We start from the raw sequence: 60,948 nt of genomic DNA, 5'->3' as shown, positions 1-60,948 counted from the left end.
CCCAAGAATAAGAAATCAATCTCTAGAGTCGCGAAAACAATAGATAGCTATTTTACTCAGTCAATCGTGCATGCTTCGTTTCACCAGTGGTGCTGAGAAAATAGAGAGATGGGCGTTTTCAATAAAATTGTTAATTGAACAGTCTTCTTTCTCAAGCATAAGAAATGTACTGCTACAATAGTAGTACTGGTTATGAAGTACAAGGCATATAATACGAACAGTATCATAAAGTAGTACTGTAAAAGCATGATATGGTTTCTAAGCCATAAGTTGCCTAAAATGTATAAAATACATACATTGATAAAATGATGGTTAAAAGAACTCAACTGGTGCTTCTAAAATACGCCTACCCCAGTGTACCTAACCTAAGTCTAGTACAAGTGAAGAAGTAAGTGAGGAGTAGCTTAAGTTTAGTATTTCTCTGCCAAGAATCCATTCCAAGAAATTCTCTAAGGGTCTAATCAGCTCCGTACCTTGGTTTTAGAATGAAGGAGGTCTTGTATCTCTCCCTCAGGACTCGATTTCCCAGATACCTGCAAGGGTAAGCCTTAAACACTGGAGCTGGATTTCTCGGCAAGAGAAAAGACAGCGTCTCTCAGTGCGTCAGCTGGAGGGTCGGCTTCCTTCGGCACTTGCTGCTGCAGGGCGTCGGGCAAGTAGTTAGTCGATCTGCTCCAAACCACTGTGTGCTTGTCTGGGCAAACCTAGGCATATTTATACCTTAAAGGTGCCGAGTTTGACGTATGATTGGACTTAATAACGTCACTCAAATACTCAATTCTTTGAAAACTCCAGGATTTCTTGGATAAATCAATATTCAAGCAGGGGGAAGTCCCTAGCGGCTGAAGGCGGGTTTTTCCAAGAAATTGCTGTTGATTCTCGGAACTTAGTGGAAGTAGCCATACCGTATTTGGGCTGCAAGGCTCAGGCCATATATGGTACTAATTTCTATGCCTATATAAGGATTGGATAATGTATACCTATATAAGGGTATGAATTGGGAAAATTTACACTAGGGTCCTAGATTAATTTACAACACCCACTCCACGATCTTAAGTTCAATAAAGCTAAACATATAAGCACTGAACATATCTAAAGCTAGTGCTTACAATCCCACCCCAAAATACATGAAAATGCATTTGAACTGGTTGTACACGAGAAAATGAGCATTTCTACAGTACGCATTCAAGGAAGTAATGTCATTCTAAGCATAAAGCATTGTACATAAAATGCAAACTGAATAAATCATATAATTTACATTTATGAAAATGGCTCTTAAATACAGAAAAAAGGTCGAGACCATTTCATAGCATGACATAGCCTATCAATAGTTGTAGTATTGAGGACAAAGCCAAATATTTTCTCTAGGAAGTGTTCAAAAAAGAATTTCTTGTTCTCTAAGAATAGTTCTACTTTAAGCAGATTAGTCTGTGCCAAAAGGTTCAATGTTTTGGAGAGAAAAATTCAATTGGTTGTGAAAAAAAAGAGTTCCAAAGTTAGAAGTCTTTGTTTTGAAAAAGTGAAGGCCGAATTTCAGAGTTCAGGGAACGCTGTGTGCATGAATCAAAAGTTGTTCTCGGTGTCAGGAGAAAACATCAGATCGTCTAAGCTGGCAAAGAAATCGTCTACCACAGTAGGTGAAAGTGGAACTACTTGATCAAGCAGATCAAATGTGCACAGATGAGATGTATTGCCGTCAGCGCCAGGTGCCGCATTAGCATTGTTCATATCAGATGGTACCTGTGTGCCTGGTGATCCTCGTAACTCACCCTCAGTTAGACTTACTGGTGAGACCTCAATGAATGCCGTCATCAGGATTGGCAGCTGTTGGGGACAACGCGATGCATGAGTCGTTACCGGAGCTAGCAAGGTGTCGACATCCGATGGCAGGACTGATGGAAGTGTAAGACAAATGTCCAACACGGGTTGTGTAGGAGAGTAGGGTCTGCTATCCTATGGTCACCCCAAATTTTTGCTTTTTGCTTCACTGGTTTATGACTTAATGTGGCTGTGGGCCTACTAATCAGACCCACAGCCTGCTGTTCTCTCTCTAAATTACTGCCAATGCACTCTAGGTGCATGACGAATTGGAACTGGTTCACTTTATAAGCCCCTGTAACAGTGTACCATAGGAACCCAGGGCATAGGTGTAGCCAAGGCCTACCAGGGGCTGCAGCATGTATTGTGCCACCCCTGGCCTGGCCTCCATATTTTGACACAACTGGCTGATCACTCAGCTGGGGTAAGTTGGTGTAATCACCTCTTGCTTAGATATAGTATCCCTATATCTAACCTTAACTGGACACATGTTAACATATAAGCCATTCCTATGGAAGGCCCCTGCAATCCTGGGGGCAGAGTGCGGTGTTTCATGTGAGATGGTGCTCTAGCATGAGCTGAGCCTGTCTGCAGCTGTCGGGAACAACTCCCTTAGCTGTTCCGGGATACTGCCATACCATATACTCTTAAGTGCATTATAATCCTCGCGGTTATATGCTAACTTTGGTTTGGCTTTATCAAAACATGTCGAGTAAGGTGTCATACGATTTGGAATACTATCCCCTCGACAGTTCTGTCGACGGGGATAGCATTCCACCCTTCTAGAGGGACACGACATGTACATAGCCTTAACCCCGGTTAAAGTTAACCAGAGCCTCAGCATGACAAAATGGATGCTGCCACCACAGACACAAGTCTGACCTCCTGCTGCTGGTAGTCCTTCCAGCGAGGGAGGCTTGGACAAAGGGTTTCCTGCCTTGGGAGGTGCGAGCACCACCCCAGACAGGATTTTGTGAATTGGGTAGGACAGGGCTGAATAGAATCAGACATGCCCGGCGCACACAAGGTGTCCTCGTGCATAAGCCAGTCCAAACCGGTACGGGGACTTACCAGACCCAGGCCTGGCAAGGAGCTGGACAAAGGAAAGGGGGTATAACCGCCCCCCTTCCTGGTCCCACCAGAGGAGGGACCTAGCAGGTGATCCACCCCTCAGATTGGGAATAAGAGTGGGAGCAGTGCCATAGCACCTCAGATCATCCTGAAATCAACTTAAAACTATGAAGACACCGGACTTCGACATTCTGTTGCACAGAAGACTGAAGAGCATCTCCCTTGTGGCCTAAGAGTGGCCACCCTGTGAACACAGGCACAATCCAGCAACTCGACGGCTGCTTTGCTGCTGCCTCCTGCCGGAGCCCGAGCCCAGAGCCTGACGAGACCCAGACTCCCAGACTTCTCACCGCCAGATCCACAGTCCTTGCAAAGAAGGGACCCGTGGAGGCACTGATAGACGTGAGACCGGACATCTCGGAAGACCCCCGAAAAGCTGACTGTGCAGCATCCAAGGCACCCTCGACGCTGTGCTTTAGGGATTGAGAAGCCCCACAACCGAGCAGCCCTTGCACCGAAGATCAGCCCCCCCAGCATCTCCACGATCTGCGTGGGGCCCTTTTGCATCATGGCACTTGCCGCGCCATCTCGGCCACTTGCCACGTGGTCAGCGGCCATCTTGGCGATGAAACCTACAAACTACACTGCGGGTCTGGTTGCTCTAGACTTGCTCTCGCTCCTGTAAAAAGGAGCACCCGCTCTGACCTTGCTGGTCCGAGTGATAATCCTTTTTCACTTCCTGCGTGGCTTGCATTAGCCAAGACCTGTTTGCTCCGATCAAGTTGCCGACACCGCCATCAGCTAGAACCTTTGTGGGACAGCTCGTGACCGATGCCTGGACATCCTCGACTTCTTCGTGTCCACGTGGCTGCAGAGAACAACCGGTATCGAGGGAGAAGGCACACACTGCTCGTGATCGAAAACTGATGGGTTGTGGACAATTAATAAATACGTCTTTTGGTGACCCTTTGATCATGATGCACAGAAGGATTTGATTGTTATCCTTCACAATAAGGCCACCTATGCCTTATACTTCTGATGTCCTGAAAATTAAATTTGGAAAACAAGGGATTTGACCACTGCTACATATAATAAGGCCGGTAATACCATTTACTACTTACCTTTGAACGGACAACCACGGATAATATAGAAAGCTCTGTGAAAAAGATTTTGAAAAAATCGTATGAATACCTTTCGCCCTGAAGAAGTCCTACGTACGAAACGCGTTGGCTACGTTTTTTACTTGAAGATTGTTAATAAAAGCAAGAAAAGAACTCTGAGTCCTACTGAAGTGTTCCTTTCGAACTATTGTATTGATTGCTATTGTTAAATGTACACTGTGTGGAGTGCTTAACCATTGTGCTGTTCGAAATTATGTTGGGAGTCTAGGGGTATATGACTCCAGGTTTTGGCACCCACAATCAATCCACTGTACCACACTAGATTGGATAAAGTGCAGTATCTTTGGCCCGATATCCCAGTTCTAGTGTTTTGCATGGCTGCAGAGAGAAGCTACACCTCCTCGCCTGTTTGCACCCGACATCGCCTGGTTCCATCCTGGTTCCACGGTAGTCACTGGCTAGTGACTTTGAACATTGTCCCCTCTGCTTTCAGGTCTTCACCACTTTAGATCCACCCTTGGATCCACCGGAACTCTTCACATCGAGCCGCCTGCAGCATCTTCAACTCCAAGCACCATCGACCTGCGTGACGAAACCCGACACTACTTCACACCGGTGCACCCGCTTCCTGTGGGTGAGGTAACTCGGGAACGCCGGTGTCCCTACACTGGTACACACCTCTAGTGTCTGTGTCTAAAGTTTCACTCCTCTAGGTCACTCGGGAGGTTCCTTAAGAACTAACTTTGTAACTTTTACGCACCATTGACTTAACATCGGTATATGCGTGCACTTTCCGCACTGCACCCGAGTCCCGCGGGCCTTTCCCGACTTCATCACTGTTAGTCCCGAACAGCTCCAGCGATTTCCCAGGCCCTAGGCCTACTTCCTTTCAGCTAGGTGGTTCTTATACCACTATTTTAGTATATGGTTTAGGTGGTCCCTAGGGCTCATCCATATTGTGCAACTTTTGTATATTTAAACTGTGTTTTGTTTTAACACATTTGCTTCTGTGCTCATAAAGAGTATAGGGGATTTTGTAGTAAATAAATACATATATATTTTCAATATATATCTGTGTAGTGTCCTTTCATTTGGTATTCAAGTGGATTGTGTATGGGAAAACAGCTTGCTTCACATGCCTTTACAGAGTTTAGCCTAAGACTGCTTTGTCCACGCTACTAGGATAGCTGGTCTATAAGGTTGACTTACAACCAATCATCATAAGGGTTGCTTGGCATGGTACAAGGTGATCCCTAGAACTAGTGAGCATCATATACCAGGCCAACTTCTCACATCCTGCTTCCTCCCTGTCACACAGAACAGCATTTTTGGCCTTTGGGCTGCATTCAGTGACAGATTTGTAAATCTTCCCCAAAGTTTTACTTCTTCCCTTATTACAGATTAGATTAATCTTTCTGTATACTGATATGTTTTTTAGAAGCTAGAATTACTCTGAGACAAGGCCACACTGGTCATTTCATCACTCACTGTGGCTTTCCCAAATGGGCTGGAAGGTAGGCTGCTTTCAGGGCAGGGTAAATCACGATCCAGCCCTGAAAATGCTTGGCTAATATATCAGAAAATATCTGTCTGATTTGCACCATTTGGATACAATATTTCCAAACATTCCTTTGAGGGGGATAAACTCCACACACACACACATAGACATGAAACTTCCATACACAAAGCCCCCATAGGCAAACATACTTGCATGAAGCAACGTGGTCGTTTGAGCAATGTTGCCAATTTCACTCCACTCAATTTTTCAGGCGGCTGAGATATGTAGGCAGCTTTTTTTTTACTATTTGATGTTGGTTTTGTCAAGGGTCCTCCCCTGTAGAGGAGAATGGAAGTCCACAGGAGCAAAGATGAATGTCCCACACACTTCCAAACAGCAACGACCCAAGTGAGAATAGATAACTCACTCAACGTCAGTTGCTCCCAAAAAGTGTGGGGGGAATTTCCCAGGGAGTATACCACCCTCCCCCAGCAGGGACGATGTAGCTGCAGTCTCGATGGCAGGAGATGGCTGTAATCAAACATACAACAGAACTAAACTCGTTAGTAGTTTGCAGGACTAGTACACAAGTGTTCAACATAGAATTCCACTTACCTCACCAGGTGAGCGTCAGAGCATAAGCGAGTAGTCAAAGTCATGAACCAGGAGGTAATGAAGGGAACCTGGATGACTACTCAGCAAAGGATACCTCCAAGCAAGAAGGTAAACAATTCCAGTCCTGCTCCTAAACTGAAAACAGAGCAAGACTGGGCCACCAGAGCAGCAGATGACAGACTCGTATCACTTATGGAGCTAAGGACAAAGTGACACGGCAATAACTCCCACTTCCGACTCATAAACTAAAGACAGAGCAGAGAGGGTAAACATAGAACACACAACAAGCACGAATACACACACCACGTCTGACTCTTGGAACTTATGACGGAGCGGAGCGGGTGTACACTCAACGAGACAACACACTGAGTACGCACAATGCGTCCAACTCGTAAACTGAAGACAGAGTGGAGCGCGTAGACAAATACAAACACAGAAACGCTAATGCCCAGAGAAGCCTCTGTCCACTCAATAACTAAAGCCCGAGTGGAACGGAGCGGAAAGAATGGCCCGAAGACGAACCAAATAACGATAAACGGGGCGTGGGGGACAGAACCAGTCGCTAAGGCGGAAAGTTGTGCAAGGCACTGGGGAGAAAGGAGAAGCGGGAAGGGAGCTAGGGAGACTTAAGTATCGGGAACAGAATAGTCTGTGAAAAGTCAGGGAAAGGGAAGGGAAGAGATACCGGGAATACAACGGGGAACCAAGGACAAATACCACAGGCTCAGGAATCAGAGGAACAAACTGGAACAAGAAGGCAGACAGGAACCAAGAACGCTACGGGAACCTCACAAAGCAGGACGCTGAGTAAAGGGGGCGTGGTCACTAACCAAGCAGTAAGCCAAGCAATGATTCACGGGTGAGACTTCCTTTTCACTTAGTTAGGGAGCGTCTCGAAGTTTGCCAACACAATCCAGCATGCTGTTTAGGGAATGTCACAAAAGGCCTCATGGAGTTCAATAGGAAATGCGGAAAGTAGAACTCCGATTTAGCCCTGGGGAATCTACATTGAACACTCGTTTATGTGGTCCAATCCGACCACCCCTAACAGTTCTCCCCCTCAAAAACCTCCCCCCGGGGCCGGGTTTCAAAGGATGCAATCGGTGGAACCTCCTTATCAATCTAGGAGCATGTACATCCTCTGCAGGTTCCCAGGTCCTGTCTTCTGGGGGATACCCAACCCACTCAACCAGATATTGGAGTTTTCCTCTCTGTCTTCTAGAATCTAGGATCTGTTGTACTTTGAATTCTTCCTCACCTTCTATCACTACAGGAGGAGGAGGTTGTTTGGGTTTCAGCGGGGAATGTATTTCTTGAGTAGGGAACAATGTAAAACAGGATGAATCTTAATGTGTGAGGGCAATTGCAATTTGAGAGTAACTGGGGTTATGACTTTGTTGATGGGATAGGGACCAATGAAGCGAGGCTGTAATTTCTTCGATCCAGGAAGTCTGAGGTTTTTGGTAGATAACCATACTCTTTCACGTACATCATAGTGTGGTTCCTCTCTACGATGTTTGTCTGCCTGATGTTTCATGTTTTCTTTGTCTTTGTTCAATTCTTGAATGGCGTTTTCCCAAACCATCTTTATGTGTTGATGGTGTTCTTTTAATGCAGGGATCTTGTCAAGATCATTCGGGAAAGGGATAGGGAGGAACCCTGGATATTGTCCATTTTTGAAATAAAAAGGGGACACTCCTATAGATGAATGTGTTGCGTTGTTGTACGCGAATTCGGCCAATGGTAGAGCTTCCAACCAAGTGGAAGGTAAACTGGTCAGGAGGCAACATAAATATTGCTCCAGTGTCTGAATGGTCCTCTCAGTTTGTTCATCAGTCTGGGGATGATAGGCTGTGGACAATCTGTGATCCATTTGCAACACTGAACACACTCCTCTCCAGAATTTGGAAACAAATTGAGGGCCCCTGTCCAAAAAAATAACTGCTGGAGTACCATGTAAGCGGATTACCTGAGCTATGAAGATATGTACTAACTCTTGTGACGATGGTATCTTTTTCAAAGGGACGAAATGGGCCATCTTGGACAACATGTCAACTACTATCAGTATGGTGTTGTACCCCTAACTACTGGGCAGTTCGGTTATGAAATGCATACTTATTGTATGCCAAGGTTTGGGAGGAGCTGGTATGATCTTTAGCAGTCCTGTGGGGGCACAATGGGAAGCCTTTTGCCTGGCACACACTGAACAAGCTTTAACATAAGCCGTTGTGTATTTGGTTATGTGATCCCACCAGAACCATTTCTGACATGAACTAACCGTCTTGGCTGTTCCTGGATGTCCTGCCAGCACACTGTTGTGACACCATTCTAGGACTTGTGTTTGCAAGGGGGGAAAGGGTATGTACAATCGGTTGTCATGGAAATATAACCCTTCTTTGACTGTTTTCAGTGAATTCTTTGTCCAGTCTTGTTCATTGATCAATGCGTATTGTTCTCTTAAGGTTTCCAAAAAGGACTTGGAATGATGTTCTTCTGTTCTAATGATTTTATGTTCTGGAATAATAGGAGGTGCATTGTTTGTGGGCTCTATGATAGGGCTGTTTATTCTTGAGAGAGCATCGGCCTTGCCATGTTGGGCTGCAGGTCTATAAGTGATTATAAAATCGTATTCGCTAAAGAAGGATACCCAACGCATCTGTCTTGGTGTAAGGGCTTTGGCAGATTTGAAGAACTGTAAATTCCGATGGTCAGAAAAAATAGTGATGACGTGTGGAGATCCTAACAGGTAATGTCTCCATTCCTGAAAGGATAGCTTGATGGCAAGGAGTTCTCTTTTGCCTATGGTATAATTTTGCTCGGCAGGAAGCAGAGTCTTAGAGAAGTACGCAATAAGATGTAGTTGCCCAGTTCCTGGGTCTCTCTGAGATAAGACAGCTCCAACGGCTGATTGTGAAGCATCAGCTTCCAGAAAAAACGGTAAAGTGTTATCAGCATGACCAATAATGGGGGCAGACATGAATTTATCTTTGAGGTTGCGGAATGCCTGTTCCGCTTCTTCATTCCAAGAGAACTTGGTACCCTTCCTGAGCAATTTAGGTATAGGGACGATGATGTACGAGAAGTGATCTATGAATCTTCTATTGAAGTTGGAGAATCCTAGAAAGGACTGCACTTCCTTGATTGTGGTTGGACTGGGCCAAGCCATTAACGCCTTCGTCTTCTTAGGATCCATATGAATCCCTTGGGGCGATATTACAAAACCCAAAAAATCGATGGTATCAGTGTGAAAAGTGGTTTTGTCCAACTTGGCGAACAAGGAATTCTCTTGCAGTTTTCTCAGCACTCTTTTCACGTGTACCACATGTTCTTCTTCAGTTTGTGAATATATTAAGATGTCATCAATGTACACGATGACGAAGACATCAAGACATTCTCGTAGTACTTTGTTGATGAAATATTGAAACGCGGCTGGCGCGTTACATAATCCGAAGGGCATGACACAGTACTCATATAATCCGAATTTGGTGCGAAACGCAGTTTTCCATTCGTCGCCCGTTTTGATCCGAATTAAATGATAGGCTCCTCTTAAGTCTATCTTTGTGAACATTTTTGCTCCTCGCACTTGGTCCAACAGGACAGGGATGAGTGGCAATGGATATTTATTCTTTATGGTAATCTTGTTTAAGGCCCGGTAATCAAGGCATGCCCTCAAGCCGCCCTCCCGTTTCGGGATAAAAAACAAAGGCGAGGACACTGGGGATGTTGAATGTCTGATGAATCCTTTTTGTAACATGTCATCCAGATAGTTTTTTAAGTATTCAGTTTCGGCTGAGGTCAGAGCGTATATCCTACAGTTAGGAAGTTCAGCCCCAGGTGTCAAGTCAATACGACAATCTTACGTACGATGTGGTGGTAGTTTAGTTGCTTCTTCCTCATTGAATACAGCGTTGAATTCTGAATAGATTTCTGGTACCACCGATGCCACCGCTATGGACTGGACAGTGCAACACAAAGGGTGTAGACTGTCACTGGCCTCTTGATAGCAATGAGTCATGCAGTATGGCGATTTCAGCGTCACTGTTCTTTCTATCCAATCAATCGTGGGATTATGGGTTTGCAGAAGCTGAGTTGTGTATACAGAAAGCCTTCTGATACATCCCCTATTAAGGCACACCAATGGCGTTCATAGAAATGATTCGCAGGAGGGTTGGTTGAAAGATTCAAAGTTTTTAACGTTTTAATGACATTTTGTTCATGCTGATATTCACAACATATCAGTTACGATGCAAATTCATTAGGTTGATGCAAAAGTTAGTCCCAATGCATTTCGGGCAAGAGTGCCCTTGATCACGGAGTTTATTGCTACGAGTAGCGTGCCTGGTGGTTCAATCCTTGCGCGGGTCGTTGGCGACCCGCGCAAGGATTGAACCACCAGGCACGCTACTCGTAGCAATAAACTCCGTGATCAAGGGCACTCTTGCCCGAAATGCATTGGGACTAACTTTTGCATCAACCTAATGAATTTGCATCGTAACTGATATGTTGTGAATATCAGCATGAACAAAATGTCATTAAAACGTTAAAAACTTTGAATCTTTCAACCAACCCTCCTGCGAATCATTTCTATGAACGCCATTGGTGTGCCTTAATAGGGGATGTATCAGAAGGCTTTCTGTATACACAACTCAGCTTCTTAAAATCTGGTGCATGGACGGTTTGCACCACCCTTGAGAGCACCCAAAAATCAGCTTAAATCCTCACTGTAATATACCAACCACCAAGCTGTGCACCTCCCACCTCTTACAATTATGGGTTTGCAACCACGGCACTCCTAATATAGCTCCAAAATTAGAAGTGTCTATCAAGTCAAAGGTTAACTGTTCTGAATGCCCATTACCACATACCAAGAGAAGGGGGGGGTGTCTGGTGACTGATCAACCCCGATGATAGTTCAGAACCATCCACTGACTTAACTGGTTCGGGCCTATTTTTTGTCACGAAGGGTATGTTCATCTTATGGGCTAACTGTATGTCAAGAAAATTTCCAGTCGCTCCTGAGTCTAGGAGTATAGATATGTTATGTCTGTCTTGATTGGTGATCACGAGGGTAATATTCAATAAGAAATGTTTCACTGGTCTAGTCAAGGTCTTTTTGTCTTGTGAGATCTGAAAAAGAGATGTGCTTGAAGAATCGATCCCCTCATTCTTCAAGCTTGGTAGTTTTCCTGAACAGTGGCTATCTTCTTGGAAGGAACAGAAGGACGACTGGGACATTCTCTAGCGTAATGGCCACTCTTGCCACAGGATAAACACAAGTTGTTTTTCCTTCTTCTGGATTTTTCTTTCTCTGAGATAGGTCCTCTCACCCCACCAATCTGCATGGGCTCAGTCATGTCCTTAATCTCCTTCTTGTCGGATCTCTGTACCACCAACTTGGGAAATCCGATGCAAGTTTTTTCTCCTCTTCTCTCTTGTAGTCAATAATTCAACTTCACCGTAAGCTCAATAAATGAAGGACAATCTTCAGGTGGATTTACTATTTGCGCCAGTATGTCTTTTAATTCATCAGATAATCCTCTGTAAAATAACGATGTTCTTTTCTCTTCAGGCCAATATGTTTCGGCCAATAACCTGTTGAACTGTGTTATATATGTGAGGAGTTCTTTGGACCCCTGTTTTAGATTAAGCAGGGCATTGTCACTGGCTTGCATATATGCATGTTTGGAAAAAAGGCTTCCAAACTTGTGCTGAAAATCATTGTAATTGTATAACAAGGGATCATCAGTTTCTACCAGAGGGACTGCCCATTCTGAGGCGTTTCCTCCTAGATAAGAAATAATAAACGCTACTTTTGAGGCATCGTCTGGGAAGGCAGCCGGATTACACTTAAACTGGAGATGACACTGGGTCATGAAACTATTGAACTTTGCACTGTCTCCTGTGAATCTCTCTGGCATAGCCAAGGGAACGGGACTGGGTGTATGGACTGTGACTTGGACAGGAGGGACCATGTTTGATGCATCAGCAGGGGGACTGACCATGGTTGTTTGCGCAGAAAAACGGGCTGGTTCAATATAATTGCTCTTGGGAACTGCGCCTGTCCCACCCACGGCCCCTGTCTCTTGTGCTTGTAAGTGGGTTACTTCCGCCTGTAACTTCATATTTTCTGTGCGTAACATGGCCACTTCCTGTTGTAATCCCGTTACTACTGCAGTGATCTCTTCCATTGAAGGGGTGTGTACAGAGATACCCGTATTCGGATATGTATTCATCTTTGCTCAGGTGGAATATATATACGTGGGCTTGGCTTTCTGTCAAAGGTCCTCCCCTGTAGAGGAGAATGGAAGTCCACAGGAGCAAAGATGAATGTCCCACACACTTCCAAACAGCAACGACCCAAGTGAGAAGAGATAACTCACTCAACGTCAGTTGCTCCCAAAAAGTGTGGGGGGAATTTCCCAGGGAGTATACCACTCTCCCCCAGCAGGGACGATGTAGCTGCAGTCTCGATGGCAGAAGATGGCTGTAATCAAACATACAACAGAACTAAACTCGCTAGTAGTTTGCAGGACTAGTACACAAGTGTTCAACATAGAATTCCACTTACCTCACCAGGTGAGCGTCAGAGCATAAGCGAGTAGTTAAAGTCATGAACCAGGAGGTAATGAAGGGAACCTGGATGACTTCTCAGCAAAGGATACCTCCAAGCAAGAAGATAAACAATTCCAGCCCTGCTACTAAACTGAAAACAGAGCAAGACTGTGCCACCAGAGCAGCAGATGACAGACTTGTATCACTTATGGAGCTAAGGACAAAGTGACACGGCAATAACTCCCACTTCCGACTCATAAACTAAAGACAGAGCGGAGAGGGCAAACATAGAACACACAACAAGCACGAATACACACACCACGTCCGACTCTTGGAACTTATGACGGAGCGGTACACTCAAAGAGACAACACACTGAGTACGCACAATGCGTCCAACTCGTAAACTGAAGACAGAGTGGAGCGCGTAGACAAATACAAACACAGAAACGCTAATGCCCAGAGAAGCCTCCGTCCACTCAATAACTAAAGCCCGAGTGGAACGGAGCGGAAAGAATGGCCCGAAGACGTCCCAAATAACGATAAACCGGGCGGTGGGGACAGAACCAGTCGCTAAGGCGGAAATTTGTACAAGGCACCGCAGAGAAAGGAGAAGCGGGAAGGGAGCTAGGGAGACTAAGTATCGGGAACAGAATAGGCTGTGAAAAGTCGGGGAAAGGAAGGGAAGAGATACCGGGAATCCAACGGGGAACCAAGGACAAATACCACGGGCTCAGGAATCAGAGGAACACACTGGAACAAGAAGGCAGACAGGAACCAGGAACGCTACGGGAACCTCACAAAGCAGGACGCTGAGTAAAGGGGGCGTGGTCACTAACCAAGCAGTAAGCCAAGCAATGATTCGCGGGTGAGACTTCCTTTTCACTTAGTTAGGGAGCGTCTCGAAGTTTGCCAACACAATCCAGCATGCTGTTTAGGGAATGTCACAAAAGGCCTCATGGAGTTCAATAAGAAATGCGGAAAGGAGAACTCCGATTTAGCCCTGGGGAATCTACGTTGAACACTCGTTTATGTGGTCAAATCCGACCACCCCTAACAGGTTTCCCCATCTCCTTGCTTTGATACACAAGCATTGGCACAGCCAAAGGTCTGGCCTGAGCAGGCTAGTGCGAAAACTAATTTGTGTTTAAAAAACTATTCTAAACATGGCCTCCTCATGCTTGCAATAAAAAATGTATATTTAAAAAACAATGGACAAGTCTGTATTTTTACTAGTAATGTCTTTAAACAAGAAACTTTTCAGTTGCATCATGGATTTTTATTGGTATTATTTTTGAAGGAAAGTAGAATATATCAAGACTGAACCAGGCACTGGAAATGCAGCTGTATAATGTGGTGGGCGGTGAATAGGACATGTGAATAGACAAATGGATGAAAACCAGTAAGCTAAACACTTTCTGTGAAAGTATATTATATATAATGTTTTTGGGGAAAACAATTGTCTGCGAGGGAACTGAAGCTGTCTAAAAGTCCTCACCTGAAATTATAGTACACGTACAAAGTTTGATTTAGTTATTTTCAGGTTTTCTTTGTCAAAGTATTTATACGTTACATTGGTGCTTTTAGTTGTACAGGTTGTTTACTAATCTGTAAAAGTTGAAAAGTGTGGTAATTGTTTTGCTGCATGCTTTCTTATATTTATTGTAAAGATGTTTAAATCATTTCAGCTGTCTCCATTATTTTCTGTGTGAGGCTGTTGAGGTAGCAGTGGTTGGCCATATGTAGTGCTGGACGTACTCCTGCTCTCACCTGGAGTAATTTACTACTGTTTGGGTCCCTTTTTGGCTGTAGTGAATTTAGAAGTGCAGGTTGTGAACAATAATGGATTTAGGGTCTTATTTATGAGAGCCCTGCATCACGTTTGCCCAATGTAAAGTAGTATCTGCGTGACTCAGAGCTCTCATAAAGTTTATGAAGCCATGCAAAGACGCCCTGAAGGGCTTTGAGTGGCCTCATAATCATGAGTAAGCAGACGCAGCACAAATCTCTGCTTCGCCTCACTCTGCGCCCGAGGCATCCCATGGGCATTGGGGTAGGCTTTCCCATGCAACACCCATGGCATTTGACGCTTCAACAGATTTAGAAAGTGATGTAACTCTGGTAAAGTTCCAAATCTGTACGCCTCCTGGGGTGAGGTGTTTACTCCATTCTACAGCAGACAAAGAAAGAGGAAAACGCCTTGTTGGATTGTTTGTGTGCAGGTAATCCTGCCTGCAACTGAGGCACCCTTGCACCACGATGCACTGCCATAACACTGTCAAATGCTGCCAAAGCAGTGCCAGAGCAGCAGAAAGGATAGGAATGCACCCTATTGCTTAAATAGGGTGCATTCCTGCCGTTTGACTTTGGCGTAGTGCAGTACAGCAAGGTCCCTTGCTGGGCTGCCCAAAGCCAAGATGCCATAATGGATGTTTTTTCTCTTCTGTGGTTGGATGGATGTCTCACCCTAAACCCCTCCCTAGCCTCCCCATTTCTCCTCCTTAGTCTTCCCTAAAATCCTCCCATTTCGTAGTAAGTATGCCCCTTTTTCCAGCCACTCCTCCTGCATGTACTACTAACTAGTAAACATATGTTTTTGAGGATCTCCCCACAGGATAGATAGTAAAGGTGGAGATTTACACTGATAGTTTGTGAATAGCACTTGTAGTACTTTAGTAGTGCTATTGTGGTACAACTCTACATACTACAAAAAACTGTTTGCGAAGAGGTCCAATAGCACTCTTGTAGTCTGTATGAGGTCAGTTTTCAACCATTCCAGTGGAGGACTAGCTAAATCTGCAATGCATCACTGCAGACTTTGCCCTATATGTTCTGTAGACCTGCAGAAAACAAAAGTAAAGTTGAAACCTCCCTTCAACACTTGTGAGGAGCACATTTGTTGACATTATAGATGATTAATATTGGTATATGGGATGTTTGAAAGTGCTTGCACGGTGAGCGATTGGGTTTTAAAAGGGAATTTGTGTCCTGTAACAGGCTCCTCTGAGATTCACGAACACACAGCAATAACACCAGAAATCAATTTTAAAGAGATTTGTTTTTCAAAATGGCAAACCGAGGCTTAGCATACAGCGGCGCCAAGCCTGACTTTCTGTAAACAAACACACGTATATAGTTTACATTCCAAAAATATAGTGCAGATTTAAAGTAAAATGTATTTGAACTGAAAGCTTTTGTATTTGGATGATTAGTTGGTGCCGAAAAATCTCTTGTCGAACTGGACAGCCTCTTTCTCACAGACCCACTTGTTTCTGTGGTTGCAGGACTGAGGGTAGATCTCGCTGCTGCTGTAGGAACCACAGTCATTTCCGGGTTTGTGTGTCCTCAATGGTATGCTGTCAGAGAAACAGAAACAGATGAACTAGCAAGCAGGTCTACCCTACTGCAGAATACTCTGTGACATTGTCATTGCTGCAAGTGTAGGTTTTGCAGGTTCAATCAACCCCTTGCATATTTTGGTGTTTCAAAACAAATATTATTTCTACAACTGGTTTGCAGTCTAAACAAATATTATTTGTATATCTTTAAAAAATCATTCAAAGTGAAACCAAAAGGTTATATTATGGTTTGGAAATAAAGATCCACAGATTGAGAAACTACTGAATGGAACGAATAATCTATGTCTGATGGTACAAGATAGAACATTCCAAAGCCTGGGAGTAGAAACCAAAAAGAACCTGGCAGATTCACCTGATACAGAAAGAGGGCATTCGAAACATCTGTAGACGGCAAACGAAGTATTGGTTTATAGGGTGAAAATCTGATCTGTGTCTCAGTAAAGAATGGTCAATTATCGGAAGTATGATAAGCAGCCAGCCAGTGGGACCAAAACTTGCTAATGGCAGTTGTCACTTTCGCCAGAACTCCATATTATAGGCGTAATGCGGAGTGGCCAAAACTCCTCTTACTACACCAGCGGAGCGGAATTTATTGCCCAGACTTAATATTAAAGCATAGTTTTGTATTGAAACAATATCTTTCTAGTACAGAATGTATCCTAAACATCACAGGATCACCCTTGCACTAAGGTAGTAAGGTGCAAGAGTTTGTGAATAATGCCTGGCTGCCTAGAGGACACTAGAGCAAAGGAGACAGAAAGACAGCACCATATCTTAGTAAATATGGTGCTGCTTTTCTCTCCGCCTTTGGTTGCTGCTCTACATTCCACCAACCGTTACTAAATGTTGCCATTTGTGTTGAGAGAGTACATTTGGGATGTATTAATTATATTAGTTTAATTTTTGCAACAATTCTTGCCTAGTGTTTTCATGATAAGGTCGCCATTTAAAGAATGGTGGGCTTAATACAAAAAAATAATGAAATATGCTGAAAATGGATTTGTGCATTTTCCACATTTTTGAGAGAAAAATTATATTAATAGATCAAGAATATCAGTAATATTGCTTCTTTGCAGAGAAATGCGGTGCCCTTTAAGAACAGTTTTACATGTGGAAAACCATGCATGACACAGCTACAACATTTTTCCCCCCATGTCATTCTACGTTTACTGTAATACAACTACTACTGATTGCGGTAATTTCCACACTGGTCAAATAAGAGAAATGTGCTGTGATCTGAGGAAGATGGCCTAAATGTGTATGTACATTTTGTTTGAACCTGTCTCTTTTTTCATATATTTTTTCTCTTTCAATCTTTATTTCCTTCTTCCATTGTCTTTGATCTGTCTCACTAGTCTTATCACCATGTTAAAAAAAAAAAATCTGTACATCAACAGGCTCATGCCCCTAGATCAGAATTAGGAGCTGAACACGACCCATTTGTGAATCTCACTTTGAGCACAAATTTTTATTTGCTCCAAAAATGGAGCTATGCGTGCCCAGAAATCCTGGGTGCTTTCACCTGTGGTTTTCAGCTTGTGAAATCAGTTGTGGCTAGTGTTGAGGCAAACATGCGGGCTGGGTGGTAGGGAGGGGAAACATACTTTTTTTTTTAAACGTACCTGATTCCCGCCTCATCGCGGCTCTTCTGGCTCCATTGCAGGCACAGAATCGCAGAGTGCCCTGCGTCCAATCCTGCCGCTGCTCTCCAAACCTGACAGAAGCATCAGGAGTGGCCTGAGGGCCATCAATTTCCACACCTAGGGAGACTGAGAGCCTGTGCCTGCTGTCTCCAATCTGGCTACTCAGCTCAGATAGCTTCAGTGTGCATGAGGGTTAGGCAGGCTGTAGATGGTCAGCCAAACCATCATGAGCACTGATAACTCCCCCTAAGTGCCTGTTATCCCTTGGCCCCATCCCTAAGACTCCACGATAGGAGAAAAATAAAACTATAATAAACATGGATTGTTTTCATTTTATTTTTCAAGTTTTGCAGCTGCTGCTGCTTGGGGGAATGGGAGGTTTAGGCGATACTCCTCGGCCATAGTGGAGGAGTTGCCACTGTGGGAAACCTTACACAAATAGTCGTACAGAATAGTTCAAAGATGCCTATTGCACATGCTCTAAAGAGGTGTAACAGATGCTATTAATAAAAGACCACCTCTTCCTAATTGGGTCCAAATTTCACAACTACTAAATTGTGAACCTCACACAATTGCCAATTTGCAGGTTCGTAATTTGCACCATTTCTTTTGGCCTGATTAAGATAACCTTGTTAGATATTGAAGGAGACAGAGTCGGAGATTAAAAGATACCGTAGTACTAGTACTTCTGGAATCACAGCTGATGGAGTGTGTCTTAAAAGAGCTAGGAAGTACATTAAAATGTGTACATAAGTATTTGGAACACCCCAGAGCCCCGGCTGTAAAAGGGACGCACAAAGAGTCAGAAACCTCAAAGAGATGTCCTCAGACAGACCTAAGTTCCATACCGTCCATTGTTTAGTCATGAAGTGAAAAATGTCATGTTAGTTATGTCAATTGCCAGTAATGGAATGAATGCTATTATACTTTCATGAAGAACTTGAAGACCGGTATGGTTCTAATGGCAAAACTGATGCTTTGTTACCTTGTTACCTCCTTCTCTTCCATAGGTTTGTTAAATGTGAAGGAAGCGGCTCATCTGTATACCATACTCTCTTCTTAAGCAACAAGGGTGTAATTTGTAGCACCGCTTCAACAAACCCCTTTTCCGGGCCCCGATGGAATACTTAAGTTCAAAACTATAATTCAAACAAACACTTTGTGTTGCTAACATTCCCAGCCAGCCTTTTGTCATTGTAAAACTAAATAGTATGACCAAGGAGTTTTCTGTTTGTGCTGCTAGCAGTACAACCCAGCCCTTGAAACATATTCATCAACTTCATCTCCCAAAAAAATCTGTGCTCAGGGACAATGCTACTCTTGGCGTGTGAGACTATGTCATTCAAATCATAGTTCCTCCAATCACATTTACACTCAGCAACAATATTAAATCTGCAGAAGGTTGCATACTTGATGGCTTCTCTAACCAACTGTGTACATATAAACAAGGCAGTGGTAGGAGACAATCTCACAGTTTCTACCGTAGACTATACACTATGGGTCAATGCTTGCGCTGGTACTCATCTAATCCTCAAAAGACACCATATCAGAAACTTGCCAAGACTCATCACTTCTGTAAACATCTACAGGGCTATGATAGAAGACCATCTCACAGGTTTTCCCTTAGCCTACATAAATTGCTGCAATGTAGATATATATAATCCTAGAGTGCACAACAGACACCACTCAAAAACTTGCCTTCCCTCATCACTTCGGTGCACATCTACAGGGCAGTGGTAGAATACCATTTCACAGCTCTCAATTAGCCTATGCACAACACCACAATATTTGTGCTTGCTTGACCTCCTCCAATGCTCATCAGGTGCCATGACAGAAACTCTAATTTCCTTGTCACTTCTAGCTGCGTTCTGTTGACCTAAACACCTTTGCCAGTAGCATTCTTCCTTGTTTCTCCTAAATGCCCATGATGTTCTGAGCAAGAGCTGTCCACCCAAACGTTTTCTCTCCTCTCAAATCACGGCCAAGCTCTACATCTCTGCTGTTTGCTTAGGACCTGCCTAGGGTGCAAAAGACAGCCAAGCTCAGAAGGCCATAGAAGAAAGGCAATGGTTAAAGTTTCTCCCATGAGAAACCTTTGCACAAAATAGAGGGGCTGCACCACAGAGTGTAGTATATCCTGCTTCTGTCTATACAGGCAATTACATTCATCTGGCACCCTTCACCATAGTTTACCTTGTGCAGGATATTCCTCCGCTAGTCTGCATTCATTTGTATTTCTATGCAAGATTTAGAGTGTGTCACAGTGTCACAATATGAACGACCCACTGGGATTTGTGACATACCTGCCATTTTGCAGTGTGGAGCCATTGAGCCATGCCCATTCAGAATTGCTCTTGTTGTATTGCAGGCCAATCCAAAAGTATGATTTGCTAATTTCTTTACCCTCTATGAAATCCTAAGAGAGAAACATCTGTTACATTAAGTTATAGGGTTTGCAAACACTACCTGGTGTGCTTTTCCAAAGTCTAAATGGCCTCCTGTACATCTCTCACACATAAACACACATATATGTACATATTGTGAAAAAAGTGGGTTATTCAGTGGAGTGGATGTGAATCCACCACAAGGAATACAACCCCAAACTTAGTAGGGTAAAATAGCTTCAAATATTTAAACCTGGACTCAACCCCAGGATAGCTAGGGTGCAGAGCAGACAAGCTTAGCTTAGCAAAATGTGTAACATTTTTAGCAGTAAAAAACAGTTACCAAGTCCAAATAAAAGACAGAAAATCCCACTGGAAGCATAAAAAAATTAAGAACAGTTTTATGATTAAAATTTCACCCTGATAACAAAAATTCAATAAGCGAAATCAGTGGTATGAAGGTTTAAAGATTTAAGGTAAAAGTTAAGACAAAAAGCACGGTAACATAAAGCAAAATGTCAATCAAAAGTAACTGTTCATGGTTGACTGAGATGTAGGTGCAATTTTAGGCCAACAGCGATGGCGTGTGGGACCTTCTTACTTAGTTGCTGAAATGGAAATTGAAATCCATCAGCAGGACAAGGTTTCAGGCTGTATCCAATGAAATCCTCTCAAAGCCAGATAACTGTTTGATGGGGTTCTGCTGCAACCATTTATTTTGGAAGGAAAAGCTCAGAGAAGAAGCAATTAGAGTTTTGCTGCTGCCAAAGTCCTCGCATTGGGCAAATACTTTCCACGCTTTCACCCAGACAAGATTTCTAGATTCCCACATAGTTTTTTATGGACCTTAAAAGCCTGATGATGTATTCAACTAAGCCAGCTCAAAATTGGACACCTTTGTCATGAGGTCCCACTGATGCGCTAGACGTCCTGGAAGAAAAAACATTGTCCCAATGTTTCAAACTTTCTGGAGAAGTGCCTCCTAGCCTCTTGATAGGCTCCCAGGACCACAGGGGTAGCTGTTAGCGGCTATGGCACATCCCAGAAGAGGCAACCATCAGGGTTCAGTACAGTTCCAATTGCTTCTGGGCAGCTAGGCTCTTCAGAAAGCCTGTTGTGTCCATGTAGCCAGTCAGGAGGTCAGCTAACTGTCCCTTGGAGTCCACTTCTTAGTCCTCCATATATTGGGGAGCAGGTTAAACTCTTCAGGTCTCTTTACATCAGTGCCTTATTTGTGCCAGTGCTTTCCGGTGCTAAGCACCTGCACTTAATTTTCAGGGCCGGGTCTACACCACGATATAGGCTGCTCACTAAATTCACACAGCCCCCTCTCGCCAGTGAAGAGCACCGCAGAGCTGCAAGCCTCTCTTACACCATCTCACATTATATCATTCATTTCACACATTGTGTTTGAAGGGTGCTTTGGTTGTTGTAGCAAAGCAGCCTGTGAGCTCCCCTCCTCCCTGCCTACTGCTAATTGAACGATTTTAGACTGTGTTACATCTTCAGTAAACACCGGAACTCTGATGGTCGCATTCATCCTTGAATAATGCGACCATCAGAGTTCCGGTGTTTACTGAAGATGTAACACGGTATAAAAGCACAGAAGAGTACACTAGGGCGTGCCATGTCACCAGAACGTGCCGGGAGCAGAGTCAGGCGGGGGCAGATGAGGTTTAATGTAAATAACTGCGGACAATGATGTAGGTGGCAAGTCAAGTCAAGTCAATATTTGTATAGTGCACTACTCACCCAGAGGGTCTCAAGGTGATTGAGGGGGGGTGTTCGCTACTTATCAAATAGCCAGGTTTTGAGTTGTTTTCTGAAGGAGAGGTGGTTCTGTGTAAGGCGGAGGTGGGTAGGGAGAGAGTTCCAGGTCTTGGCCGCTAAGTAGGAGAAACATCTTCCTCCCATGGTAGTTCTTCGGATGCGTGGAATCGCGGCGAGGGCTTGATTGGACGATCGGAGTTGGCGGTGGGGGTGTAAAAGGTCAGGCGCGGGTTGAGGTATTTGGGTCCTAGGTCATAGAGAGCTTTGTGTGTGTGGGTGAGGAGACGGAATGTTATTCTCTTGTTTACGGGGAGCCAGTGGAGGTCTCTCAGGTGATCGGATATGTGATTGTGGCGGGGTATGTCTAGGATGAGTCGGGCGGAGGCGTTCTGAATTCGTTGGAGTTTTTTCTGTAATTTTGCTGGGTTCCGGCGTAGAGGGTGTTTCCGTAGTCCAGTCGGCTTGTGATAAGTGTTTGGGTGACTGTCTTTCTTGTTTCGGTGGGGATCCAGCGGAAGATCTTTCTGAGCATTCGTAGAATGTTAAAGCATGATGATGAGACGGCATTGACTTGTCTGGTCATTGAGAGGGAGGTGTCTAGGATGAATCCCAGGTTGCGAGCATGGTCCGTTGGTTTGGGTGCGCTGCCCAGTGCCGGTGGCCACCACGAGTCGTCCCATGCGGAGGGGGATGATCCTAGGATGAGGACTTCCGTCTTGTCAGAATTCAGTTTTAAGCGGCTGTTCTTCATCCATTCGGCTACGTCTTTCATCCCTTTGTGTAGGTTGGTTTTGGCGGTGTTTAGGTCTTTGGTGAGGGAGAGGATCAGCTGTGTGTCGTCAGCATAGGAGATGATGTTGAGGTTGTGCTGGCGTGCGATGGGTGCGAGGGGGCTCATGTAGACGTTGAAGAGGGTGGGGCTGAGCGAAGATCCTTGTGCAACGCCGCATATGACTTCGGAGGCCTCTGATCTGAAAGGGGGGGAGGCGGGCTCTCTGGGTTCTTCCGGAGAGAAATGAGATGATCCAATCCAATGCTTTTCCTTGTATCCCTGTGTTGCTGAGGCATTGTACTAGGGTGCTATGACAGACCATGTCAAACGCTGCGGATAGGTCCAGGAGTATGAGGGCAGCTGTTTCCCCGTTGTCTAATAGTGTTCGGATGTTGTCTGTGGCTGCGATGAGGGCGGCCTCTGTGCTGTGTTTGGCTCGGAATCCGGACTGTGAGGGGTCAAGGGAGCCGTTGGACTCGAGGAAGGCGGCGAGCTGACTGTTGACGGCCTTCTCTATGACTTTGGCAGGGAAAGGGAGGAGTGAGATGGGGCGGTAGTTCTTAAGTTTGGTGGGGTCTGCTGTAGGTTTCTTCAGGAGGGCACTAAGTTCGGCATGTTTCCAGCTTTCCGGGAAGGTAGCGGTGTGGAGGGAGCATTTGATGATATCTCGGAGATGGGTTGCTATGATGGAGTCGGCCTTGTTGAAGATGTGGTGGGGGCATGGGTCAGTTGGTGATCCAGAGTGAATGGAGTTCATCAGGCGGATGGTGTCTTTGGTGCTGATCGGGTTCCAGGCGCAGAGGGTGGTGGTGGGGGGCTTTAGTTCGGTGGTAAGGGGGGTGGTCTGGTCGCCGAAGCTGTTATGTATGTAAGCGATTTTGCTGTGGAAGAATGAGGCTAGAGAGTCAGACAAAAAACTGAGGAAGGGTTATTCTCGAGTGCACAAGCGCATGCTGCCAACTTCTAAGAGCTAGATGCAAGCGCTAATTCACAGGGAATGTTCACATCAACGAGGGAACTGGAGGGCCACAATAGCTCATTCACCTGGTTTTCACACGAAACAGCCATCGGCCTACATCTTCCGATCAGCCAATGCCTCAGTTGGTGAGCTAACTATGGTCCTGTCCTGACAGACCAAACCCATGTTTACCTCAGAGTAGAAGGGACAGGTCAGGAGAGGTTACTGATGATAGAGGGTGGCAGCAGGATAGCCACCCAGATGTCTTTTACAGATCTCACGGTTCTCGCAGACATCCTCAGTTCCCTCAAAGCCATCTCCTGTGAGGAGATCTGACACAGTCAGTGAAAATATCTTTCCCTCCAATGCATCATCAACACTTCACTCACTTAGGGCATCTCTTCTGAAGGTCAGGACGGGGGAGACTGTGGCGATGCATCTAAGTCCACATTCCAGCCTCAAGTGCTTAGGAATCTGGGGTTTGGGTGAAGGTTCTACCTCTGGCAGTTGTATTTGGAGGCTGTCGGAGACAGTGGTGTGGTATCTCTTGCCCCGTCCCCCCCCTCCCCGGCAGCACCGCATGTAATGGAACTGCTCGTGGTGACATCACTTCGAATGTCACCACGACCAAGATTCCAAGGCGAGCGCCGCGGGGCTTGTGAGGCTGTCACCGGCGGCGGCTGAGCGGTGGCTGAGGTCGTTTCGTTCCCTCTACTTTTGATCCTGAATATATCCTTGGTTGAACCTACATCTCCTGGTGTCCGTCATATGTAATGCGAATGCTACACTGGCGACGAGGGTGGGATGCAATTTCACCTTCCCCGTTACGAGTGGGCTAGCCAGTCCTTTCACAACTTTATTATCCTAAAGTTGTTGCAAAATTAATCGATGTCAAAAGGAACTTCAAAGACAAACCACAGATGACTTCAGAGCAAAGAGGATAATCGCGTTGTCAGCGATAGAGACTGTGTGGTGTTACCAGATAAGAGAAAGAACTGAATACCACCTTATGAGGAGCTGAATCTAATGCAACAGTGCCATCTAGTGGATTGACAGTTTAATGTCCCTAACCCAGCATATGCGAAACAGATAAGAATTTTTTATTTTTTGAGAGGGACGAACTGCTCTGAATTTAACACAAAGAGAAAAAAAAAAGAAGGAGTTCTAAAGCCCTTAATAGAACAATACCCTGACTCTCATTCCTAACCCCTTTGGAAGTTCAAGAATAAACGTTCAACAAATTCAGGGTGGACATATAGCAACATTATCATTATGCAAAGTGTGACACCACCACCTTTCTTTCTGACTAACCCAGGGGAGCCTACAATACAATGGAAGAAGTGGAAGAAAGTGTTTTTGAACTATGCAACAGTGTGTGGCCCAAACCTTGGGTTAGAAAGGAAAGTAGCCCTATTAGCATATTACCTAGGATCAGAGGGGGAAGAGGTGTTTTATCACTTACCAGAACTGGGGGCACAGGAAGCGAGAGGTCTGAATGAGTTGGAAATCAGCCTTAAAAAATTAGATTTGCACTACCTTCCTAAGACTAGCACAATAATGGAGAGATACCATTTCGGAAAGAGGGTACAGAAGGAAGGGGAGTCTGTAGAAGAGTTTGTGTCTGATCTGCGCAAATTAGCCGCGACATGTAAGTTTGGAGGGGCAAGTGAAGAGAAGATCAGGGACCAGTTTGTGTTAGCGTGTAGGACGGAGCGCATACGACAGGAGCTATGGTTGAAAGATGACCCACCACTTAGGGAAGTCCTAATAGTTGCTAAGCAGGTGGAACACATGCTGCAGTGCGTAAGTGAAATAAAAAAGGACAGTGGTGGGAAAGGAAGCGAAGACAAACCCAAAGTAAGCGAAGTTGTGGCTGAATGTGAAGGTGTGTCAGTGGTCAAAGGACAGAAGAAGGGAGATAATGAGCAAAAAGAGAGCAAGACGGGAGGGTTATTCAAGGGTACCTGTTTTAGGTGCGGAAAGCTAGGACACATGGCGAACTACAAGGGGTGCCCTGCTCTCAAATTCACATGCAATAAGTGCGGCAAGAAAGGTCATTTTCAAGCAGTACTGCAGGAGTGGACAGGGGTTTAGCAAACAGAGTAAGGACGGGACAAACACAGTATGTGACGAAATAGTCCTGCAAGTGGGTGGAGATAAGGTATGCAGTCCAAAAGGCACCATAAAAGTAAATGGCACTGAGGTAGAGGCATTGTTTGATTCCTGCTCAAGGATAACAATCATCAGCGCTGGTCGCCCCATCTCCATGAAGGGGTACTTCTGGGACACAGTAGAGTACAAGAACAGAATAGTAAGGTCCAAAATCTATGTGTCTACAGTTGGTGACAACATCCTTGGCTGGCAGGCACAAAGAGAGTTAGGGGTCTATCTAAATTCCAACAAGAATCCACAAATCCTCATACAAGAAGTGCAGGATTCGAAGGAAGACTTGATGACGGAGTTCAAAGAGGTGTTTAGAGAAGAACTGAGATGTTTGAAGAACTACTGTCACAAGATCAAGCTGAAAAGAAATGCGAAGCCCGTAGTGGCCAAAGTGAGGAAGCTACCCATTGCCATCCAGGAAGCAGTGAAGATTAAACTACAGAAGCTGTGCAAAGCAGGAGTCATCGAACCAGTGGAGGCAACAGAATGGTTGGCGTCAATTGTTGCAGCCCAAAAAAAAGATGGGTCGGTTCGTTTGTGCATTGACCTTAGGGCCTTGAACAAAGAGGTAGTGGTTGACAGGTTCCCTCTGCCCAACATCACTCAAATGATGAGCATGCTAGAGGGCGCGAAAGTGTTTTCTACACTTGATCTCACTTCAGCTTATTTCCAAATCAAGCTACATGAAGAGTCTCAAAAACTCACGGCATTTGTGACACCAATGGGTGCATTCAAGTTCAAGAGGATGCCTTTCGGGTTAGTATCGGCAGCAGCCGTGTTCCAGAGGCTCATGGGCAACATCTTGAAGGAGAACCCTGGCATCCTATGTTACCAGGATGATGTGCTGGTATTTGCAAAAAATAACGAAGAACACGACAAGAGGCTGAGGCAAGTGCTGACCAGGTTTAGGCCGCAGGGGCTGACGGTTAAAAGAGAAGAGTGCAGGTTTGGCTGCAAGGAACTGCATTTTTTAGGACATAAGGTGAGAGCAGAAGGCATACGTCCAAAAGCAGAACTCCAAAACACCATTATGAACTTGATGCCCCCGAAGAACAAAGATGAAGTCAAGTCCTTCATGGGAATGCTAGAATTTTATAGCAAATTCATACGGAACTTTGCAGGAAGGACGTTTGCCATTCGACAGTTGCTGAGAAAGGATGCAACATTCAGTTGGAGTGAGGTCTGCCAAAGGGAGTTTGAAGACGTGAAGGAAGCACTCGCCGAAGCACCCAGCCTCAAGTCGTTCATACCCAATCAAGTGACTGTAGTCACCACCGACGCAAGTGCAAAAGGGCTAGGAGCGGTCCTCACCCAAGTAGGAGGAAGTGGGGAGGAAACAATAGCCTTCGCATCAAGATCACTGCAGAAGTCGGAGACCAACTACTCTGTGATCGAAAAGGAGGCCTTGGCGGTATTCTGTGCATTGAATAAGTTCAGAGACTTCCTATGGGGAACAAGGTTCTTCCTTCGGACAGACCACAAGCCTTTGGTAAAAGTGTTCGGTAAGAAGGGTCTTGATGCGATCTCCAGTAGAATCAGACGATGGGTTGTAGGCCTCCAAGAGTACACCTTCAAGGTCGAATATGTCCCTGGAACGCGAAATTTTGCAGCAGACTGTTTGTCACGTCTCATGATGGAAAATTAAGAAAAAGGAGCTGATGGAGAAGTGGGAGACGAGATGGAAGACTACCAAAAAGAAAATGTATGTACAATTATTCAGTGACCAACAGGGGAAGGAACATGGAAAGAAGCACTTAAGTCAGACGAGCTCATGGATAAAGTGTGTAGTAGAGAACAAAGCAAGTGGAAATCTGAAGATAAGTGGAACAATGCTCTACGGCCATACTGGATGGTCAAAGACGAACTATCAGTGGTCGACGAATGCTTGTTCATAGGAACGAGGTTGGTACCACCTACAGCGGTGAGGGAGAAACTGGTGGACATGGCTCATGATGGTCACCAGGGCATCACTAAGACCAAACAAAGATTAAGAGAAGACTACTGGTGGCCGTGCATGGACCTCGCCATCGAAAGGAAAGTAAGAGAATGTATCCTGTGCAGCGTCAGCGACAACGTTTTGAGACAACAAACACCACCCATGGTGTGTAGGCCACCTCCAGCAGGACCGTGGGAGGAGTTGGCGTTGGACATTGTTGGACCTCTGACTGGAGAAGTGTGCACACCATACATTCTAGTGCTAATGGATCTGTACTCAAGATGGCCGGAAGTTAAGATAGTGAGCGAAATCACGACGAAAACTGTCATTGAGTTCCTTCAAGAGTTGTTCATCAGAGAAAGACTACCCAGCAGTCTACTCACGGATAATGGGATGCAACTATGCTCGAAAGAGATGAGAGATTTCTTTGAAGAGCGTGGAATCATACACAAACGTTGTGCCTTATACCACCCTGAAACCAATGGGATGGTCGAGCGCTTTAACAGAACTCTCAAGGAAAGCATTCAATTGGCAAAGACCAGCGACCTGAACTGGAAGGAAGAAGTGTGGAAACGATTAGAAGCGTACAGGTTTACGCCACACCAGACAACGGGCGTCACCCCCTTTGAGTTGCTCCGAGCAAGAGTGCCTAACACTAAACTATCGCCAGGCTGGATGGGGTGGCACAAGGGATGGTCAGACCACTCCAAGGAATCGAAGGGGTTAATGAGGCAGAGTGAGGCCATGGTTGAGAGAAAGGAAAGGTTTGATAGGCTCCACTCTACACTAGTCTGGGTTCAAAGTAGGAGATGACATTAGGATCAGGACACCCACTGGTAGGGAAAGTTGGTCAGAACATAGCAGGCCCACTAAGATTGTGAAATTGTTTAGGAATGCTGTGAAGAACCGGGAAGGGAAGATCCAGAACTTGGGTAGGGTTGTGAGGTATCACCCCTCTAGACAAGATCCCTGTAAGGATGGGGGCTGGAAAATGCTTCAGTGGGGAGTAAGGTACCCCCTCCCAGAGAACAGGTGACGGTCCCCCACCTGGTTGGCAGAACAAGCCGGAGAGTGACTAGACCGCCCAGACATTTGGAGCAGTATTTGACGATGTAACATCCTGTTGTATACCTTGTTTTCTGTTGTTTTAATTCTTACTTCTCATTCTGTAGAGAAGGGGGATGTGTGGTATCTCCCGCCCGTTCCCGCCCTCCCCGGCAGCACCGCATGTAATGGAACTGCTCGTGGTGACATCACTTCGAATGTCACCACGACCAAGATTCCAAGGCGAGCGCCGCGGGGCTTGTGAGGCTGTCACCGGCGGCGGCTGAGCGGTGGCTGAGGTCGTTTCGTTCCCTCTACTTTTGATCCTGAATAAATCCTTGGTTGAACCTACATCTCCTGGTGTCCGTCATATGTAATGTGAATGCTACACTGGCGACGTGGGTGGGATGTAATTTCACCTTCCCCGTTACGAGTGGGCTAGCCAGTCCTTTCACAACTTTATTATCCTAAAGTTGTTGCAAAATTAATCGATGTCAAAAGGAACTTCAAAGACAAACCACAGATAACTTCAGAGCAAAGAGGATAATCGCGTTGTCAGCGATAGAGACTGTGTGGTGTTACCAGATAAGAGAAAGAACTGAATACCACCTTATGAGGAGCCGAATCTAGCGCAACAGTGCCATTTAGTGGATTGACAGTTTAATGTCCCTAACCCAGCATATGCAAAACAGATAAGAATTTTTTATTTTTTGACAGAGACGAACTGCTCTGAATTTTACACAAAGAGAAAAAAAAAGAAGGAGTTCTAAAGCCCTTAATAGAACAATAACCTGACTCTCATTCCTAACCCCTTTGGAAGTTCAAAAATAAACGTTCAACAAATTCAGGGTGGATATATAGCAACATTATCATTATGCAAAGTGTGACACCACCACCTTTCTTTCTGACTAACCCAGGGGAGCCTACAATACAATGGAAGAAGTGGAAGAAAGTGTTTTTGAACTATGCAACAGTGTGTGGCCCAAACCTTGGGTTAGAAAGGAAAGTAGCCCTATTAGCATATACCTAGGGGCAGAGGGGGAAGAGGTGTTGAATCACTTACCAGAACTGGAGGCACAGGAAGCAAGAGGTCTGAATGAGTTGGAAATCAGCCTTAAAAAATTAGATTTGCACTGACTTCCTAAGACTAGCACAATAATGGAGAGATACCATTTTGGAAAGCGGGTACAGAAGGAAGGGGAGTCTGTAGAAGATTTTGTGCCTGATCTGCGCAAATTAGCCGCGACATGTAAGTTTGGAGGGGCAAGTGAAGAGAGGATCAGGGACCAGTTTGCGTTAGCGTGTAGGACGGAGCGCGTATGTGAAGAGCTATGGTTGAAAGATGACGCACCACTTAGGGAAGTCCTAATAGTTGCTAAGCAGGTGGAACACATGCTGCAGTGCGTAAGTGAAATAAAAAAGGACAGTGTTGGGAAAGGAAGCGAAGACAAACCCAAAGTAAGCGAAGTTGTGGCTGAATGTGAAGGTGTGTCAGTGGTCAAAGGACAGAAGAAGGGAGATAATGAGCAAAAAGAGAGCAAGACGGGAGGGTCATTCAAGGGTACCTGTTTTATGTGCGGAAAGCTAGGACACATGGCGAACTACAAGGGGTGCCCTGCTCTCAAATTCACATGCAATAAGTGCGGCAAGAAAGGTCATTACAAGCAGTACTGCAGGAGTGGACAGGGGTTTAGCAAACAGAGTAAGGATGGGATAAACACAGTCTGTGACGAAATAGTCCTGCAAGTGGGTGGAGATAAGGTATGCAGTCCAAAAGACACCATAAAAGTAAATGGCACTGAGGTAGAGGCATTGTTTGATTCCTGCTCAAGGATAACAATCATCAGCGCTAAGGAATTTTCATGGGTGTCCAGCGGGGCGATTAGATTGATGAGGATGGACGTAAGGCCTGGGGGGTATGCTGGTCGCCCCATCTCCATGAAGGGGTACTTCTGGGACACAGTAGAGTACAAGAACAGAATAGTAAGGTCCAAAATCTATGTGTCTACAGTTGGTGACAACATCCTGGGCTGGCAGGCTCAAAAAGAGTTAGGGGTCTATCTTAATCCCAACAAGAATCCACAAATCCTCATACAAGAAGTGCAGGATTCGAAGGAAGACTTGGTGACAGAGTTCAAAGAGGTGTTTAGAGAAGAACTGGGATGTTTGAAGAACTACTGTCACAAGATCAAGCTGAAAGGAAACGGGAACCCTGTAGTGGCCAAAGTGAGGAAGCTACCCATTGCCATCCAGGAAGCAGTGAAGATTAAACTACAGAAGCTGTGTAAAGCAGGAGTCATCGAACCAGTGGAGGCAACAGAATGGTTGGCGCCAATTTTGGCAGCCCAAAAAAAAGATGGGTCGGTTCGTTTGTGCATTGACCTTAGGGCCTTGAACAAAGAGGAAGTGGTTGACAGTTTCCCTCTGCTCAACATCACTCAAATGATGAGCATGCTAGAGGGCGCGAAAGTGTTTTCTACACTTGATCTCACCTCAGCTTATTTCCAAATCAAGCTACATGAAGAGTCTCAAAAACTCACGGCATTTGTGACACCAATGGGTGCATTCAAGTTCAAGAGGATGCCTTTCGGGTTAGTATCGGCAGAAGCCGTGTTCCAGAGGCTCATGGGCAACATCTTGAAGGAGATCACTGGTTTCCTATGTTACCAGGATGATGTGCTGGTATTTGCAAAAAATAACGAAGAACACGACAAGAGGCTGAGGCAAGTGCTGACCAGGTTTAGGTCGCAGGGGCTGATGGTTAAAAGAGAAAAGTGCAGGTTTGGCTGCAAGGAACTGGATTTTTTAGGACATAAGTTGACAGCAGAAGGCATACGTCCAAAAGCAGAACTCCAAAACACCATTATGAACTTGATGCCCCCGAAGAACAAAGATGAAGTCAAGTCCTTCATGGGAATGCTAGAATTTTATAGCAAATTCATACGGAACTTTGCAGGAAGGACGTTTGCCATTCGACAGTTGCTGAGAAAGGATGCAACATTCAGTTGGAGTGAGGTCTGCCAAAGGGAGTTTGAAGACGTGAAGGAAGCACTCGCCGAAGCACCCAGCCTCAAGTCGTTCATACCCAATCGAGTGACTGTAGTCACCACCGACGCAAGTGCGAAAGGGCTAGGAGCGGTCCACACCCAAGTAGGAGGAAGTGGGGAGGAAACAAAAGCCTTCGCATCAAGATCACTGCAGAAGTCGGAGACCAACTACTCTGTGATCGAAAAGGAGGCCTTGGCGGTATTCTGGGCATTGAATAAGTTCAGAGACTTCCTATGGGGAACAAGGTTCTTCCTTCGACAGACCACAAGCCTTTGGTAGAAGTGTTCGGCAAGAAGGGTCTTGATGTGATCTCCAGTAGAATCAGACGATGGGTTGTAGGCCTCCAAGAGTACACCTTCAAGGTTGAATATGTCCCTGGAACGCGAAATTTTGCAGCAGACTGTTTGTCACGTCTCATGATGGAAAATTAAGAAAAAGGAGCTGATGGAGAAGTGGGAGACGAGATGGAAGACTACCAAAAAGAAAATGTATGCGCAATTATTCAGGGAGCAATAGGGGAAGGAACATGGAAAGAAGCACTTAAGTCAGACGAGCTCATGGATAAAGTGCGTTGTAGAGAACAAAGCAAGTGGAAATCTGAAGATAAGCGGAACAATGCTCTACGGCCATACTGGATGGTCAAAGACGAACTATCAGTGGTCGACGAATGCTTGTTCACAGGAACGAGGTTGGTACCACCTACAGCGGTGAGGAAGAAACTGGTGGACATGGCTCATGATGGTCACCAGGGCATCACTAAGACCAAACAAAGATTAAGAGAAGACTACTGGTGGCCGTGCATGAACCCCACCATCAAAAGGAAAGTAAGAGACTGTATCCCGTGCAGCGTCAGCGACAAAGTTTTGAGACAACAAACACCTCCCATGGTGTGTAGGCCACCGCCAGCAGGACCGTGGGAGGAGTTGGCGTTGGACATTGTTGGACCTCTGATGGGAGAAGTGCGCACACCATACATTCTAGTGCTAATGGATCTGTACTCAAGATGTCCGGAAGTTAAGATAGTGAGCAAAATCACGACGAAAACTGTCATTGAGTTCCTTCAAGAGTTGTTCATCAGAGAAGGACCACCCAGCAGTTTACTCACGGATAATGGGATGCAACTATGCTCGAAAGAGATGAGAGATTTCCTTGAAGAGCGTGGAATCATACACAAACGTTGTGCCTTATTTATAGCAGGCCCACTAAGATTGTGAAATTGTTTAGGAATGCTGTGAATACCCGGGAAGGGAAGATCTAGAACTTGGGTAGCGTTGTGAGGTATCACCCCTCTAGACAAGATCCCTGTAAGGATGGGGGACGGGCAAATGCTTCAGTGGGGAGTAAGGTACCCCCTCCCAGAGAACAGGTGACGGTCTCCCACCTGGTTGGCAGAACAAGCCGGAGAGTGACTAGACCGCCCAGACATTTGGAGCAGTATGTGACGATGTACCATCCTGTTGTATACCTTGTTTTCTGTTGTTTTAATTCTTACTTCTCATTCTGTAGAGAAGGGGGATGTGTGGTATCTCCCGCCCGTTCCCCCCCTCCCCGGCAGCACCGCATGTAATGGAACTGCTCGTGGTGACATCACTTCGAATGTCACCACGACCAAGATTCCAAGGCGAGCGCCGCGGGGCTTGTGAGGCTGTCACCGGCGGGGGCTGAGCGGTGGCTGAGGTCGTTTCGTTCCCTCTACTTTTGATCCTGAATAAATCCTTGGTTGAACCTACATCTCCTGGTGTCCGTCATATGTAATGTGAATGCTACACTGGCGACGTGGGTGGGATGTAATTTCACCTTCCCCGTTACGAGTGGGCTAGCCAGTCCTTTCACAACTTTATTATCCTAAAGTTGTTGCAAAATTAATCGATGTCAAAAGGAACTTCAAAGACAAACCACAGATAACTTCAGAGCAAAGAGGATAATCGCGTTGTCAGCGATAGAGACTGTGTGGTGTTACCAGATAAGAGAAAGAACTGAATACCACCTTATGAGGAGCCGAATCTAGCGCAACAGTGCCATTTAGTGGATTGACAGTTTAATGTCCCTAACCCAGCATATGCAAAACAGATAAGAATTTTTTATTTTTTGACAGAGACGAACTGCTCTGAATTTTACACAAAGAGAAAAAAAAAGAAGGAGTTCTAAAGCCCTTAATAGAACAATAACCTGACTCTCATTCCTAACCCCTTTGGAAGTTCAAAAATAAACGTTCAACAAATTCAGGGTGGATATATAGCAACATTATCATTATGCAAAGTGTGACACCACCACCTTTCTTTCTGACTAACCCAGGGGAGCATACAATACAATGGAAGAAGTGGAAGAAAGTGTTTTTGAACTATGCAACAGTGTGTGGCCCAAACCTTGGGTTAGAAAGGAAAGTAGCCCTATTAGCATATACCTAGGGGCAGAGGGGGAAGAGGTGTTGAATCACTTACCAGAACTGGAGGCACAGGAAGCAAGAGGTCTGAATGAGTTGGAAATCAGCCTTAAAAAATTAGATTTGCACTGACTTCCTAAGACTAGCACAATAATGGAGAGATACCATTTTGGAAAGCGGGTACAGAAGGAAGGGGAGTCTGTAGAAGATTTTGTGCCTGATCTGCGCAAATTAGCCGCGACATGTAAGTTTGGAGGGGCAAGTGAAGAGAGGATCAGGGACCAGTTTGCGTTAGCGTGTAGGACGGAGCGCGTATGTGAAGAGCTATGGTTGAAAGATGACGCACCACTTAGGGAAGTCCTAATAGTTGCTAAGCAGGTGGAACACATGCTGCAGTGCGTAAGTGAAATAAAAAAGGACAGTGTTGGGAAAGGAAGCGAAGACAAACCCAAAGTAAGCGAAGTTGTGGCTGAATGTGAAGGTGTGTCAGTGGTCAAAGGACAGAAGAAGGGAGATAATGAGCAAAAAGAGAGCAAGACGGGAGGGTCATTCAAGGGTACCTGTTTTATGTGCGGAAAGCTAGGACACATGGCGAACTACAAGGGGTGCCCTGCTCTCAAATTCACATGCAATAAGTGCGGCAAGAAAGGTCATTACAAGCAGTACTGCAGGAGTGGACAGGGGTTTAGCAAACAGAGTAAGGATGGGATAAACACAGTCTGTGACGAAATAGTCCTGCAAGTGGGTGGAGATAAGGTATGCAGTCCAAAAGACACCATAAAAGTAAATGGCACTGAGGTAGAGGCATTGTTTGATTCCTGCTCAAGGATAACAATCATCAGCGCTAAGGAATTTTCGTGGGTGTCCAGCGGGGCGATTAGATTGATGAGGATGGACGTAAGGCCTGGGGGGTATGCTGGTCGCCCCATCTCCATGAAGGGGTACTTCTGGGACACAGTAGAGTACAAGAACAGAATAGTAAGGTCCAAAATCTATGTGTCTACAGTTGGTGACAACATCCTGGGCTGGCAGGCTCAAAAAGAGTTAGGGGTCTATCTTAATCCCAACAAGAATCCACAAATCCTCATACAAGAAGTGCAGGATTCGAAGGAAGACTTGGTGACAGAGTTCAAAGAGGTGTTTAGAGAAGAACTGGGATGTTTGAAGAACTACTGTCACAAGATCAAGCTGAAAGGAAACGGGAACCCTGTAGTGGCCAAAGTGAGGAAGCTACCCATTGCCATCCAGGAAGCAGTGAAGATTAAACTACAGAAGCTGTGTAAAGCAGGAGTCATCGAACCAGTGGAGGCAACAGAATGGTTGGCGCCAATTTTGGCAGCCCAAAAAAAAGATGGGTCGGTTCGTTTGTGCATTGACCTTAGGGCCTTGAACAAAGAGGAAGTGGTTGACAGTTTCCCTCTGCTCAACATCACTCAAATGATGAGCATGCTAGAGGGCGCGAAAGTGTTTTCTACACTTGATCTCACCTCAGCTTATTTCCAAATCAAGCTACATGAAGAGTCTCAAAAACTCACGGCATTTGTGACACCAATGGGTGCATTCAAGTTCAAGAGGATGCCTTTCGGGTTAGTATTGGCAGAAGCCGTGTTCCAGAGGCTCATGGGCAACATCTTGAAGGAGATCACTGGTTTCCTATGTTACCAGGATGATGTGCTGGTATTTGCAAAAAATAACGAAGAACACGACAAGAGGCTGAGGCAAGTGCTGACCAGGTTTAGGTCGCAGGGGCTGATGGTTAAAAGAGAAAAGTGCAGGTTTGGCTGCAAGGAACTGGATTTTTTAGGACATAAGTTGACAGCAGAAGGCATACGTCCAAAAGCAGAACTCCAAAACACCATTATGAACTTGATGCCCCCGAAGAACAAAGATGAAGTCAAGTCCTTCATGGGAATGCTAGAATTTTATAGCAAATTCATACGGAACTTTGCAGGAAGGACGTTTGCCATTCGACAGTTGCTGAGAAAGGATGCAACATTCAGTTGGAGTGAGGTCTGCCAAAGGGAGTTTGAAGACGTGAAGGAAGCACTCGCCGAAGCACCCAGCCTCAAGTCGTTCATACCCAATCGAGTGACTGTAGTCACCACCGACGCAAGTGCGAAAGGGCTAGGAGCGGTCCACACCCAAGTAGGAGGAAGTGGGGAGGAAACAAAAGCCTTCGCATCAAGATCACTGCAGAAGTCGGAGACCAACTACTCTGTGATCGAAAAGGAGGCCTTGGCGGTATTCTGGGCATTGAATAAGTTCAGAGACTTCCTATGGGGAACAAGGTTCTTCCTTCGACAGACCACAAGCCTTTGGTAGAAGTGTTCGGCAAGAAGGGTCTTGATGTGATCTCCAGTAGAATCAGACGATGGGTTGTAGGCCTCCAAGAGTACACCTTCAAGGTTGAATATGTCCCTGGAACGCGAAATTTTGCAGCAGACTGTTTGTCACGTCTCATGATGGAAAATTAAGAAAAAGGAGCTGATGGAGAAGTGGGAGACGAGATGGAAGACTACCAAAAAGAAAATGTATGCGCAATTATTCAGGGAGCAATAGGGGAAGGAACATGGAAAGAAGCACTTAAGTCAGACGAGCTCATGGATAAAGTGCGTAGTAGAGAACAAAGCAAGTGGAAATCTGAAGATAAGCGGAACAATGCTCTACGGCCATACTGGATGGTCAAAGACGAACTATCAGTGGTCGACGAATGCTTGTTCACAGGAACGAGGTTGGTACCACCTACAGCGGTGAGGAAGAAACTGGTGGACATGGCTCATGATGGTCACCAGGGCATCACTAAGACCAAACAAAGATTAAGAGAAGACTACTGGTGGCCGTGCATGGACCCCACCATCAAAAGGAAAGTAAGAGACTGTATCCCGTGCAGCGTCAGCGACAAAGTTTTGAGACAACAAACACCTCCCATGGTGTGTAGGCCACCGCCAGCAGGACCGTGGGAGGAGTTGGCGTTGGACATTGTTGGACCTCTGATGGGAGAAGTGCGCACACCATACATTCTAGTGCTAATGGATCTGTACTCAAGATGTCCGGAAGTTAAGATAGTGAGCAAAATCACGACGAAAACTGTCATTGAGTTCCTTCAAGAGTTGTTCATCAGAGAAGGACCACCCAGCAGTTTACTCACGGATAATGGGATGCAACTATGCTCGAAAGAGATGAGAGATTTCCTTGAAGAGCGTGGAATCATACACAAACGTTGTGCCTTATATATAGCAGGCCCACTAAGATCGTGAAATTGTTTAGGAATGCTGTGAATACCCGGGAAGGGAAGATCTAGAACTTGGGTAGCGTTGTGAGGTATCACCCCTCTAGACAAGATCCCTGTAAGGATGGGGGACGGGCAAATGCTTCAGTGGGGAGTAAGGTACCCCCTCCCAGAGAACAGGTGACGGTCTCCCACCTGGTTGGCAGAACAAACCGGAGAGTGACTAGACCGCCCAGACATTTGGAGCAGTATGTGACGATGTACCATCCTGTTGTATACCTTGTTTTCTGTTGTTTTAATTCTTACTTCTCATTCTGTAGAGAAGGGGGATGTGTGGTATCTCCCGCCCCGTCCCCCCCCTCCCCGGCAGCACCGCATGTAATGGAACTGCTCGTGGTGACATCACTTCGAATGTCACCACGACCAAGATTCCAAGGCGAGCGCCGCGGGGCTTGTGAGGCTGTCACCGGCGGCGGCTGAGCGGTGGCTGAGGTCGTTTCGTTCCCTCTACTTTTGATCTTGAATAAATGCTTGGTTGTACCTACATCTCCTGGTGTCCGTCATATGCAATGTGAATGCTACAAGTGGCCAATAAACCTATTCTTAAACAAACATCTGTGTTTGGTGTTTTGGTTGGTTTGACTACCACTGCATTGCCTAATTTGAGCCGGTGGTTTCTGGTGCTCCCCACGGCACTTAATTGTCCACACCAGTGCTTGTGCCAGCCTGCCACAAGGTGCTAATTTAGAGATGACCACCACAACAAGTACTTACTGTACATTAAAAATGGCTATTACCTGCCAGAGGCCATTCCTTTAGCTTCAGAGGCCTGAAAAAGTCAGAATTGTCACACTTGTAAGAGTGTGGTGGTTAGTAGCTATGTTGTTACTATCATTGGCAGCTCTGGCCGGGATAATGTGTGGTGCAAGCTGCCATAGCCTCCTCACGAGAGCCCCGAAACATATTTTTTTTTACAAATTAAGCACTGCTATACATGTCTCAAAGAGTCATTCAAGTCTTCTTTTCATCCAGTGTTGTCTGATTAATTATGGTGGCACTTTTGTGTTTTCCTAGCCATTAGTAGATGGTGAGTCCAGGACACTCACTAACCAAGAAGAAAAGAGTTCCTGGGGCCAACCCTCCCAGTTTTTCAGAACATCCTGCATGCCTTACTGCACACTGAAAAACGGCAGCACCTTTCTGCCAGTGTAGGCTGCTGCTGACTCAACTAGATGTGTGCCTGGAGAAATGTACAGTCCTCTTCTCCTTAGCTACACCAAACTGGCTTTGTGACCAGCTCCCCTTTCCACTGGGCTGGTGCTAAGCTGGCTACAGAGACCCGAGGAAAGAACAAGCTTCTCTTCCCCAGGTCTTCTTTTGCACTTATCATCAAGCAGGCAGGCTTCACTCTGGTCTCTTTCAAGTTAGTGAAATTCATGAACCCTCCCCAGCTGCCGTTCTTGATCTAAAACACATACCTCACACCCAGGTCTTCCTGCAAAAAGGCCTAAGCCATTGTGTCAGCTCCTGGAGCAGTTTTCATACCTCATTAAGGAGGAGCATTGACTGGGGCCAACTGTTGGCAGGCTAATGCTAATTATCCTATGTGAGGTTCAAGTGACCAGTCTAAATATTCATTAAAAATCCAACATCACCGTTGACTTGGATTTTACATAAATATTAAAAATAGTGCTTGAATTATTATGGTAGCTTGTCTCAAGCAAAAGAAAGCAGGGTTATATTATTATGAACTTTAGTTTTCTGGATAGGACAGTTACTTCTTTTTTACAGTGGAAATGGTTTTGGGGGACTCTTAGATACATCCCAACACTACACTTCTGCATGGGCTATCTTTAAATTCTAGGCATTCTACCTTGTGGGCCACAAGGCTTACTTGGTGGTGACTTATTTGATACTTAAAAATTGGGTTCTTTCTAGTCAAAAATAGTTATTTTTACATGTTCCCCAGCAGGTTTAAATGCTCCAGGAGTCAGGCTGCACAGGTAGGCCTGATGCCATGTTTTTTTTGCTAGCTTAGTGGATGGCTCAACTTGTACTGCGGTCTACAGGTGGAATTTAATTTTTCTATGCCATTAGTGTATTTCCAGCACTATACTATGACCTTACTGGGAAGTTAAATATATAATTTAGGAGTTAGCCAAAGTTAGAATGTTTTTGGTGCCATAGCACATACACAGGGGACTGGACAGCACAGTCCCGTTGTGCAGAGTTCATAAACTAGCAGCATCAGTCCCCAAAAAATGGGAGTGACCACCTCACTGTAATGGAATTGCATTTGCACTATTGTTTCTTTGTGTGGAAAGATATTGGCATTTTGAGATAGCATCTTGCATTGAGGATATAACTGATCACTTTGTAGCTGTGGGCATGGCGATTTTGGTTCAATATAATATACTCTTTATTGAACAGTGTATGACAGTACTTTGGGTATTGTATTGTGATACACATTTATGCCCTACCAAATATAAATTACAACTATGTGTTATAATAATGTAAGTGAGTCCTCATATTGTGTAGTGTGTAATGCCACACTGCATGAAGGAAAACCTCTCTGACATTGGTAAGACTGAATGGCAGTGATTTTGAAATTGGTTTAAATTGCCACCAACATTTGTGAATTCAATGGCTTATATGTTTTGTTTGTTTTCTAACCACTTTAACTTTAGTTTTTCAAAAAATTTAACTGTTTTTATTGATGTACAGCTCATAGAATAGTGAAGGAATCATTTATCCTTATGTGCATTCTTGCAAACTTTTGAATCATAGCATGAATTTCTAGCACACAGCCCAGGGTTGGCAGCACGCAGTTGCCTCTGGGATGATTGTTAATAGGGTAGGGAACATTGTGGCCTGTGCACTCACACTGTCTTGGTTCATTTTTAATCTACTCAAGGACACTCTTGCTGAACTAAAGCTCAATGCAGTTCCTTGACAGGATCCAAAGTGCAGTCCAAAGTGCCCATTTTTTTCTTATTGTCAAATACTATTACCTATGGTACATTTGCCATAATATGTTTCCTGCCTTTATAGTCCCACCTGTGTCAGCAGGCTACATCACATTGTACTTTGTCCAATTTCTCAATAGGATGATGCTGTGAACAATTTATCAGCAGTCTGCACACACCAGAATCATGATGGAGCTCAATCCTGATATATAGAAAATGCTCATAGCCCCTTCATATTCTTTGGAAAGACCGCTTCTTTTTCTCATCTTCTCATAGTGATCTATTTGCTTTTTGATACTTGGCTCAATGTCCAGTGTTCTATCTCATCCCAGTGGGGTTATGGTTTTGTGGGTTGGGACAGCTCCATTACAGTCATGCCACCAACACAGGCTGATGCTTGAACATGTAGATGTTTCTACGGAGATGCTTCCTGGAGTGTGGATTTGCTCAGTATGTCCTATAACAGTAGAGCTGCCATCAGTGTTACTTACCATTCGTACCTTTTGAGCCCCCTCTGTTGTTGCAACGGTTAACGGTAGTCTCCATGGCAGTCTGGCGATGGTTATTGACGGGCATAATCAATTGAACTCCTGCACAGCAGGATGCCTATGCATGCCCAACATAAATAAACCTACTAACTATGCGTCAAACAGCATGCAAAACCGTCAACAGCATGCACATTTCCAGTTGAAACTTCTGACATATATACCGTCATACCTAACCGGGCAGGCTAACATGGGGTCATGCTTGAGTTCACACTTGCACAGACTCCATTTCTTCCAATAGTCTGTGTCTCGATTATGCCTATGAACGGTTTAGTACAATTTGGATCTTACTGGGTGATTTGAGCATCACAGAGCAGGGCTTATTTCCCTGCCCCTATATATTAGCATCTAGTGGTTCAAAAGCGAGAGGCTCAATTTCAAGGTGTAGTTTAGAGCTTCCCAGGTGCAGTCCATTTTACCTAAATATTGTAACTAGTTTCTCTCCACCAGGGTTTTACCACAGCCATGTGTCAATCTCTTTCACTCTTAGGTTACATTCTGTTGGAGCAATCTGCAGGTCTACTGGGAATACAACTGTATGGATCCTTCTTGGTCAACCCAGATAAAAAAAGATGAGCATCTTGAGTCAGCCTTGAACAAGAAATGTGATAGTCTCTTATAGAAAGTAAAGGTGCACCAAGAGATGATGAGAGGGCAGGGAGTTGGTGTAAACTCTGGATTTATTGCAAGAGAATATGCCTCATCCACTGCCACCCCGCCATCTTCAACAGCTCCAGATATAACTTTCTTCTCAAGTAACCAATTCCATTCCAGAATCCCATGACATCAGTGCATTCACAGTCCTTGCGAGATTTCTAACTCTCAGTGTATAACTTACCATATACCTCCCTCCAATTACAAATAAACAACTTAACTCTAAGTAAATTGTGTATTAGAGTTGTAAGACCTTAAAAACATGAACATAGCTATCTAATAGCAAAAACCATTACGAAGTGAGCACCATAGATACACCAAGTAAGGACCAAAGTCCATTCCCATCTTGTGGGCAAAATTTGAGATAAATATCACTTCTGATGAATTCTGTAGTTATTGGTGTCAGTTTTTATCAGGTATGCTCACTATCACTCCAAAGAGCCGATCACTCGTAATGAGGGCCAAGGGGATTTGGAGCTAGTCAGTAATACAACAAGGGTCTGATTCACAAAGGATTTCCGCACTCGAGACGGAGGCAGCGAAGTTGTGGGGGAGTCTCCACATTCAAGGCGGATCCTCCGCAAAGAGAATTCTCATTCTACCTTGAGTGTGGAGACCTCTTCTTGACTGCTAGGCCTCCACCATGAGCAGGGTGGACATGTGTGAATCAGCCCCTCAGTGTTTGAGCTATATGCATGTTAGGGCTGTTGTCATGAAACCCATTGTGTTCATGCTGGAATTATATTTTTGTAGTAAAAAGATTAAGAAGAGGTTATATGTGTAACACAATTTACAGTATTTACATTGCCCATCATCATTTTCAGTAAAATCACACACAGATAAACAGTGTTCAATACTTAACAATTTCATTGTTGTCGTCAATGATGATGAGATCGGATTTTTGGGTTAGGCAGTATTTCTTACTGAAGTCCCAGGATTCTGACTGCTCAGAGATGAAGTAGCATCTGTTTTTGAAACTCAGCCATTTGTGAGGACAAATCAAACACATGGAGTCTAATTGGAGAAAACAATAGTTTTAATATATCTGTACTTCTTCCTTTACTACTCCATAAATTTGCATTAACGATGTGTTAGACAATAGGCTACAAGTTGGAGAGGATGTGAGTCATTCTCAAGAAAAAGTCAAAAATCTTCTTGAGTCTAACACACAAGTTTGATAAAAAAAAACCTGGGCTCAACTCCTGATAGATATAGAGGAGCCCAGACAGGCTTAACTTATGGAAATGTGTATAAATTGTTTAGCTGTACAAATAAATTGAAAAGTCTAAACAAAACACAATAACTATCAACACCAACATTTTCTAAAAATAAAGGAAAATATAATAGGAAAAATGATAACAAAATGGCAAAAATTTACTAAACTGAACTAGAGACATGAATTATTAAAGTTTAGGGGCAAAAGTAACGAGAAAAAGTAAAGCAGCTATCAGAAGTCACTGCTTCCGATGGAGCAGGACCTAGGCATGGTTATAGGCTGACAGCGATGAATGTGGAAGTCAGATACCTCAAGCAGAATGTCCTGGTCAAAGTTTAGCTTCTGACTTAAGGCCTAATTTAGATCTTGGTGGACGGGTTACTCTGTTAAAACGGTGTGATATCCTGTCTGCTGATGTATAAATCCTATTGGATATAATAGGATTTTTATTTTGGGGGACTGGATATCCTTCACTGTTGTGATGGAGTAATCCATCCACCAAGATCTAAACCGGGTCCTTAGTCTTTTTATAGAATACAGTTCCACCAGTAGAGAAGGTTGAAGACTGCATCTGGCTAAGTCCTGGTCAAGTCAGATAGATTTTGGAGGAGGGTTAGCTGACATCAATGATTTGGTGGAAAAAAAACTCTGAGAGGAGAATTTTTAATTTTCCTCACACCAAAGCCTTCTGATCAGATACTTTTTGCATCTTCACCAGGTCAAGATTTCTACCTTCATTCGACAGTGAAGGAGTTCCCTCTCTGCCAATCTCAAGGTCTGCCAATCCGATTTGGAGCCGGGTGGACCTCATCTGTGTCAACTACACAGCCTATTCCATTAGTCAACATACTCCTCCAACAACTTGACTAGGTATGGGCCATCAGAGGTAAGCCACCCAAACACAAGCTTATTTTAGAGTGGGTGATCAATTTTTTTTTTTTTTTTGCTGTTTGTCATGCCAGGTAAAATCTGTCAATAAGGGAGAGTTAAAAATTAATAATGACCCCCTCATAATTTTTTCAAAACAAACTCACTCTTTAGGAGTTTGTATTTGAATAACAAAAAACTGTGTAAAGGTTTGATGATGGCCATAGTGTTCTAACTTTGACAATAATGACAGGAACCGGTGGTACATCGGCCCTGCCAATGTTAAAAGATGTCACCAGGGTCAAACAACATCTTTAAATATGGGTAAAAGGATGTCCATAAGGGTAACGGGTGCCCTGATGAACATTAATCCATCCTCCACAGTCCCAATTAGGCCCTTTGCCCAATTTGTGCAGCTCACAATCCTCCAGCAGTTCAAGGTTGAAAGCTCTATGCGATTAAGTCATACTAAAATGGACACTTTTGCCCGCAGCGTCCTTTTGGAATTCAGGAAGTCTTGTAAGTCCAAAAATGTTCAATGTCTCATCTTTTCAAACTTTGTGGAGAAGTTCAACTTGATCACTTATAAGGCGCCCAGGAACAGCACTTAGAGGCCAGGACTCACTCCAACAGAGGCAACCTGCTGGGTTTAGTCCAGGTGTAACTGTTACAGATTGACTGATCACTTCAAGAAAGGGCCTTTTAGAGCATTTTGTGTCACAGGAGTACAGCCAACAGACCTTTGGAGTCTGCTTCTCAGTTGCAGGTATAAGCTTGCAAATCCGTCCCGAGACTCTACCACCAAATGATCCAGGCAGCAAACGTGCCATTCTGGCAGACTGCATTGGTATCAGCACCAACAAAATCAAATAAATCTTTACCATTGTGAAGGATTTCACCTTACCAGCCACCTCCAACTCGGACTTCTGCAACAATCTCTTTAAATTGTTCAGCAACAAAATCACCACCATTTACAACAACTTCAACTTGCAAATGGACCTAAAAGACCTCATGAAACACCTCACAATCTTAATCAAAGAACCAATGCTAACCACATTCTCCATCATCACCGCAGAAGAAACTGCTGCCACCAGGAAGTCTATCTACTTAGGAGTACCATTCCACCCCTGTCCCCACCATGCCTACTCCAGAGAACTGCAACCCGTCAGTGCCATTCTGAATGCCTCCATCTTCTCCATGACCCTCCCAGATGCTTGGAAACATCCCATTGCTGAAGAAACCCTCTGCCGACCCTTCAAGGATCGATAACTAGAGACCAATCTCCATGTGCCAATCCGAGCATAGTCTTAAAGAAAATCTTCAACAGATGCCTCACCGAGTACCTTAATTACTACCAACTCCTTGACACCACTCAGTCTGGGTTCAAACCCAACCAAAGCATTGAGCCTCTCCTTATCACCCCAATGCACAGCATCTGCATGACTCTTGACAGTGGGGACAGGTTTACCCTCATCCTCCTGGGCCTCTCTGCAGCATTCAACATGGTCTCTCACCCTCTTCTTTATCCAGTTCCTACATGACAGCAGAATCCAAGGACATGCCCTATAATGGATCTGCTCCTTCCTGACTGGAAGGACTGACTTAGTCAGCCTGGCACTATACACTTTAGAAGTCTATGACCTAATCTGCTGAGTTCTTCAAGTATCCTCCTTGTGCTCGACCCTCTTCAACACTTACATGAATCTTCTAGCAAGCACCATCCACTATCACAACATCAACATCCTCTGCTATGAGGCAGACAAGCAACTCATTCTCTCCCAATGCCTGCAAGACTGAAATCACCCACTGGATAAAGACCAGCTGCCTGAAGCTGAACACGGACAGGACCGAAATTGTGATAGTTGGGAAGAACACTTTACCACGGTACTCCACCTAGTGGCCAACAGAGCTAGGACTGATAACCTCTCCTCCCCATCTAGAGTATCGACAGGAAATGTGATATCACTACTCAAATCATCACTGTCAACGCTTCATGTTTCCATACCCAGAAGATGCAAAAGAAGATTTTCAAATGGCTTTCAATCAGCACCCGGAAAACCTTAATGCACTCCTTCGTCACAAACAAGCTAGACTACAGGAACACCCTCTATGCAGGGGACAACTAAAAACTGACCAGAATGCAACAGACCATTCATAACTCAGTGGGCAAAATCAATCAGAACCTCCCATGCCACACTCACAGTACACTACAACTTAGGAAGCACCACTGGCTCCCTATATACAAGCATAATTTAAATTCCTACCCCACACTTTTAAGGCACTATATAACATTGTCCTAGCATATCTCAACAATTGCTTCTGCTTTCACAAACCTTCCTGACACCTCCGCTCGTCCGGACTACTATTTGCACACGTTCCACGCATTTGGAAAACCATATCTGGCTCTCAAGCCTTCTCTCAAATCGCTCATAAAGAGTGCTATAACCTGTTGCTAAACATAAGAGCCTCCTCCTCACTTCTTAAGTTCCACAAGAAGCTGAAGACCTTGCTTTTTGAGTAGTCCCCCTAAGCACTAGGTTTGGTTAGACTCACACCTGCACAAAGCCGATACCCTTTGGGTGATAGTGCACTCTACCAATCTGCATAACTCAACATAACATAAGTGGGAGCATGTCCAGCCCTGCAGGTCTTTACACAGGCAGAAGACATAAGGTGCAGTGATATTGTTTTATTCCATAGGTCTACAAAGTGTGCTGATGAAATGTGGTTGGGCTGCCACTTTTGTAGGATTCACGAGTCAATGGGTAGAGGTGACTCCTGGCACTCCCTAACCAATGTGAAAAAAGTGACCAAACTAAAGACCTCTCAATTTTGCAGCACATCCTGTTTGCCTTACTACTAACTGTCTCATAGTGCCTTATTTTGTGTAAAATCCAACATTAGCAGAAACCTTCTGCCCTGTCATTCGGCTGGTATCAACACCAAACTGGTTCAGGGACTGGTGCATTCTCTCTCTTGCGGGCCCCAAACTAGCTACAGTTGGCCTTGAGAATAAATACATATCTTTCCTAGGTCTTCATTTATATTTATCCATGAATGGCATGCCTCACCCGGGCACTTTTTAAGTTACTAAAGTTTTTGAACCCTCCCCAACTGTCTTTCCTGAGATGAGATGAGCCACATACCTCTCACCCAAGTCTTCATACCAAAAGGCCTAAGGGCCATATGTATCAAGGTACCAATTTGCGATTCTGTAATAGCGATTTTTAAGAAATCGCTATTTCAGAATCGCAAATTGGTATGTATAAAGAAAATCGCATTTTTTTTGCGATTTCCAAATATTCCTTAATTGCGAATTCGCAAATTGCAAATTCGCAATTAAGGAATACTTTCCCATTCATTTCTATGGGCCAGGAGGCCCATAGGAAGAAATGGGAAATTTGCAATTCGCAATTTGCTAATCGCAAATTGAGAAGAATTTCAAGGGTGCAGGGGTGTCTCAAAAACACCCTGCTGCACCCCTGAAAATGACATGTGTGCGCATATGGCGCACATACATGCCTTAAGGGCATGTGTGAGCGTCACATGGCACCATTGAATTTTCAAAAAAATGTTTTTTTAAAAGAATTCGCAACTGGTAATTTGCGATTCCTTTAGTGCATTTTGGATTTTTTTTTAATTGATACATTGCATTTAAGGAATCGCAAAATTTGCGATCCTTTAACCCTTTCGATGCTCATGACGAGCTCAGCTCGTCACGATGCACAGTTGAGCTGTGCTGATGACGAGCTGAGCTCGTCATGAATAAAGGGGCTTTTAAAAAAGTCAGCACCGGAGGGGAAAACGCCTAGCAGCCAAGGTGTTAACCTCTTCGCTGCTGATGACGAGCTCAGCTCGTCATCAGCTAAGGCGCTCCTATGCTGATGACGAGCTGAGCTCGTCATGTAACGCGGTGTTTTGAAAATTGCGGCACACAGAGGGAAAAGCCGCCGCAGCGATGCGGTTAAATGCAATCGCAAAATAAGGAATGGCAAATTTTGTGATTGCGAACCCATTTGGCCTTGATACATATGGCCCTAAGCTACCACTTCTGGTCTAGGAGCAGACAAAGTCTAACATTATCTAAAAGATACTCTTCCTCTATCTTTATCAAAAATCTAACTCCACCACTGAATTGGATTTATAACAACCAAAAAAGTATTAGAATTAACCTAGTAGCTTATCCTAAACAAGAGGTAGCAGTTATTTTATTATTAACTTTAGTTTTTCTCATGCAATAGCTACTGCCCTTCAACAGTGAAAATACATGTTGAGGGGAATTCTTTGAAGGTACATGCCAATACAACGTTTTTGCTTGTACACCCTTTACTAAGCACCCTCTCTACAAGGCCTATTTTGGGTGACTTATTTAAAAAGCAGGGTTCTTTTTTATCCCAAAAGTTTTTTGACAGGTTTGCCTGCAGATTGAAAAGCACAGCAATTAGGCTATGCAGCCCATTTCTGGCCGAGTGGATGGCCCAATATCCGTTGCAGTCTCAAGGTGACAATTAATCTTCGATACCGTTGGTGCATAGTCGAGCACCATACACTATGGCCTTCGTGGAAAGATACATATGTCAATTAGGAATTAATCAATTCCATCATTTTTGTACAGTTCAAACCGAGAATCCCAAATTATTACTGTGAGTTTTTAAATTCCACTTAAAGCTTCTGGAAGGAACTGATGAAATTGTCCTCAGGGTTTACCCCCAATCATTTTCACAGCACCACTATCTCAGGAAACGTATAATTTTCTGGTAGATTAGCGCTGGGGCAAATATATGTAGTTTTGTGCTCGATAAGTGTCTCTAAGATAAGATTACCACAACACCCTATACAGCCTATTTTTCTTACTGATCTTTTCCCTTCCAAGCAGGTATAACCTCTGTGCCCATATTTACCCTTCATGCTGTATTGTCTTAATTGTACAGGAAGGCTAACCCATGCACATCAGAGCCCACACAACTTTTACTTGTAATCTTCACCCTCTCTGAATCTACTTTTATATCTGAAGGTAATGCATACAATGCATTTGGGCACTTTCCTTATCCACTCATAAGCATTGTGCTCCTGCCTTCTTAACCTACCTTTTCTTTTAGTTTGGATAGATTAAAGGGGATGATTGGCAGTCTTTTTTAATCTTCAGAAAAGCACTTTCTCAAAACGTTACTGATGCCCCTGAACCAGTTTGTCCCAGTCAAAAATCACTGCCCATTTTCTTACCATTCATATCTCCACAGAGATAGGTTTTCAAATCCTTCAAAATGTCTGTCTCCTGAAATTCAGAGCTGGAGGCTGGACATATCTGGTAGGTGCTGTTAGCATCCGAGGCATTAGTATTCTTTGTCTTAGAATGAATTTGAGTGGCATACCTAAGGGCTGACATAGTAAACAGATAAGGGTCAAGGCTGCATAATGTGCATGAACAAGCACATGCATGGAGTCAAAATGCTTATTATAAAAATAACTTTATTTGTTAAGGTAAAATCAACACCATAGTTTAAGCTCAGAATTGCAGAGTAAATAACACTGTAAATTCCATCAAGAATAATAATAAGCAAATTGTCCTTCTGGTATTGAACTACTAAAACTGATACATTCATCATCAAAATACAGGCATCGGGAACCATTTTTGGTTTCATATGACTGCTGTGGTGTATTGAAATTAAAAGAATCCAATAATTTGACAAACTGCTTTAGTGTGTGGACTTCTCCAAAAGGTGCATTTATTGGAAAAATTACACATGAAGTAGATGTGTCTGAACAGTAGCACTGTGCCACAGGACAAAGACATTGGGTAGCAATGCACAAAAATTTCAAGCAAGTGGCATAAATGATTGATGGTTACACCAACCATGAAACAACTATGGCAGCAGGGAAAGAGGCCTTCCTCTGTGTCGTAATTGCCGAGAGGCAATCTCTTGTGGGAGTACGTCCTCCCTTGTTAGACATTATTCCACACTAAGTATCCCATGGTCTGGTGAACGAGTTTCCAAGTTCTTAAAGCTAACCCTGGTGAGTTGGATATGGGACAATCCTATTTTAAGCAATCAGATGTTACGCACCAGAGAGTGGGGAAGGAAACAAGTCCTTTTGTTTATATTACCCTCACACACCCCAGTGATGTCATGCTTCATCATTGGGTCAACCTGTCGCCTAGAAGTCAGGATAGGCTCAACCGTATTCCAAGGAGCTCTTGGTGAGATATGGCCAGGTGGAGTTAAAGATTAAAAATCTGCAGACAGATCCAGGTATCCCTTTATTTGTCGAACTGTCAGTATTTCTAAAATCCAAAATGGGGAGACACTGAGAGTTTTATCGTCCTATGACCCTAGTTCAAAGGGAAATCCCTGGGAATGTACTATGGCACTATAGCAGTTGTTTGCTATATTGCTGTATAGATTCTAACCATTCATGCGATCATTCATTCTGCTATTCTAACACGGGCAATAATTCCCCAACAATGGGGAACAATAGTTCAAGAGTTCCACACTAAAAAGTGAACGTTCACAGTCTGTTTATTTTATTATAAAGTAAAAAACCTCTGGTTACACAAAACTTACAAAGAAATCAATTAAAAGTTCAGAGACAAATCTTTGAACAGGTACAGTAAAATTTAGACAAATTAATAACAGTTCATTTCACAAGGAAAACAATATCGCAGTCAAATAAAAATTATGCAACACAGGAGAAGAATAATCATCACAGATTGCACAAGAAAAACAATATCACAATAAATGAAAATTATGCAACACAGGAGAAGAATACTCATCACAGATACAATATAGAAACAAATAAATCCTATTCACAAACCCCCTAACACTGTGGCCTTAGGATAATCCTGCCACTTTTCTGAATCCACTGGCCCTTTCTTAGATACTGGTGGGATGGTAGACAGTATTAAAAATACATTAACATCTGTTACTCCCTTGGCCTTGTTTGGATTTGATAACAAATGCGTCAACGCGTTTCAGTGTTATACTACTCGATGTTGTAACACCTTCATCAGAACCTGCCGTCTCTTTGGGGTCACCGGCTTGTGGATGTATATTTAAAAGTCTCTGTGGGGATATACGGAGAAAGAAACAATATCAATTTTCTGGGGGTATGTCACAAAGTACCTATTCTTCAACCTCTTGGTTATTGTCCCCCATTTCAACAATCACTACTGCTGTTTGCTTTAGTGATAGGTGATGTATTTGTACAGGCTACACCAGTTGTTAGATCAATTTATGGTTCTGGATATTCTTCATCAGATGCATAGCTAATCAAATAGTTGCCTTCTCATTCTATGTAGAGTTCATATTACAACCGATTTGTTGGCCCTTTATGATTCACATGACTCATGTGGTTTTCGGTTGTACCCTCCGTTTCTTTTTAGTGTGGAAGTAAAAGGAGGCTAAAGGGGCATTCATGTTACCTCATGCTCATTTTATCATTCACACTACTCCCCTCTTATTGGGCTGTCATTCATCATTGTATCACTCTTACCCCATTTCTCTTGTGGCCAAAACCCTTGGGGAGAAGATAGCCGTCCGTGCACCTTCTTCGGACTAAGGCTGTGCAGTTTTTTGTATACCTGTGGGATGAGAGTTGACTTTCATTGATTTTTTATAACGACTTTATTTCGATTTAAAGGGTCTTTCCTCCTCGCCTCTATTTACCTAAGGGTTAGTGCCACTCCTCAAAATCAGTGAGTCTTTCTGTTCTTCAACAATCAGGATGATTTAGGACACCTCCGTGAGTTGGAATCCTTAAAACAATCTTTTTTGGACGATATCTGCATAGGCAAACAGGTTATAGTTAGCCATTGTCCCTGTACAGTACTCCGCCTGTTTTTGTTCGCATGTCTCCTTGCTTCTTACCTTTATATGAGTTAAAAAGTTCTCGTGAACGGGCATATGGGGATTATTTTCTCTCGCTTAGGGACTGGATATGTCCTATAAGTAAACAAAAATGCTATCAATTTATGGTCTTCTAATCCTTTTCAATTTAATGCCATCAAATAGTGCTAGTTTTAGTATCTGTTGGACTACTGCAAACCTCCAGTCCTGTTTTGCCCGTTATATATACCACCTTAATCTTTCAGACCTTATGGCTGCTCTAATCAGCACTCTGTTTGCTCATTTCCCTATATTCACTAAGGGCAGATTATCTGACATTGTCCTTTATAATACTGCATAACCTCTCGATGGTAATAGTGTTTACATACATGATAGTATCCTGACACGTCTTATATTGCCACAGCCTTATCGCTTATTAGTATAGGTTCTCAGGATGGTCGCCATACTGTTTCACTTCGTATTACTCAGTGCTTTCTACAGGGGTTTTTCCCTGCCTCCAATCTAGAGCCCTTCCCTTTCCCTCTAACTTCGCGGACCCTAAAAAAGAAAGGAAAGAAGCCTCCCACCTCCGCTTACCTCTTTACGGGTTTCGTAGTGCCTCTGCCGCGTTCTTCTCCCTCTACGGACACACGCTGTAAGCGTGTTGTTTTTATAATGCGGGCCGGTTCTCAATTGCGCTCAGCTGAGCTCGGCTGTAGCTCGCGCATGCCTAGGTTTGTTTGGCTATTGGGCTCTAATGTCGGCGCCATCTTGATATGGTGTGTAACTTTGTTTGGTTACATGTGGGACGTTTATATATTAACCTTCGTTCTTTTATTATACGCTCCTATTCTTATTGTGTGATTTGTTATTATAGTTATTTTTATTGCTCCACGCTGGATTCTTTTTTTAATGACTTCTTTGTAATTATTGTTTACTTTTTTATTTCCGACCGTATTTTATGCATACTGAGAGCCGTATCGTTTTTACTGCTCAGCTTTAAACTCGCGCATGTCTATTCATGTTTATATAAGACCCCCAAGGTCGGAGCCATTTTTGTATGTTTCTAAGCTGTTATTTGGCCAGATTCGAGTCATTTGTACTCTACCCTTATACCTTTTAATGTATGATCCTATTTTCATTATTTTATAATATTAACTATCAATGGGTGGTTTACATTTCTAAAGTAGCTTTCTTATTATTTTGGCTTCCCTTTTTGTTTCCAGTTCGTATAAAACGAACTTATAGAGCCTACGGTGTTCCAGTTGCTTTCCATATCATCTCATTTCGAGTGGAGTTACCTGACAGTATGTAGTTTAGTGTCTGTGTTTGTCGTATGCAATCTCTTCAACAAGTCCAAACCCAACAGATTCTCACCACAACCTGTCGTTAGAATCAGAGGTGCTTCCAATTCACGAGGCCCAACAGAAAGAGACAAAGGACAAGAAACCGGGTTACGAACTGAGGCGCCAGAAAAACCTACCAAAACATTCGTCAAGCCAGACAAAGGTGCGCCAGGGAGTTTAGAGTGCATGATAGAACTCTTTGCCGCACCAGTATCCAACAGAAAAGGTTCTGACACCCCTGATGTAATCACTTCAACATAAGGTCCACTCTGGTCTACTGGAACTGACACTACTCCCTCTCTTTGTCTATGGCTGTCCTAGCTATCATTAATATCAACATTCTCACTCTCAACATAGTAATCATCAGCATAGTATTGAGCCGACTGACCAGACGCAACATTCTGTTGATCAAAACAATTCATAGAATTCTGTGGGGTAAAGGAACGTCCATTCTGGGGGAACACACCACGCCCTCTACCCCTAGGTACTTGCTGGACACCACGACCTCTCACACCAGACACACCATTCGCACGTTGTAGCAGAATCAGACAGCTATGCTTGAAGTGGCCTTCCTCCTTACAATACGCGCACTGATTAGGGCCTACCGGAATTCGCTGCGGACAAGACTCAGGTTTTTGCAACACTCTCTGAAACTGTAGAGGTTGCTGAAACTCACGCTGATTAAAACGAGGCAGATACGCCTGCTGCAAAAGAACCTTCGTCTACAATACTTTAGTCTTTTTCTCTGCTTTATCTTTCTCATCTTTATCTCTATTCTCGTAATATTGTGCAGTAGCCAATATCTGGGCCGAAGAAGAAACAGCCCATGAACTCTCAGAGTCCTTCAACTTATTACAAAGCTCCGGGAGCAAATTATAGACAAACTTATCCACAACCAACCTTTGGCCACCTTCCGTACTCATATCTTGACCACTATGATCGATGAATGTCTCTTCAAACCTAGTGAAGAAATCAGACACACTTTCATCTTTCTTCTGCTTACATGCTGCTAACTTATCCCAATTCACTCACATAGGAGGCATCAAAGTCTTCATTAAAGTAATAATCTTACCAGGGAGTTCTGCAACTAAAGGCTCAGGTTTAGCCCCTCCAGTTTGACGACCATCTGCAGCAACAATATTAACCCATGTATCTCCTAACTCTACTGCATGATCCTCGTGATGGATCTTCGCCCACAAAGGTTGAGGGACTACATTCCCCAACAACATATCTATATCAGCTAAATTCATCACACACGCATCAACTGTCTGGAACAACTCTTTATAATAAAATGCAGGATTTTTACGGGGGTCAGGTAGAGTCTGCTTAAGAGCCAGAACTTCAGCTCTCTTCCAAGGAACATGTACCCTCACACGCTGAAAATGAGCCGGTACAGCAGGAATACCATTAGCGACATCAGCCTAAACTTCCTCTCTCCATACCAGAGGAACTTCTCTCATCGGATATTGCTTCACTTTTCTCCTAACAGAAGGATCAGGTTCAAACAACGGCTGAGAAGGAAGTCTACACCTGAACGCAAGAAGCGTCTAAACCGCTACTTCAACATCGGGACCCACTATCGTCCCTTTAGCAAAGTTGGACTGAACATTCAGTAACTCCGATGGAATCGGACCCAATTCAGTATTGTCCTACTCTTCACAGAGGAAAGTACACATAACATCAAAAACATACCTTTGCTTTGGCGCTTCCCACTGTAGGAAAACATCCATAACCGCTTGCCGGTCGTACCTGGAGGCATTCAAAACCCATCTACGAGCAATGAGATCTAACACAGTCCGCTCCTCGGAACTAGGGAGCTGACTACGCGTTTGTTTCCTTACCGAAACTGGGGTCATATAAAACGACCCAAAAAGAGGAGACAAAAGGCTAGTGACAGTTTCAGCCATTCGTTGTCGAGTAGAAGGAGAAGAAGTCGACACGAGGATAAGAGACAAAGTGTTCTGAGAAGACAAAGATGTAGGGTCAGTAGAAAAAGAAGTTAAAGGCAAAGGAGTAGAAGGCAAAGGAGTGTGAGGCAAAGCTGGCGGCCCTAGAGAAGGCTGCGCCAGAGGTGGGAGAACCAACTGTGGAAGAACCGGTGGCTGAACAACAACAGGAGGTTGAACAACTGGGGGTTGCGGAGGTGCCGTAGCACTCTGCATATATGGGGGTGGTGAACTCAACAAATGCGACATCAAAGGATCTTTTTCACGGTCCTTAGTCACATTCGAGACGAGAGGTGGCAAAGCCGGATAACACTTATCAATGGCCATGCAACGTTGTCTATCTGACACCTCAATCGCACGATCTTCTTCATCTTCTTTAAACTGCCTAGCAGCTTGCATTATCGACATATTCTTATCTTTCCTATCTCTTTTAGCTTGCTTAATTTCTCGCTGTTTGGCTTCCTTACGCCAGAGGCGGAAAGAGTCAAACATCGGTGGCCTGGCTTTCTTCCTGAATAGCGCAACTTCCAAATTATCTAAAAAATCGGATTAGAAACTACCATGTTGTGGCTATTTTAAAACACCATCTTTACGTGTATAGTGGACCCATACTTCATTTTACGTAATGGGACCCACACCATGCATTGAATAGAGCTCATAAGTCGGAGTTCCAACCGGAGGTATCGGACACGAGTCCTCCAATCGGGAATCCCTGTTGCAACTACAACAAAACAAATTTCTAAGTTTGCTAAGACCAGGCATCTTCGCTCACTAATCTAGCTTTAAACTTCAAGGGGTTTGTTGTACATAAATTAAGTAGGCAGCAGGACACGTCTTCCAGTAGTTAAGGTGGATTTATTAAGTTACAAAGAATAAGATAAGACAGCAGAGCACAAAGCCTCACAGCTAACCAGACCAACTGCCAGGGCTAGAATCCCAACACACCAGATAGAAACACAAAGAAAGGACTAAAGAAACCAAGAAGCCATGTAAAGCTAAGTATGAATTTACAACACATCTTCCCCCCTTACAAACAACACATATGAAAACCTCAAATACATAAGAAGATAAAGCATGGAAAACACAGAAAAGAAAACGTATAACACTTAGGAGGTCGAAGACCTCATGAACTTCCAGAACAGGGAAAAAGAATCAGGGTCAAGAAGTGAAATAAGATGAAGATCACTATGACCACCTTCTCCCCTTCAATTGACAAAAATGAAGAGTCAGTCCACTCTCTACGTTCCATTATTGTGGCCACCAAAAACAGAAATAGAGAGTTCACTTTCTCCAATAATAATTGTCCATTGCAGATATTCGCTATTATGAAGGTAGAACAGTTCTGGAAGAATACTCCCGAAGAAAATTTGGATCTAGACTTCTTTCAGTCCAAAAGATAGTTCTGAACCAGGTGTACAGGTTCTGGGTCTTTCCTTCGGGTTAAAAGCCTCAGATTGTTTTTAGGCTTCCGAAATCTCTTAAATTTAATTTCTCAAGCTCTAGTCCTTCACGAACCACGGTCGTGAACCCTGCCGCACCTGGGACTCTCTTCATCCTCTCCTGGTACAGGTTGTGGGAATTTTGTCCTCCCTTTGGTCTTGGGAAGTCATCTGTCCACTCCCGGTACTCATCCTCGGTCCTGGGACATCCTTTGTCCTCTCCCGGTCCTAAATCTGGAACTTTTGTCCCATTCCAGTCCAGAGACATTCTTCTGTCACCACCCAACTCTTGGTTTAGCGGGTCCAGGTATTTACTTTGTTCTCTTCCAGTCCAGGGGCATTTTTCTGTCCCCACCCATCTCTTGGTTCAGCGGGTCCTGGAATTTGCTTTGTTCTCTACCAGTCCAGGGACATTTTCCTGTCCCCACCCATCTCTTGGTTCAGCGGGTCCTGGAATTTACTATGTCGTCACTTTTTTAAAAAAAACATGTGTCCCCTTAAACTACAGGAGTCTCCATCCAGATTAACTGAGGCACTGGAGCGTTAGTCCACTACCACATGAGAACACTTCTGGGACAATTGTCCCCTCCTGGTTATGAGACCTTTGTCTCGCTCCGCTCATGGGACTTCGTTTTTCCGCACTTCATCTGCGACTTTACCATATATGTGCAATATCACATCACTATTACAACTCAACTCTTTCCGTTTCTTAACTGTTAAGATTCTAGACTCTCTGTACTTGTTCAAAATTATATTCCCAATGCTCATGTTTAGTTTACTGCATGTCAGCTCCAGGTGAATATTTCAATACTATTCGTCACTTTCCAACATGTCCAATAACACCTCTTTTCACTAAATACAGTCTTTCTGTATGGAGGCATGTGACACAAAGAACTCTGTAATGTATGTTCCTTAGATATGCCTCGTTGCTTTTGAGCTTTTACAAGTCATGACGTTGCCTTTGTATTAGCAATATTATCCACAAGTAATAACGCCCAAATCCACAAGATGGCAGTATTGTGACATATTTAATGCTATAACAGTCTTCTAATATGTGGCATAAACTCAAAAAGGCTAGGTTTTGGCAAAACCTCGAAAGAAAATGCTCAATTTCCTCTGGCTTTCCCCGCAACACGGAGACGAACGAGTGAAATTCCTCTGGAGCACAATATTAATGAGACAAAGACACCAGAGTCACACATAAATTACTTACAGTTCGTGTTTCTCGCATTGGAGTCGCTGACATAATGCCTTTGCCAGCCTTCAATTTCGCTCCGTGAAGATCTGGTAACTTTGACAACCCATAACAAAATGGGCGCTCACGTTGCGTGCAATTGCGGAGTGACGCACTAAGATTCCTTCTGGGTTAGAAGTCGGAAGCAGGATGAAGCAAAGACTCTGGATGCCGAAGACTCTACTCCTCCACCGGAACCCACGGAGGTTCTATGATGTCATCATTGCAAGCGGTGGCAGCACCTCAAGCGGATCACTTTATTAGGACTAAGTAGAAATGTCTAATGGCACGAGACAGCACTCCAGATATTTAAATCATGCGTTTTTTTTTCCAGCAAACACGGAAAGTGAAATAAACAGTACTTGACTTCAATCTCGCCCGTTAGTTAAGCTTAGCATACCAACAGCAAATGAGGAATCATTCCAGCAAATATAAGAGGGTTACCAGTTTCTTTTCTTATAAAACGCTCGTTTTTAAACCTTTGCAATACCAATACCTTTGCAATAAAGACACTAGCCATACTTGTTGCAAAAACGAGTGACTTTCAAGTAAATTACAGTTGTGAGGAATTTTAAATGAACCTGCGTTTACAAAGAAAATACTGTGTGAGGAACGAAAATTAAAACGAGTGATTTACAAATTAAAATACAGTTTGCAGCAAAGGAGTCTAACTGCTCGAGTGATTTTCTAGGAAAATACAGTTGTGAAAAAGTCTAAAATTATTTTGGTAACAGCTTATGGTTTATCCTTGGTGAGCGATCTTACTTTTCTTCAACTGCCAACTGCCTTGCTCTTTGCACACAGAGAGATCCTTCCACAGTGAAATCATCTGTGCTCTGATGACGTGTCAGAATCTTCGGGGGTCCTAGTGGAGAGGCCCTGTCTTTAGTGTTCTAGCATCTGCACGTTGTTAATATTGCCAGCATCGAGTTGTTTCTGTGAGCAATGTGAAGGTCACGGCGGAGGGCAACGTGTAACGTCATTACGCCACGCAGGTCAGCCATCTTACAGTTGGTTCCCACTGTAACAGGGACATTGCAACGCTGCTCATGCTTATCTTTTGCACAGAGCCAATGTTGTGTCAATCCGGTCTGATGCTTAGTGCTCGGTAGGCGATTTCATGGAATATTTTGTGGTAAGAGAAGCCTTGAATTTCAAAACACGAGGCTGACACGATTTTCGTGCAATATAAGTGAAAGGAATCACAATGTATTTTTCTAATATGCATTTGTGCGTTAGTTATGTGTTATGTGCTCAGTGAAGAAGAACAATATTTAACCCAACAGTATTTAATCCGAGGCTTCGACTAATGTACACAATTACTTGGTATATCTTCTACAACACTGCCACCTTGTGGATTTGGGAAACATGTTGTGCTTGCTTATTTTTATTAAATGAAGAATTCGATCGTCACAAGACGGACTTGCTTTGAAGTTCTCTTTAAGATGAATGGATTTGGCTATTAAAAGTGAAAGGATTCGATCTATGATCTGTTTCAGTAAGACAGACCATGAACTTCATTAAAGAATGATCTAAAGAAATGTAATGTGATAGGCTGGAATGTGGTAATTAGCAATTCCAGTGTTTGACAGACAGGAGCCCCTAGACATATGAGGCAGATGGAAAAAAGAATAATCAAACTTAATGTCAAACGAGGAGAAATGCAAAAGTAAGACTTTTTAGTCCAGTTAGTAGCCAAAGCTACTGCAAAAGAACAACAAGGCTGTCCCAGGACCCAATGAGAGGTCAATATAAGTACCGTCAGAACCAGCGGGGGACTAAGTATGATCCCAGAATCTAACCGGGGGAGGACCGGAGAGGGACAAAGGTCCCAGAACCAGGAGGGGACAAAGAGCCCGAAAGTAGTCTCAAGTGGAAGGTGGCAAACGCTCCAGTGCCACAGCAGTTTGTCCCTAGACCTAGATGGAGACTCCTGTGGTCTAAGGAGACATAGGTTCTAAAAGAGATAACAAAGGAGAGACGACAAAGGAAATTCCAGGACCCGCAGAACCAAGGAATGGGTGGGGACAGAAGATTTTCCCTGGTCTGGAAGGTTAACAAAAGTTCCAGATTTTGGACCGGGAGTGGACAGAAGAATGTCCCAGGACCAGATGGGGACGCAAATCCCAGAAAGGAACCGGGAGAGGACGAAGAATGTCCCAGGACCGGAAGTGGACAAAAGTTCCAGATCAGTACCGGGAGTGGACAGACTACGTCCCAGGACCGGTGGAGGACAAAACTCCCGCAACCTGTACCGAGAGAGGGCGAAGAGAGTCCCAGGACCGGCAGAGTTCACGACCGAGGTTCCTTCACCACGCCAACTGCCAGGGCTAGAATCCCAGCACAAAAGATAGAACAAAGCTAGGTAAGAAGATAGAAACACAAAGAAAGGACTAAAGAAACCAAGAAGCCATATAAAGCTAAGTATGAATTTACAACAGGGTTATCTAACACGATATACTCACAGATGTACGAGCCCCTCGGCTTTGGTATTTGCAAAAACTAAATCAAAGAACCCAAGAAACAAAACCAAGTCGTGGGAGCGACCCACTAATACTTAACCAAAATGTCTTGTCACGACACCAGAAGACCGTCTATCGTCTCGCTCTACAAATCATCACAAGAGGGTCCAAGACAGGGTGACAGTCAGGGCAGCAGTCCTTTGTAGCCATCGGAAAGGGGAAGCCTCGCAGCAAAAACCATCAGTCCACAGTCGACATGCCGGGTCGATGAAGTGGGGGCCCTCTTCCAGAATTTTCTCATGAAGCTCCTCACGATCTTCGGGCTTGGACCAGTACCACTGAAGTCGCCCCACGTTGGGCGCCAACTGAAGAACTGGGCTTTTAGAAGCCAGCGGCACCAGGGGCACGGCCAAAGTCTTCGGATTCACCTGTCTTGGTTTATAGAGACACGGAATACTTCTGGGTGGCGTCAGAGACCAAGTTTATTAGCTGTAGCCAGTAACAGTGATCCAAGAAATACAGCATGGAGGTATTTCAGGAGACTAGTCAAATTCGTAGAGCAAGATATCTCCTTTTATACACAATATTCACATTTACGAGCATACACTCCCACTGCGCAAAAAGTTAACCAATGAGGTACATTCTCAAACAAAGTATCATATGACGAAAAGCTCAGTTTGCAACGTCCCAACCCAAAGTTAATCATTGGGAATGTCCCAAATCCAATTTCCACAAGCAGGACAAACCCATAATTGAAAGGCACAATGCATGTAATAAAGAACATAGAAAAGGAAACAATGTCTGATAGTGAGCAAGATAAGGCATGTGTAAGGAGACTAAAAGTTTACGATGTCCTGAACAATGATTGGTAATCTCAGACAACGATCAAGCCAGGGAAATTGACTCGGCAGGGTCAGTTTCAACTGAAGGAATCAGATTCTTGCAATTCACCTCGAAGTCAAGAAAGACCCTGTTAATGTATACCAATACATGAAGGCCAGGCCTCTTTGTTCGTTCGACCATACTCGTCGGCCTGCGTGATGGCAAGACAAAATGGAGGCTTAATCAAAATGGAACCCATGTTCGAGA

General features: G+C 44.2%; 1 protein-coding gene across 1 annotated transcript; it reads right to left on the bottom strand.

Moving 5' to 3' along the window:
* Window positions 1-15,720: 15,720 nt before the first annotated feature.
* Window positions 15,721-48,982, bottom strand: LOC147672488 (natural killer cells antigen CD94-like). The gene is made up of 4 exons (XM_086948000.1): window positions 48,833-48,982; window positions 42,389-42,540; window positions 19,978-20,090; window positions 15,721-16,028 (listed from the first exon to the last, which is right to left on the bottom strand). Exons 1-4 carry the CDS (start codon window positions 48,837-48,839, stop codon window positions 15,881-15,883), a joined length of 420 nt encoding a protein of 139 aa, XP_086804126.1. The 5' UTR covers window positions 48,840-48,982; the 3' UTR covers window positions 15,721-15,880.
* Window positions 48,983-60,948: the final 11,966 nt, after the last annotated feature.

This window comes from Lissotriton vulgaris, unplaced genomic scaffold (genome assembly GCF_964263255.1).
Source record: "Lissotriton vulgaris unplaced genomic scaffold, aLisVul1.2 SCAFFOLD_689, whole genome shotgun sequence".
Classification (NCBI taxonomy): Eukaryota; Metazoa; Chordata; class Amphibia; order Caudata; family Salamandridae; genus Lissotriton; species Lissotriton vulgaris.
The sequence above is the reverse complement of the archived record's forward strand: the minus strand, read 5'-3'. Positions and strand labels throughout refer to the sequence as shown.

Coding starts and splice junctions, on each gene's coding strand:
- LOC147672488 (XM_086948000.1), bottom strand. Junction 20,091..42,388: donor TTGACGACAACAATGAAATT/GTTAAGTATTGA, acceptor TTTCTCTCTTAG/GATTTCATAGAGGGTAAAGA. Junction 16,029..19,977: donor TCCACACTGCAAAATGGCAG/GTATGTCACAAA, acceptor TTTCTCTGACAG/CATACCATTGAGGACACACA.